Source organism: Eschscholzia californica, unplaced genomic scaffold (genome assembly GCF_041429995.1).
Source record: "Eschscholzia californica isolate CP2 unplaced genomic scaffold, dmEscCali1.0.p SCAF_4, whole genome shotgun sequence".
Classification (NCBI taxonomy): Eukaryota; Viridiplantae; Streptophyta; class Magnoliopsida; order Ranunculales; family Papaveraceae; genus Eschscholzia; species Eschscholzia californica.
The window spans coordinates 36,788,441-36,860,529 of NW_028238461.1; the positions used below are offsets into that span (position 1 = coordinate 36,788,441).

Genomic DNA, 72,089 nt, shown 5'->3' on the forward strand with positions numbered 1-72,089 from the left:
ATAACCCATCAAAAGGGAAATTGAAATGTACGAATCTCTAAAATTGCATAATCAATCGAGTTTGAAGACGTTGTTATGGAAGCTTTGATATCATATGAGTTTGATATTGTGATATAGAGATTGTAAATCGCTTGTGACTTGTATCGAGTTTGATCATGTGTAACTTGTGATTTGTTGTAGCGATCTTGTGAATGTTGTTTGCTTAAACCTAAGGATACAGAGTGCATTATGTTGTGTTGTGTTTCTTGTACTGGTATAACATATGTATTCTTTAGAGAATATTTTGATGAATAAGTAGAAGAAATCTATGAATTGTTTATGTTATAGTTGGTATATCTTCTTAATCTACAACAAGCCACTCCTTAGTGAAGGAAGGATGAATGAAGAATAAAAGAGGTAGAGATGGAGTTCTCTAGAGAGAGAAAGAGGCATGATTGTAGTCTTGAAGTCATCTAAGACGAAAAGAGGTAGATTTCCTATCTCTTAGTTTTTTTGTAGGCTCTTTCAATTTATTCCATGATAGGTTTTGTATTAATCACATAAGTTCTATCAAGAATGATAGAATGGTTTAGATATTAGTTCTATCTTGAATTCCATAAAACATCTATTAAAGATAATGTTTTGGTCTACATTAAAATTGAATCTGGGATTGATAGATGATGAATCTCAGTGTGTATCTTATATGGTTGGAAAGGAATGTTTGTCTACTTTCTAGTGGTTCAAACGGTGCATTAATTAAAGTTTCGAGTGAGGAGTTATATAGTTTTCGTGCTAGGTGTCAGAACAGTCCCTATTATATTTTGATCTAGCTTAAAATTGAATCAGGTTTTGCTAGCTGGTGAATCCCTGTGTGTATCTTATATGGTTGGAAAGGTATGTTTGTCTACTTTCTAGTGGTTCAAACGGTGTCGGTGTGTATCTTATATGGTTGGAAAGGTATGTTTGTCTACTTTCTAGTGGTTCAAACGGTGTATTAATTGGAGTTTTGAGTGAGGAGTTATAGTAGTTTTCGTACGAGGTGTCAAAACAATCCCTACTGTATTTCGATCTTGATTAAAACTGAATCTGGTATTGATAGGTACTGAATTTGGGTTTGTTTCCTATATGGTTGGAAATGGATATTCATCTACTTTCCAATGCTTCAAACGAATTATTGATCGGAGTTCCGAGTGAGGAGCTATGTAGTTTTTTTTGTGTAAGGTGTCAAGACAATCCCCAATAAACGAATTTATTGAGATAATTCACATGGTTCATATTCTTTGAGCAATGGACCTCTTAGGTAGATGGTAATTTATATTGGTGAGTTTATATTTGTTAACTATTATTGTTATTTGTTTTCTTAATGTTGCAATCCATGTGAGGTTCTATTATGAGCATCATCTCTTTTGACTTGTCACGTGTTGTTGGCTTGAATTGTTTGGTGAACTTGTTTGTAATTCTTTGTAAGAGTCAATGTTTGTGGTGTGATGATATTATGTATGTGTGGTGTGATGCTATTATGTGTGTGTGATGTGATGGAGTTGGTGGAGGGTTGTATGAGTTTTTGTGGTTGGTTCGACCCCCTCTACCAGATATTTATTGCGATGACCGACGGGTTCGCATGGTGAAGGCGTACGGAGGAACGACCTGGGTATGGAGCGTATGGGGTCGGCACTAACACAAGGGTAGCCTAGTGGACCACAGTCTCATTCGACGATGGCTTGATGATTGTGTCTTTTGGCATAATGTTTTGGCGACTTATATGTCAAGTTTGGGTTGTATAAAGGTCTATCTTAGTTAAAAGTGTGGTCTTTTGATATATATTGAAAAAGATTTTTGTATCATGAGAGTTAGTATTGGATTAGAATACGAGAACGTTGATAGCCTAATAATCAAGAACATAAATTATTAGTTTCTACAAACGTGAGGTAAATCTCATTGTATTATGTTAGTTGTCACCGTTAAATTTCAGATAATGCCAATAATGAATTTGAATGCAATGCTTCCTTGATTGTGAATTGAGCTTGCCTACCCAGGACTTAGGTTTGTGGAAATCTACTACAGTTGAGTTTTAACCCAACAATTTTGTTTTTCAAGTATTGATTGTGCACTCATGGTAGGCATTGCTCATGGATCCAGTTTGAAGGTCTCAAATCTTCAATTTCAAGGTGGTTAGCTTGAGATTTGGGGTTTGGGCGCTACAAAATGGCATCAGATCTCTAGGTTTAGTGTTCCTAGGGTTGTATTGTGGGTTTGATTGTCGATGTTAGACACGCCATTATTAGGAACACTTTGATGTGTTTTTGTCTGTGATATGTGTGATCAAATGTCTTATTTGACTCTGATATCAAACCTAAGGTATGTGATTGTGATTATAGCAATTCATATGTTATGATGTACATGAGGGTAGTGAAACTCCTTACTTTTTGGGGTTTTGAATTGTTTGAATGTATATCGTCGGTAGTGTATCAGTTGTTTATGAATTACTCAAAAATTTGATTGAGTGAGAAAATGTTAACCCGAATAGAGGTTGACTCGACAGAAAGGTTGATACAAACACATGGCTAATCTATGGTAGGCTATCTAGTGGAGCATGGAGTTAGATGTTTACTCAATAAGCGATATCAAAGTGAGACTAAGTATGGTTGGCTCGACGAGGAGGTCGATGCAATCACAGGTTTGTTGATGTGATTTCGACTAACCTAGTGGACCATGATTTCGAGTCCTGATAATGGACTGAACTAAGACTGGTTGGCTCGACATGCGGGTTGATGAAAACACGAGTTTGTTGTCGTGATAGTGGGCAACTTCGTGGACTATGATCTTGAGTTCTATTATGGATGAGGATATTTCGTTTCAATTTGGTGGTTGGCTCGACTTGCTGATCGATGCAAACACAAGTTAATTCTTGTGGACCACATACTTCTAGTTTGAGAAGTGATTTACCAACTAGAGGTTGGCTCGCTTCCTGCTCATAAGAGGTGCTATGACCGAAGGGTCGCATGATTTATAGGAGAGTACCAAGTCGATGCAAACACGGAAGCTTTGATATCATATGAGTCTGCTATTGTGATATAGAGATTATAAATCGCCGGTGACTTGTATCGAATCTGATCATGTGTAACTTATGATTTGTTGTAGCGAGTTTGTGATTGTTGTTTGCTTAAACCTGAGGGTACAGAGTGCCTTATGTTGTCTTGTGTTTCTTGTGCTTGTATAACATATATGTTCTAGCATTTGCTAGACTTGCTTGCATATTGTTTGTGATTGTGGTATGTTTGATTTCGAGGACGAAATCATCTTTTAAGGTCGACTTGGGTTTGGCACTAATATGAAGAGTAAGTTAGTGTGGGCTTGAGTATCATGAAATAGAAGTGGGTTAGAAGGAAAAATAGGGTTGCTTGAGTTAATTATATAAAAGGGGTGTAGACCTATTTTTTTTTTGTAGATCTAGAACAAAACTTAGAGAGAGAGAAAGAGAAATGGTCTTCTTTGGAGAAGATTTTGATGAATAAACTGAAGAAATCTGTGGATTCTTTATGCTATAGTTGGTATATCTTCTTAATCTCCAACAAGCCACTCCTTAGTGAAGGAAGGTGAATAGAGAAGAAAAGATGTAGAGATGGAGCTCTCTAGAGAGAGAAAGATGCATGATTATAGTCTTGAAGCCATCTAAGACGAAAAGAGGTAGATTTCCTACCTCTTAATTCTTTTATAGGCTCTTTCAATTCATTCCATGATAGGTTTAGTATTGTTAATCACATAAGTTCTATAAATAATGGTAGAATGGTTTAGATATTAGTTTTATCTTGAATTCCATAAAACATCTGTAAAGGACAATATTTTGGTCTAGATTAAAATTGAATCTAGTATTGATAGATGATGGATCTCAATGTGTATCTTATATGGTTGGAAAGTTGTGTTTTTTATTGGTTCAAACGGTGCATTAATTGGAGTTCCGAGTGAGGAGTTATAATAGTTTTTGTACTAGGTGTCAGATCAGTCCTTACTGTATTTCGATCTAGCTTAAAATTGAATCTGGTATTGCTAGATGGTGAATCTCGGTGTGTATAATATATGGTTGGAAAGGCATGTTTGTCTACTTTCTAGTGGTTCAAATGGTGTATTAATTGGAGTTTCGAGTGAGGAGTTATAATAGTTTTCGTACTAGGTGTCAGATCATTCCCTATTGTATTTCGATCTTGATTAAAACTGAATCTGGTATTGATATGTAATGAATTTGGGTGTGTTTCCTATATGGTTGGGAATGGATATTCATCTACTTTCCAATGCTTTAAACGGTGTATTGATCGGAGTTCTGAGTGAGGAGCTATGATAGGTTTTTGTGTAAGCTGTCAAGACAATCTACAATGAACGAATTTATTGAGATAATTCACATGGTTCCTATTCTTTAAACCACGTACCTCCTAGCTAGATGGTACCTTATATTGGTGAGTCTATATTTGTTAACTATTATTGTTATTTGTTTGTTTAAGGTTGCAATCCACGTGAGGATCTATTATGTGCATCATCCCTTTTGACTTGTCATGTGTTGTTGGCTTCAATTTTTTGATGAACTTGTTTGTAATTCTTTATAAGAACCAATGTTTGTGGTGTGATACTATGAGTTTTTGTGGTTGGTTCGACCCTCTCTACCAGATATTTATTGCGGTGACCGACGGGTTCGCATGGTGAAGGCGTACGGAGGTACGACCTAGGTATGAAGCGTATGGGGTCGGCGCTAACACAAGGGTAGCCTTGTGGACCACACTCTCATTCGACGATGATTCGATGATTGTGTCATTTGGCATAATGTTTTGTCGACTTACATGTCAAGTTTGGGTTCTATAAAGGTCTATCTTAGTTAAAATTGTGATCTTTTTATATCTATTGAAAAGGAGAAAGATTGTTTTATTGTGAGAGTTAGTATTGGATTAGAATACGAACGTTGATAGCGTAATAATCAAGAACATAAATTATTACTCCCTCAGTCTCAAAATGAATGACCTATTTTGAAAATCCAACTTATTAAGGGAACATCATTAATTGTTGTTTGACTTTCAAAAATAACATGGTTTTTCCAATTGTATCCTCATTAACTTGTTTATTTACAATGAAAAAGTTGAACTTACCTTTAAATAAAGTTGTCATTAAATTTATAGTAATGGGTATTATTGGAAATAGCGAAAAATTCATTTCTTTATTTTTAGAAATAGGACTCTAAAACGGGACAACCCAAAATAGAAATTAGGTCATTCATTTTGGGACGGAGGGAGTACTTTCTACAAGCGTGAGGTAAATCTCGTTGTATCATGTTAGTTGTCACCGTTAAATTTCAGATAATGCCAATAATGAATTTGAATGCAATGCTTCCTTGATTGGGAATTGAGCTTGCCTACCCGAGACTTAAGTTTGTTGAAGTCTACTGCAGTTGAGTTTTAATCCAGTAATTTGGTTTTTCATGTATTCATTGTGCACTCATGGTAGGCGTTGCTCATGAATCTAGTTTGAAGGTCTTAAATCTTCGATTTCAAGGCGGTTAGCTTGAGGTTTGGGGTTTGAGGCGCTCCACCTAATAACTAAAACTTAACCGACATAACAAAGAAAATGAATTCTTCACTACTTTACGCTTTCATAATATGATTTAATAAGTTTACGCATTCAAAATATGATAATCTACTTGTAACAAGCGGGAGGTTTAAATATTTCCTAAGTGATTCCCCCTTTTTAAACCAGAGAATGGCATGCATATGGTCCCTCGTAACTTCATTTGCCTTTATCGGGTGGTGGTGGTTGTGGGAAGATAGGAGGAAGAAGAAGAAGATCAGAATCAATGACTGTGTGGACGTGAATAGAAGAAGTAAAAACTCAGTAGTACAACAAAAACTACAAACATAAAATTAAAAAACTTAAGTAAAATAAGGTTTTTTTAATGCGTAAAGAGAGGAAATCTGAAAGATATTCATAAAAAGAATAAAAGATTCGTCCAAATACTGAGATCAAGACGCGTGGCAAAAGCGTGTGATATTGAGAAGAACGATAGGGTTATCAACATAATCGTGGAATAATTACGCTGTTTCAAAACTAATGTGCCTCTGAAAAGATAGGATGACTGATGTGGCATGAAAATGCACATTTAGATCAGTTAACTTCGATGAGTTAGTTCGTTTCGGGTTTTATTTCTAATAATTCATGTGTTTTTTTTGTTAGGTAGCTCATTTGGAGTTTCACATCTGATTCAGAATAAAAAGAAGCGATTCATCACATTTTTATCTCATGTGGACGATATCGGAAGAAAAGAGAACCAGTGGTATTTTGGTCATTTTAGTCAAAATCAGAGGTCAAATGACAAGATGAGTCAATGATGATCTTGATGGCGAAAATGAAAGTCGAATCGCATTATAGACAGGAAAGTTATGATAGAAAGAAGTTGAAGGGCATTTTGATCTTTTTTAGAAATTAGAGACGTAGAGATATATGATGAAGCCACCCGTTGGCTTCTAAATCAAAGCCCAAACCCAAACCCACAAGTCTAAAGAAAAAAAGCAAGTAGAGATTCTATGAGCACCTCCCTTTTAGGTCCAAGTCAAAATAGTCTTAATAGTTAGACCAAGTCAAGGGTTTGATTTTTTTGGTGGTAGAAAAGAAAAAAAAAACTAAGTCTGGAAAAGGGGGATCTTCTCCATCTAAAAAGCTACGATTTTGATTCTTGGTTGGGGGTTTTGGAAGCTTGAGAGAGAGAGAGAAAGAAAGATAAAGGGAAGCTGCGACCAAAGCTTGGTGAACCAATGACGCCAGTAGAGAAATCAAACACCTGATCCAGGCAACTTGATCCTTACAGGTAAACGATCACAAGTTCTTATACTCATCGGCTTCTTTTGTTCAGTGAATGAGTAGAAGGAGTTGTGTTGAGCCAAATATAAGTCATCTTTAACCAAGTAAAGAAATTAATAGAAGCTCAATGTGTCAACCCTCATATGCCCAACGAAGAAACGCTCGACGAAGCCACCAGGAAGTTGATCCTAAAGAGCTCTACTATCTGAGCTCTTACAAGGAAGTCCGCACGAGCGTCATAGACATCTTGAATCTGTCTGGCCCAGAGATGAGCAAAGAGGTGGACTCGAGCCAGCTCCGTAAGAGCTCTGCTTTAGTCCTTAAAGAGTGGAGTGAGGTTTGTAAAGGTTAGATCAAAACCTTAAGCCCCACTCTGTCTCGAGGTAAAAGGAAACGAGGATCTGAGTCGGCTTCACAACCTTGGCCTCTCTCTGATTGGAGATTTAAAGTGGAAAGATCGGTTAAAGTAAGCTTGAATTCCTCAAGACTTGATCTGCTCAAAGATAACAACAATGATGCAAAAGGTTAGGAGCTTATCAACGCATCGTCTCATCCCTGCTCGGCCATAGTCATCCAAACCTATATAAGCGTATCAGGTATGTCCGAAAAAGTGATTGGAAATCATCTTTTACACTCACATTGTTTGACTTCTTTAAAAACTGCAATAATATCCCACTAACTAGGGTGTCGTAGTATCTTCCTTCGTTTTTGCAGGTTCTATTTCCACTTAAGTTTGGCTGACGCGAAGCAGCAGTTCATCAGAGAGATCGTGATGATCGATTTCTAAGAAGATATCCAGAAAAGCCACTTTCCGACAGCATCTCAGTTACAACACTCTAGAACCATATAGCGCTCTAAATGAAAGTCATATAGAAGATAAAAACCATGTATAGAATTCAGTTTTGTTATATGGAAGTGTTGCGCTAAAGCTATGTCAACTCCTGAAAAGGCAAATTTTTCCTGTCTCCAAATCTTGCCCTTTTTGCCATTTGCATGATGATGTTGTCTAATTTATACGTAAATCATAATCTATCAAGCTTCCAAGACGATTATGATCAAGTAAAATAACAACCATAAACATATTATATAAACTCCATTAGATTCAGAGAGATTATAGAAAGCATAAGCGGAAGCGTACCTTTTGGTCCATAGCTTTATGTAAATACTTTATTGGGTTGATATGATCTTCCATTTGGTTCTCCTTCTCATTGAAATCTCTCTTGTGATGAAGGGATGTCATATTCAAGATAGAATTAGAGAGCTTGAGAAGAAGCCCAAATGGGGACCATAACCTCTATTTGTAGACTTTTATTTTTAATGTGGCCCCTCATTAATTTAGAAATCACTTAATGGTCTCTACATGTTTATTCCATGACACTTTGATTCCTTTGGTTAATAGTTAACCGTATTAGATCACCATTTGACTTGACCATACCTTAAGATAGCCATACACACACTTTTCCATATGTGAGCCCACATATGTTGGATTTTTCCAACAATCTTCCACTTGGGCCACACGTGTTATCTAAATGTGTACATCCTTATGAGCTCAAAATGCGTTATCATATATTAGGTATCCCAAACAATCTGGTTTATTAGTTCTGCTAGTATGGGATTAATGGGACTTTCGTAATATTCAATCGCCACTAAATCCATCAGTAGTCACACATACCAACATAACCAAATCTTCACATAGATCAATCATGGACGCGTACCATGGAAATTACATGCAATGTGATCTTACCATGCCTATTTCAAACTGGCCTTACCTTAACTTTAGTGAGATCAACCTTAACACAATAGGACAGAGTGTAAATTAGCTTTAATACTTTATTTCTGCAGATAATATCAAATACCAAAACATAGAGCAATGTCTGAATAACATCAAACCATATTTGTACAAACTTTCACTAAACCTTATTACCATATAGTGATATAACACCAATGAGAACAATGTTCTCATTAAACACCTTCAGTGTTAATCCCTTAGTTTGCGGATCCGCAATAATGGACTTTGTCTTAATATGCTCTATAAGAATTACACTCAGTGTCATTTCTGTCACAATTGTGAACTTTATATCGTAGCTCTCATTGTTACTAATATGAATAAATTGCAAAGTGAATGTCACAATATAAGTTCATTGGTATTTAATACCCCGGGATGACCTTTTTAGTGACAAAACTTATAAGTTGCTACAAATTCTACTGCATGACAAAAGAAGTTATGAATGTTTATGGACACTCTTCCTAACATAGGTCTTTCAGCAAATAAACGAATGTAGTCTTATACTAAAATTTGCAATTATTTGCATCCACTATAGTCGGAATCAAATGCTTTATGATCTCCCAGAGGATCCGACTTCTTAATGTCAACATAAAATCTATAATTCTCTGTAAATAGTAAAACTTATTTTTCCTCTTTACAAAAGTTAGTACCATAACCAACTGTAAGACATGCCAATAAATTTACATTTGAATTTTTTTAAACTTAGATATTGCTTTAGGACCGACCAAACTTATCTCTTTTGACGATAAAACGTCTTCTCGATTAGGGTCTATCGAACTATATCTCTTACAAATCTTTTTTTCTTTATAGTTCTTCTAGAACAATCTAAGAAAACCCTACAATGACTTTGGTGTGTTTAGATCCCTAATACATATCAAACCAAATAAAAATCATTTTAAATCATTTGATATAGATTTCTAAATTTCATGCAAGATTTCCATATTTGGTACTTAAATCCAGAAACATTACATACTCCCACTGAAATCGTGAGACTTACAATTTTCAACATCTATCTCAAAACCAAATGAGACTACGACTTGATGAAACATGTACCACTCACTACAAACTTGTTTGAGTCCATAGATAGATTTCTTCAATTTGCAAACCACATTCTTTTGGGTCACCAAATACAATGTTTTATGGTTGCACTATATATATTGTTTCATCAATGTCTCCATTGAGAATCGTCGTCTTAACATCTATCTGATGTAGCTCGAGATCGAAATGTGCAACAAGTGCCATAATAGTCCTAAAAGAGTCTTTCGAAAGAACCGAAGATAAAGTCTCTTTATAGTCCACGCCTTCCTTTTAAATGAAGCCTTTAGCCAGAAAATGAAGCCTTTAGCCAGAAACCGAGTCTTATATCTTTCCACATTATCTTTTGAATCCATTTTGGTTCAAAAGTTCATTTGCAACCAATGGGGGTTCTTACCTTCAGGTAATGAGATAAGATCTCAAACTTGATTGTCTTGCATAGATTTATACTCTTCATTCAGGGCGTTGATCCATTTTTCAGACTTAGAATCCTCATGGCTTGACGAAATTTGATAGGATCAGCTTTCGTCAACCCACCAATGTCCTAATGTTCTTGGAGATGTACTATCTAATCACCTGAAATAACACTTATCCTTTCTATACTGGATCTCTTTAATGGAACTTCCTCTTGAGGTTATTGAGTTTGTTCTTCAGGAAAAATTTTCTACACTTGAGTGGGGAGTTGTTCAACATGAAAATTGGTACATTGTCAGAAGTAGTAGTAGGGATCACAATTGATTCCTCCTCGAAGACAATGTCTCTAACCTTATTTCTCTCCCCAAACTCAATATCCTAAAAAAAAATTGCAGTTTCAAGAAAATAAATGTTCTTGTGGGACTAAACTTTAAAGCCATGTATCTTAGTTTCATGCTTTCTGGAGTCAAATTATCGTTTTTGTTCGACTTATAAGACCTACTTTTAGTCCCTTCGGATGAACTACTCTAAACGTGTACTCACTTTACACTAGAAAATTTACCATGTCCTAAACTCTGAATGTTTGAAAAATCCTTCATTCCTTCTTTGCCCTTCCTCTTACAGGTACTGGCTAGATGAACACTTTCACAATTCTCATGCTTGACTCTTTCCTCTTCTTGCACACAGTTAGAAATGAGATCATTAAGAGTTCACTTTTATTTTGTCAGTTATAGTTGACCTTAAATTGACCTAATTGTGTGAGAAGAGTATTCAATACCAAATGCACGAGTTAGGCCTCATACAACTCGAGATTTAGTGCCTTAAGTTTTGAAGCTATATGATCATCTTCCTTATGTACTCCCTCATGTTTCCATTGCCTTGGTAACTTATAGAAGTCAGGTTAGCTGAAAGCATTCATGTTTCTGCCTTATCATACTTTTGATACCCTTTTCCGACTTCGGCAAGGAAATCAATGACCTTAGTTACCTCACAAAATTTTCAGCAAAAAACACTGATGTAGAAGTTACATAAAGTTTAATTTCATAGAGGATGAAAAATCATCTACATGCTCACATACTTACGTTGACTTTTCAGAAAAATTCAAATAAGTATGGGTTACATCCAAGATACCGAGCACAACATTAATATCAAGTCTTTGGATAGTAATATTAATTTGTAAGTGGGACATTGTTGCAGCAATCAAATGTTGACGATAAATCCTGTCAAGCAACAAGTTCATCTTTGGACAAAGTCATTGTTCACATGGAAACCTAATATTAAACTTCCTTTGGGCCGCATAATATTCGCATGAGTTTACACACACACAACCGACTCAAACATTGTCAAAAACTAATTTACTCAAAAGAGGTTACTTTGGCGCCGTTTTGCTTCAATTAGTTCTTTCCAAAGTTAGATTATTTTCATTCGAGGCATGTATCCATGAACTGTTATTTAAATTTACAGTAGAAAAGTCTTTTAATTTCTTTTTCAAGTTCTTAAAAAAATTGTTACTTGAAAAAGTCCAAAAGTAGTGTCCAAACAGACTACTAACTTAATATGATTGGTCCCATATATAGTCAAACAAGTATGACTGAAGTTAAACTTTATAACTGAATAAAATAAATTTACTATGTATAATTTATCCAACGAGTATGACTGAAAATAGCCTTGTTTGACCAAAATATAAGTTTCTTTGGTCCAAAAAAGAAAATAAGATTATTTGTCAAAAATAAGTCTATTTGACCGAAATAAGTATGTTTGACTAAAGTAAGACAGTTTGACAAAAAATGTTTAAAAGTGAGCTACTTTGATCTAAATTTGAGTTTGTTTGACTCGGACTAAATCAGATGCCTTTATCCCGAAGATGAGGGAATGAATTCAATTCACCCGGAGACTTCCTTCAGAGTTCTAGATATATTAGAATATTTCTAAGAACAAAATTATATTCCAGACACATACCAGAATAGTGAGCATAAAAGAGAATAAAAGAAGTGTTTGAATTGGATGAATAATGGAATGAGTTTTGGGTTTTTTATATAGGAATCAAATAGGCATTTCATTTGAGACACATCTCTTGGGTTTTTGGGACAATCCCTTGGTTTTGGGGACATTACTCTTGGGAAAGGTTGGTTATTAAACTGCTATTGTCGGCTAGATTCCTGATCGTCAGATTTGGCTAAAAATCTCGGCCAGAACGTGATCTAAGGGTGGGAACAAGACGGGTATAGACGCCCACAGGTAGACTTTCTTTGGGCTCGGACTGGTCAGGTAGACTAAGTTCTTGGCTATTAGGATAGTCGGGTAGATCAAGCGGGTATTTCTCTAAATAGTTCTGCCCATACCCATTAATTTGATCTGGCTTCGCAAGTCCAGGCCAATCGGGCATCGGGTTCACCAATGGCGTAAGTATTTGTGCATGCTTGTTAATGCACATCTATCACAACCGAGACTACTCCGAGTGTAAAAGGAAGCCTTTTATCCTTTTATTGAGTTTGAGTCCCTCAAGCTATAGTCCCACATTGTAAGTAAAGAAAAAATGTTGAAGGAGTTATTGTTATAACACCAACCAACCCACAGTTTGAGTCCCTAAGAAGCAGACCACTTTAGTGTGTTGTCTTCTTATAATTGTGCAATTAGTTTGCCTTATTGGGCCTACTTTTACCCAGACAATTAACTAAGTTACTCAAATGCTAGAAATCAATCTAATATGTCTTGTTGAGGATGAATTGGAATTTGTGTGTCTCTAATTGCTTGAACTGTGTCACTGTCAAAGAACCGAGTTAGGAGACTTTCATTCCAATTTTGTTGATTTTGTAAAATAAGTCTAATACCCAGTAAATATTTGATGGTGGCTCATTTATAAATCTAAGTGAATGGTCATGAGTTGAAGGCATCCATGGATCCTGTCTAATGTTTATGGAAGTGCTATCTCTAATTACCAAGAGTGCATTATTTCTCATAGTTGGTTTTGTTTTCTGAACTGATTGCGAAAAGGTTGATGTTGAGTGTGTGCTTCTGACAAGAAATCATCATTCTTAATATACTTAGCCTTCATTAGCTTAACCCTAACAACTTGAGAATTAGTTAAAAGTTGCCACGTCATTTTTGCTACCAATGCCTCATCGACTTCACGTAAAGTTCTGATCCCGAGTCCTCTTGTTTTATTTGGACTGCTTATCATGTCCCAATTGATAAAATGAATTTGTTTTCATCTTGTGCATGTCTCCACCAAAAACTGTGTTCGGATCATTCCTATTGCTCAAGTACTTGTTTTGGAAGTATATGGTAGCTAAGCGGCTACGTGTAAAATGAGGTTAGTATAGACTTAATGAACACCATTCTTCCTACTTGAGAATAAATTTATGTTTCCCGCCTGATAAAGATTTTTGCAATTTATTAATTAACCAACGGTGAGACTGGATTTTATTGCTAGGTTGATTTTTGTTAAAATGGAATGTGTCTTCCATTTTGTTAAAATGGAATTCGAGAGGAAGGTGTTTCACTTTTTTACAAAAGCCAACTTCTTATATCATAAAAAAAATATTGTCTCCACATTTTCCCCAACTTAGGGGGTCACACAAAAAACTTGTCATACTTTAGGGGCCACTAGGAATATAACACTAAATTAAAAGTTCAAGACAATATATTTTGCAGAATTAAAAATTTTGCTCTACAGCATAAAGCTTTATTACATGGTAAAAGTGAGATCTAATATAAAGAAAAGTACAAATCATTCTTGATTTTCAAGACGCAATATAATATCAGGTTGTACTGACGTAGGTTGGCCAATGCAGTCTTTGAGGCAGATAAAAGGGCATTTGAGCTTCGCAAAAGTTCCTTCATGTGTAGCAATACAAGTGACCAGGCAATGCTTGTAACATTCACCATTGGATGCTGAACTCTGCCCAATACACATTCCAAATACTAGAACCAAAATAACTAATATTCCTCTCACATTTCTTCCTTCCATTTGTTATTTTTTGTGAAGTAACCGTTGTTTTCTATTTCCCTCTAATAAACCTCAACCTTTTTCTCTAAACTTTGATGGATATATAAATCAAAAGAGACCTGTTATTTATAGGCTTTAAAATGATTTATCATTTCACCTCAAATGGAGAATAATATTTTGAACTGTGATAACAAATATTTCCTAACTTTAATTCACAATTTCGTTATTATATTTCCTTTTAATAAAACTAATAAATAGAGTAAAATAGTAACATAATTTGACCTTATCAAGCTACTCATTGGACATTTACAACAATTAAACATCTTCTAGAAATTCATCAAATTTAGTCATAGAGAATCAAATAATCCACTTTTAGAGTCAAATAAATAAAAATACATTTTTGTTTATTAACGTATGAATCAAGAGAACATTGTTGCGAAATTAAACCATATTCTAAATCTACCAATTAGTAACCCAAAATCAATAAGATTTTGATTCATGATAAAGATTACTTACAGAACAAAGAGAATATCATAAAGATGACGACAATAACGAAAAATTAACCAAGGTCGCCCATTTGTTTACTTCAAGGTTTTAAAATTATATTTGTAGGTACACAAATCAGATCTAGATTTTTAAAAACCAAATTTGAAGATTGCCAAACCAAAAACCATTAAAGTTATTTAAAAAATAATTTTATAGCGTATAGACCAAAAAATGGGCCTTAATCATAGTTTTAGTCCTCTCTAATCCCGTAAAGGGTTTAAAAACCAAAATATTAAGTTTAATGGATATCTAGTCCATTTGTATACATCTAGAGAGAAAACACAAATCCCTAGAATACAATATTAATCTTAATACCTAAACTAACCTTCCTAATATATAAAAACATATTTACCTTCAAAATTCCCAAATATCTTTTTCCATTTTTATCTCCCACCTTCTCTCTCCAATCACGTTTCTAATTAAAGTAACCTCTATCTTCATTATCTTCATAAAATTTGTTTCATCTTCATTAGAGCAGCTGTAAACACCTTCATCGTTCATCAGGATAAACTACATTTTCAGAAGTCTTTGTTCGTACCATTAATAAGATTTAATATTATTTTTCAGTTATTCAAATAGATTCTCTCTCTCTAAAGTTAAACATATATGATTTTGATTTTGATCTCAAAGATTTGATTACTATATCATTAACATACTCGATTTGCTGTCTATTTTCTCTCTCTAAGATATTCATAACTGTTTATGATCTTGATGTTTAATCCTTCTTTACTGATTCCTTCAAATCGAATATGTTTTGTTTTTATCCGATTGTTATATCATTTTTCATTAGATTTAGGTTTAAGCTTCTTGATTTTCTGATATTTCTTCACCTCAGATCTTTGGTTTCGTACAATTTTATGAACCAGGTGTTATTCCGAACGTTTATCATAACAGAATATACAATATAGGTAATTTACAGTAAATTTTCATACTTTCTAGTACATTACGCAAACATCTTCCGAACCATGTTTTTATTAGACTATGTAAAATACGTGTAATTTGTTGTACATTATATATAATTTATAAGAAATTCTAAAACATTGCATAAGTGCACATAAATTATGTCTTATTTATTTACCATTACGCGTACTTTTCACACAAAACAGTAGCCTTGTTAAGCTTACCGAGCTACTCCAAACCTTCAAATATTGTCAAATATATAATTTATAAGAAATTCTAAAATATTGTATAAGTGCACATAAATTATGTATTATTTATTTACCATTACGCGTACTTTTCACACAAAACAGTAGCCTTGTTAAGCTTACCGAGCTACTCCAAACCTTCAAATATTGTCAAAATTTGACAAACATTATACATAATTTAACGGAACTGTACATGTAGTTTATAATACAAGATATGATTTTTTTAATGTATGTGTATTTATGTGTGTAGATTTGATATAACAGATGGAATTTCAGACATAATCATAAAATCAAAGTAAGTCAACGAAACTAAAACCTGATGACTCGGATAAAATATTTACTGAAGTTGGTCAGTTGTTTCCTGGTGGTGCAAAAGTATTTGGATATGCTCTTCGACAATATAGTGTAACTGTTGCTTGTCCTGCTCAGGACTACAAATGGAGAGTACATGGATGAGCACCATTTTTGAACTAGAGAAGATTTTGTACGTTTTTTTTAGTAACAGAATGTAAAGATGTGTAATGTAAAAGAAATTATGTGTAATTTATTGAACAAGATCCACATACATTTGATAAATTACGTTGCATACATGACAAATGATGGTTTCCTCGTCATAAATAACACATAATTTACGTATTTGTTTCATAATTTGTATTCGATGTGTATTTATCTATGGTTAAAAACGAAAACAAATGCTGCTTTCCTGTTCCCAGAAAAATATACTATTTCCAAATCTGAAAGTTAAGTGAGAGAAAGTGATATATATATATTTTGTATATTAACCCCCAAATCATGCTAAATTGATCACAGAAAATATACTTCTTCCAAATCTGAAAGTTAAGTGAGAGAATATTGATTTGAATCGAAATTTTTTTTTACATAGTAAGATAGAGAAAATTGATTTGGTTTTTAAATCTGTAAAGAAGAGAGAGAAAATTGATTTGGAAATATCTGTGGTGATGGCGTTTTGTTTTGGTTAGGATTTTGCTTTCTGATTGATTCGGATAATGGGAAAGAGAAAATTTGATTTCCAAATCTGTTTAGAGGAGAGAGAAATTATGATTTGTTTCAATCCATTTTTTGCTAATAAATCGCCCAAATCACGTCCAAATCTGTCTTTCCAAAACGCGCAAAATTTGAGCGTGGGACATTGACGTTACTGTGTTTAGAAAGTGAGGGTTTTTATGTCCATAAGGTAAAAGGACTACATTATATATTTTGGTCTATATTTTGGGAAGATTGGATCATAAACCTGTTTTGAACATTATTTTGGTCTATATACCCATGGAACCTTTAAAAAATTGTTGCTAAAGGAAACATGATAAAAACTAAAACATGAAACCAATTGGAGAAGATGAATTGATAAGCAAAAAAAGAAACCAAATTTGATGTAGGTGAGAGAGAAGAGGAAAGAAAACATTTTAAAATTGGCAAAAACAATAGTGGCAAGAAAACTAAAGTATTCAACAAGATGGTAAGACATTTACAGAAGGTTATAGGAGAGTTTGTTGAAAACAAATGAAATTATTATTGGGAAAAGGCTACAAAAGATTTTAATTTAAGATTGGCCCATTACTTTTTGGGTTTTCTTTTGGACTAAAAACCTATAACGCCCATGAATATTAGTTGGGTTGTCTTTAGCAACCCAACCTCATGACACCAAACAAAACCGTGAGAATGTCTCACACATGGGTGGAATTTAATTCCTCCATTCCAATTATGCCCAAACCATTTAAGCCTTTTTTTTAACCCCTAAACTCCACTCCCATCTTTTGATTTCTTTTTTTTTTTCTTTTCCTTCTTGAGTGTAGGAGCCAAATAGTGCTAGAGAGAGGGGGATTTTGATTCTAGAGAGAGAAAGTTAGGGCAAAGGACAGAGAAGAAGAAGGGATCAAACGTGGCTTTTCTTTGTTGTTCTTGGTGTGGGGCTTGCATTGCTTTAGTTAAGGTAGATTTCTATCTCTCAAGGGATGAATAGCCATTTTTATAGAAAAATCTAGACAAATTAGATGACACTACAAGCCCTAGATTTTAGTATCACTTGAACATAGATTAGGGTTCTTGACACAAATATATATACTAGAAGTAGTAGATTTATATTTCTACAAACTCATTTTTAGGTCACTTTGAATCTCATCTATGTGTTAGATTTTGAAGGATATTTGCCTTAATGACATATTTGATGAACCATACAATCTCTATTAACATTCTCATGCTACATTCATGTACTACAATGATATTTAGGGCTAAACCCCTTTATTTGCTATGATTTTAGTATATAACTCTTATAGTTAGATGCCTCTATCTATTGGACAATATCCTTTATGTAGATAGATGAACATGTGCTAGAACTCAACATGATATGAGAATTTTAGGCTATTGTTATACATTGATTTATTACTTGCAAACGTTATAGATATGAAACTCGTACGTCGTAATATATTGGGGAATATGATTTTGATTTATGTATGTTGTGGTGTGATGTTATTAAATGTGTCTGACGTGATGGAGTTGGTGAAGGATTGTGGGATTTTTGTGGTTGGTTCGACCCTCTCTACCGGATGCGATATAGGTATGGAGCGTATGGGGTCGGCGCTAACACAAGGGTAGCCTTGTGGACCAGACTCTTATACAACGTGAGCACCAACTTGTCATATCGCTTTTGATTGTTTATTACGAATGGAGTGATGTTATTATGTATGTGTGACGTGATGGAGTTGGTGAAGGATTATGGGAGTTTTGTGGTTGGTTCGACCCTCTCTACCGGATGCGATATAGGTATGGAGCGTATGGGTCGGTGCTAACACAAGGGTAGCCTTGTGGATCACACTCTTATACAACGTGGACACTAATTTGTCATATCGCTTTTGGTTATTTGATACAAATGTGGTTTACTTTATTTTAACGGTCACAACTCGGATACTATTTTCGGACACCTTAATATTGTTTTGGAGTTGTCTACTTATTTTGGTGGTTCTTGAAGCTGTCTATTAAGGCTTAGAGGTTTCGAAATCTACTTGTTAGGGTCTGATCCAACCTTTTATTTTCCGGGGCAAGGAAATCGGGAAGTGCCACCTGCTTGAGTCATAGTTAGCCTTGGAGGTGTTTCTTTAGTAGTCTTTTTTCTTTCTTTAGGTACATAAATCCCATATTTGATGAAACATGCAAGATTTCCATATTTGGTACTTAAATCCAGAAACATTACTTACTCCCACTGAAATCGTGATACTTACAATTTTCAACATCTATCTCAAAACCAAATGAGACTACGACTTGGTGAAACATGTACCACTCACTACAAACTTGTTTGAGTCCATAGATAGATTTATTTAATTTGCAAACCACATTCTTTTGGGTCACCAAATACAAAGTTTTATGGTTGCACCATATATATTGTTTCATCAATGTCTCCTTTGAGAATCGTCGTCCTAACATCTATCTGATGTAGCTCGAGATCGAAATGTGCAACAAGTGCCATAATAGTCCTAAAAGAGTCTTTCGAAAGAACTGAAGATAAAGTCTCTTTATAGTCCACGCCTTCCTTTTGAATGAAGCCTTGAGCCACAAGACGAGTCTTATATCTTTCCACATTACCTTTTGAATCCATTTTGGTTTAAAAGTTCATTTGCAACCAATGGGGGTTCTTACCTTCAGGTAATGAGATAAGATCTCAAACTTGATTGTCTTGCATAGATTTATACTCTTCATTCAGGCGTTGATCCATTTTTCAGACTTAGAATCCTCATGGCTTGACGGAATTTGATAGGATCAGCTTTCGTTAACCCACCAATGTCTTAATGTTCTTGGAGATATACTATGTAATCACCTGAAATAACACTTATCCTTTCTATATTGGATCTCCTTAATGTAACTTCCTCTTGAGGTTATTGAGTTTGTTCTTCAGGAAAAATTTTCTACACTTGAGTAGGGAGTTGTTCTACATGAAAATTGGTACATTATCAGAAGTAGTAGTAGGGATCACAATTGATTCCTCTTCAAGGACAATGTCTCTAACCTTATTTCTCTCCCCAAACTCAATATCCTCAAAAAAAATTGCAGTTTTAAGAAAATAAATGTTCTTGTGGGACTAAACTTTCAAGCCATGTATCTTAGTTGCATGCTTTGTGGAGTCAAATTGTCGTTTTTGTTCGACATATAAGACCTACTTTTAGTCCCTTCGGATGAACTACTCTAAATGTGTAGTCACTTTACACTAGAAAACTTACCATGTCCTAAACTCTGAATGTTTGAAAAACTCCTTCATTCCTTCTTTGCCCTTCCTCTTATAGGTACTGGCTAGATAAGCACTTTCATAATTCTCATGCTTGACTCTTTCCTCTTCTTGCACACAGTTAGAAGTAAGCTCATTAAGAGTTCACTTCTCTTTCTGTTAGTTATAGTTGACCTCAAATTGACCAAATTGTGTGAGAAGAGCATTCAATACCAAATGCACGAGTAAGTCCTCATACAACTCGAGATTTAGTGCCTTAAGTTTTGAAGCTACATGATCATCTTCATTATGTACTCCCTCATGTTTCCATTGCCTTGGTAACTTATAGAAGTCAGGTTAGCTGAAAGCATTCATGTTTCTGCCTTATCATACTTTTGATAGCCTTTTCCGACTTCGGGAAGGAAATCAATGACCTTAGTTACCTCACAAAATTTTGAGCAAGAAACACTGATGTAGAAGTCACATAAAGTTTAATTTCATAGAGGATGAAAAATCATCTACAAGCTCACATACTTAAGTTGACTTTTCAGAAAAATTCAAATAAGTATGGGTTACTTCCAAGATACCGAGCACAACATTACTATCAAGTCTTTGGACAGTAATATTAATTTGGAAGTGGGACATTGTTGCAGCAATCAAATGTTGACGATAAATCCTGTCAAACAACAAGTTCATCTTTGGACAAAGTCATTGTTTACATGGAAACCTAATAATCATTACACATTTATCACCACAGGTGTATATGTAATTCTGCCAAATATTAAACTTCCTTTGGGTCGCATAATATTCACATGAGTTTACACACACACAACCGACTCCAACATTGTCAAAAACTAATCTACACAAAAGAGGTTACTTTGGCATCGGTTTGCTTTAATTAGTTCTTTCAAAAGTTAGATTATTTTCATTCGAGGCATGTATCCATGAACTGTTATTTAAATTTATCGAAGAAAAGTCTTTTAATCTCTTTTTCAATTTCTTAAAAAAATTTATAACTTGAAAAAGTCCAAAAGTAGTGTCCAAACAGACTACTAACTTAATATGATTGGTCCTATATATAGTCAAACCAGTATGACTGAAGTTAAACTTTATAACTCAATAAAATAAATTTACTATGTATAGTTTATCCAAAGGTATGACTGAAAATAGCCTTGTTTGACCAAAATATAAGTTTCTTTGGTCCAAAAAAGAAAATAAGTTTATTTGCCAAAAATAAGTCGATTTGACCAAAATAAGTATGTTTGACTAAAGTAAGACAGTTTGACAAAAAAATGTTTAAAAGTGAGCTACTTTGATCTAAATTTGAGTCTGTTTGACTCGGACTAAATCTGATGCCTTTATCCCGAAGATGAGAGAATGAATTGAATTCACCCGGAGACTTACTTCAGAGTTCTAGATATACTAGAATATTTCTAAGAACAAAATTATATTCCAGACACATACCAGAATAGTGATCTTAAAAGAGAATAGAAGAAGGGTTTGAATGGGATGAATAATGGAATGAGTTTTGGGTTTTTTATATGAATCAAATAGGCATTTCATTTGGGACACATCTCTTGGGTTTTTGGGACATATCCCTTGGTTTTGGGGACATTACTCTTGGGAAAGGTTGGTTATTAAACTGCTATTGTCGGCTGGATTCCTGATCGTCAGATTTGGCTAAAAATCTTGGCCAGAACGTGATCTAGGGGTGGGAACAAGGCGGGTATAGACCCCCACGGGTAGACTTACTTTGGGTTCGGACTGGTCAGGTAGACTAGGTTCTTGGCTATTAGGATAGTCGGGTAGATCAGGTGGATATTTCTCTAAATAGTTCTGCCCATACCCATTAATTTGATCGGGCTTCGCGGGTCCAGGGCATCGGGTTCACCAACGGCGTAAGCATTTGTGCATACTTGTTAATGCACATCTATCACAACCGAGACTACTTCGAGTGTAAAAGGAAGCCTTTTATACTTTTATAGAGTTTGAGTCCCTCAAGCTATAGTCCCACATTGTAAGTAAAGAAAAAATGTTGAAGGAGTTATTGTTATATCACCAACCAACCCACAGTTTGAGTCCCTAAGAAGCAGACCACTTTAATGTGTTGTCTTCTTATAATTGTGGAATTAGTGTGCCTTATTGGGCCTACGTTTACCCAGACATTTAGCTAAGTTACTCAAATGCTAGAAATCAAACTAATATGTCTTGTTGAGGATGAATTGGAATTTGTGTGTCTCTGATTGCTTGAAATGTGTCACTGTCGAAGAACCGAGTTAGGAGACTTTCATTCCAATTTTGTTGATTTTGTAAAATAAGTCTAATACACAGTAAATATTGGATGGTGGCTCATTTATAAATCTAAGTGAATGGTCATGAGTTGAAGGAATCCATGAATCCTGCCTAATCTTTAAGGAAGTGCTATCTCTAATTACCAAGAGTGCATTATTTCTCATAGTTGGTTTTGTTTTCTGAATTGATTGCGAAAAGGTTGATGTTGAGTGTGTGCTTCTGACTAGAAATCATCATTCTTAATATACTTAGCATTCATTAGCTTAACCCAAATAGCTTGAGAATTAGTTAAAAGTTGCCATGTCATTTTTGCTACCAATGCCTCATGCATCGACTTCACGTAAAGTTCTGATCCCGAGTCCTCTTGTTTTTATCATGTCCCTGTTGATAAAATGAATCTTGTTTTCATCTTGTGCATATCTCCACCAAAAACTGTGTTCGGATCATTCCAATTGCTCAAGTACCTGTTTTGGAAGTATATGGTAGCTAAGCGGCTACGTGTAAAATGAGGTTTGTATAGACTTAATGAACACCATTCTTCCTACTTGAGAAATAAATTTATGTTTCCTGCCAGATAAAGATTTTTGCAATTTATTGATTAACCAACGGTGAGATTGGATTTTATTGCTAGGTTGATTTTTGTTAAATGGAATGTGTCTTCCATTTTGTTAAAATGGAATTCGAGAGGAAGGTGTTTCACTTTTTTAGAAAAGCCAACTTTTTATATCATAAAAAAAATATTGTCTCCACATTTCCCCCAACTTAGGGGGCCACACAAAAAACTTGTCATACTTTAGGGGCCACTAGGAATATAACACTAAATTAAAAGTTCAAGACAATATATTTTGCAGAATTAAAAATTTTGCTCTACAGCATAAAGCTTTATTACATGGTAAAAGTGAGATCTAATATAAAGAAAAGTACAAATCATTCTTGATTTTCTGGACGCAAGATAATATCAGGTTGTACAGACGTAGGTTGGCCAATGCAGTCTTTGAGGCAGATAAAAGGGCATTTGAGCTTGGCAAAAATTCCTTCATGTGTAGCAATACAAGTGACCAGGCAAAGCTTGTAACATTCACCATAGGATGCTGAACTCTGCCCAATACACATTCCAAATACTAGAACCAAAATAACTAGTATTCCTCTCACATATCTTCCTTCCATTTGTTATTTTTTGTGAAGTAACCCTAGTTTTCTATTTCCCTCTAATAAACCTCAACCTTTTTCTCTAAACTTTGATGGATATATGAATCAAAAGAGATCTGTTATTTATAGGCTTTAAAATGATTTATCATTTCACCCCAAATGGGGAATAATATTTTGAACGGTGATAACAAATATTTCCTAACTATAATTCATAATTTCATTATTACATTTCCTTTTAAAAAAACTAATAAATAGAGTAAAATAGTAACATATTTTCACCTTATCATGCTACTCATTGGACATTTACAACAATTAAACATCTTCTAGAAATTCATCAAATGTAGTCACAGAGAATCAATAAGATTTTGATTCATGATAAAGATTACTTACAGGACAAAGAGAATATCATAAAGATGACGACAATAACGAAAAATTAACCAAGGTCGCCCATTTGTTTACTTCAAGGTTTTAAAAATATATTTGTAGGTACACAAATCAGATCTAGATTTTTAAAAACCAAATTTGAAGATTGCCAAACCAAAAATCATTAAAGTTATTTAAAAAATACTTTTTGAGCGTATAGGCCAAAAAACGGGCCTTAATCATAGTTTTAGTCCTCTCTAATCCCGTAAAGGGTTTAAAAACCAAAATATTAAGTCAAATGGATATCAAGTCCATTTGTATACATCTAGAGAGAAAACACAAATCCCTAGAATACAATATTAATCTTAATACCTAAACTAACCTTCCTAATATATAAAAACAGATTTACCTTCAAAATCCCCAAATATATTTTTCCATTTTTATCTCTCACCTTCTCTCTCCAATCACGTTTCTAATTAAATTAACCTCTATCTTCATTATCTTTGGTAACCGAAACTGTTTATTTTCTCTCTCTCTCTCTCTAAATCTGAGTCATCTGATAATCCTCCATTAATATCAGAAATCTTGTTTCATCTTCATTAGAGCAGCTGTAAACACCTTCATCGTTCATCAGGATAAACTACATTTTCAGAAGTCTTTGTTCGTACCATTAATAAGATTTAATATTGCTTTTCAGGTATTCAAACAGATTTTCTCTCTCTAAAGTTAAACATATATGATTTTGATTTTGATCTCAAAGATTTGATTACTATTTCATTAACATACTCGATTTGTTGTTTATTTTCTCTCTCTAAGATATTCATAACTGTTTGTGATCTTGATGTTTAATCCTTCTTTACTGATTCCTTCAACTCGATCATGTTTTGTTTTCATCCAATTATTATACCATTTTTCATTAGATTTAAGTTTAAGCTTCTTGATTTTCTGATATTTCTTCACCTCAGATCTTTGGTTTCGTACAATTTTATGAACCAGGTGTTATTCCGTACGTTTATAATAACAGAATATACAATATAGGTAATTTACAGGAAATTTTCATACTTTCTATTACATTACGCAAACATCTTTTGAACCATATTTTTATAAGACTATATAAAATACGCGTAATTTATTGTACATTGTATATAACGAGGGTGTAACCCGTGCCCGTGGGGCACAAACAGTTCTTTCAAATTCATTAAACATCTAAACATACCATCCAAAACATTTATGGAGATAACCATGAGCTAAACATTCCAAATCAAGTAAACAAACGCCATAAAATAACTGAAATCAATTCATTAACCTTCTTACTGCAGGCCACGTTGGACCCTCTTGGCACCATCGTGACTCCATCCTCTTCATATGCTTATTGACCTTGTGCTTGAGCTTGGTACAAAACGATCATCTATTCCTTGATGTTCACATGAAGCATTGTAGTTTTCTTCCATTCGTCCGATTCCATATCCGACATGAGTTACTGCCCTATCAAGAAAACAATATCTGATGCCTTGCATTACCCTGGAGTCCAAAGAGTTAGGAAACCCCACAATGAGATGTATGTATAGCTTTCTCCTCATGAATGGCCTCTGGTACATCGACATCCCTCATCATTTATCGCCTTGAATGAATATGCACAATCAAAATGATATTAATTTTAACAATACCACCACAATCTTTCATGATCGCAGTTAATTTCACGGTATTTTTATCAATCAAAACTGCATCTTACTACGATTCACAACTTTCCCAGGTTAGTCTTGATGGGTAGATGCCTACCGCCCAAATAGGACAACACAAAATAAAACCCGCAAAAGGCTTCAGCCTGAGTCAATGTGTGCTCGACAAATAGGTATTCACCTTGCTTTTGAACTTGGGGTGATCCGTCTGTAACAACACAAATACTATTATCTCCAATGATTGTGTCAAGCTGTGAACAAACAAAAAGGAGTTCAGACCATTGCTAGAATCGACATTCATATAAGATAATACTGTTTATTTCTTCTTCTCGATTCATATCTGAGATCCAATTGTAGATCTAAATTAAGAGCTACTTCTAAAACGGTAAACTGACTCAAAGTCTCAAACTCTAATAATAAAGGATGAAGATCACCTATAACTGTACTAAAACATGGTGTTTACGTATCCGGGAAAGCGTTTGAGTCCGTAGACATAACTAATCAAAAAAGTTCAAAATTAATTGCATTCCATGAAAAAAAGGAAAAACAAAAAGAGAGCTTACAAAGTTTGGAGTATCAGTTCGGCGTTGTTGTCACATACATCTTCTTCAAACCCTGTCAACGAAAAAGAGGAAATCTAATAAACACCTTAGATGAATAAAAAAGAATGTGTTTTAACCATTTCATCGGATTTCGAAGCTAACATACATATGAAACAACAATAAAGAGATTCGTATTTAATTAACATCATTTCTAGCATAATATAGATCTTAATTGATACACGACTACAAATCAGTCAACGCAAGTTAATTAGCAAATTTAGCAAGTATGATTGTCTCCTTTTATTGCATGTAATAATCAAAACACCATGAGCTATTATAATATTTTAATCCGATACAGAAATATGAGAAAAACAGAAAAACACCAAATAGAGAAATATGAGGAAATTAGAAAACCCAAAATAATTCCTTCTTGCATCCACTAATACGCGATTGGACGCAATTGATTCCTTTTGTTGTTTCCAAACAACTGAAAACTACCACCATCACAGCCCATACTGTAACATTATTTGCTTTCTTGGACCTCATGTTTTCTCTCTAGTTTTTTCACTTTCTAGAAATAGTACTGGTGCCCAAGAATAGTTTTGACGATGATGATTTTTTTAATGATATAGAGTTAGACTCTTTTAAAAGAGGAAGATGGCCAAAATTCATCGAGTGCATTATGGGCATATAAGCATTTGTATCAGTCCATCACATTCCATTGTTGTAGTAATAATGTTTTTGTAATTATTATATAACATAATCAAGGCAATGAAAAATCTATATAAAACAAATACGAGTGCTTAAATAATAAGAGGAAAACCACTACTATAACGAACAGCTTTCGAGCCATTACCAGATTATGCCAAACACAATATACTGTGAGTAAAAGAAATTAAATGGGATTTTAAACTTGAGTTCTAAGTGATAAGTTTGAAGTTACATTAAGCTAAGTTCAATAAATAACAGTTCAACTCATCATTCATTGTAAAAAAAGCTTCGCAATCACTTAGAAAAGAAGAAGTTGAATAAGAAAAGACATAGATGAATATAAAGGAGGAAGAATTTACCATGAAGAAGAAAGATAGATAGGTGAAGAAGACATAATAGTGAAGATGAACCTATAAAATAATTGAAAATGAGAAGGATGAGGTGTTACTCAAAAAAGAAAATGGGACTGGGAAGAACCTTGTATAAATCTAAAATTCTAACTCTTAATCACAGCTAAATCCTAACTTTGTCGACAATCTCTTTTGCCCTTGTCTACCATTTGCGATATACAAAGGCACCATGCTAGGCAGCAAGTAGAGTCAAGACCTCATAGAAGAGGGGTGAATCAACACTTCTCTATGAACTCGTAGTAGAAAGTCTAGGCACGTTTCAAGCTAATTTAACCTAGTTGCAAATTACATTATTAATCCCCGTTACCATAAGTAGTGATTTGAAAATAAAAAAAGCGATTGATTAGAGATAGAGAGATGCTAATTGTTAGAAACGAGGGTATAACCCGTGCCCGCAGGGCACGGAAAGTTTTATCATGTGCGTTAAGTGAAGTGAGTAGGAGAAAATAGATCTAACTTAGAATATTAAGTCAACATATTAGAAGAAGACGATCTTAGTTTAACAAAAAAACGATTTTACAAACCGTCGTTTTAACATAAGTTCAAACATCTAAACATCCTAAATCAGAATTCGAAACTCTTCTGAATATCGTCTGTCGCTTCCACAACTACAGTCGTATGATCTTCTGCATGAGGTTCTTTCTTTGATAAACCTATTTATTGCTTGACCTTCATGTGACATTTCTTCCCTGATTCCTTCCGTGAGATAGGCTTCGAACCTCAAAGAGTATTTTTACAGGAGCTGCTTGCTTTGATATATTCATTCAGTAATGGTTCGAACTAACCCCCCAAGTTGAGTTGTTGAGTAAGGGAACCTAATCACAAAAGCAAGATTCAGTAAGTTAAGGGGTTTATTCGGGGTTTGTTTAACAAACCTTAAGCTTAGGATTCTTCGAACAAAACTTAAGCTTAAAGTTTGTCCAAACAACACCTAATTACAAATCCAGAAAACCCTAAGAAGTTTCATGCATGATTCCGTGAACATAATCTAATGAGCATAATGGACAAAGAAATATTAAGCAAGATCAATAGCCAATCGATTACAACAATTCTTTCGAGCACATTTCACATCGATTACAAAATATTATTACCTTAGCTCTCCATTTATCAACTCAAGCTCATTTAATTCAAACAAATGAATGAAGTATTAAATACTATTCTAAATGGAAGTGAAAAACTTGCAGGAAGTGATTTTTTTTTAACTTCAAACACTTTAAACACCTTTAGGTTCAATGCAGACATCAACTTCGCAAGTTTTAGCATGGGGGATGTTCCATGAAGTCGTTTACGCTTTATAGATTGTTACATTGCATTAAAACAGACAGACGATTTCTTATATTGTTTCCATTGCATTTAACCTTTAGGTATTACGAAGATAAAACTGCAATGAGACTTCGACCTATATTCAGTTTCATAGGGACAGAAGTTAAAGTAGAAGATAAAATTGTTAAAGTAAAAGATAAAACTACAGTGAACAAACCTTGAAATAAACCAGGAAATGATAAATGATTGAGCTAGTAGAGAGAACTTACTTGAGCTCTGGGTTGGACTCTGTTTGCTCTTTGTTTTTGACAATTTTGATTCTTAGAAGAAGTGAAACATCGAAAAAAGCACCTAACTTTGGAGATCTTTGCATAGTTTCAGTAATAAAAAGGATGATTAACCGGCATTATTGAGGCATTTAATTTACAGGTAGTAATGACGGGGTCCAATTATGATTCAAAGACCAACCGACATGAATATTAAATTTTAGATAAAGAAATCAAAGGGAAAAACTAACCTTGGTTGAAGCGTAAAGCAAATTGTGGACTATCTTTTGGCGAAGAAATTCAATTCCTTTAAATGTCTCGAAGAAGAATGAAGACCTAAAGAGGATCTATCTATCTATCAAGGATGGATTTTAGTTAAACGAATAATCCTAATACCCAAGTCAACGTAAAAGCAAAAATTAACAATAACCTTACGAAACTAACTCAATTAATAGAACAAATGTTAGATATAAGAGCACTTCTAAATCTTCAACTAATGTTGATTATAGATACACACAATTAATACACATCTACTACCAAATCAAGCAGATTAGAAGGTTCACTCTTGTGAGGAAAAACCAATTGTAAAAGAAAAAAAGAAGATGAGAGAGAGAGAGATTACCAAATGGGTTCTTGATGCGAACAATTCTTAAAGGTCAGGTTTTGCACTTGAACTTGTCTTCTCCATCCCGATCAAATGAAAATGAAGATCGAGAATTACTGAAAATTACGAAAAGAGAATAAATGTGAAGATTATAAATACGCACAATTAAGATTCGGTTTGTAACAAAAACAAAAGAGAATGAATATGGGTTCTTAGGTTCTGCACTTTAACCTAAGAAACATATAACATATCAAATTGTTTGGGCTCAGTCTAGGAACAGATCAAACTTTTGTCAAATCAAATAGAACTTAACCTAAATAACACATCCAGATTGCTAGCTTAATAATATCAATGGTTTAAACATAGATTTATTTAAATGAAATACCTGGAACTGCTACCCTGGAGTTAACGAACATGAGATTGAAACCCTTGAAATGATGAACTGCTACCCTTGAGATGAAAACTTTACATGGAGATGATCCAATCTAACGCATAATAAGGAGGTATTAGGTACAACACCAATTTTTCACACAACACTTATAATTTGAACCCTTTGGACTACATTTATAAGTTCACCAAGTTACGCTTATAAATGTAGTCCAAGTTTTTAGTTTTAATCTTGCTTCGTCTTAACTCTTAAGGAGGTATTAGGTACACCACCAATTTTTTAGTTCCCATACGAACCTATCTATATAGACACATTACCAGCTCAATGAGGCGCTCTGCCGAACGTGCAAAAAGAAAAATAAATTGAATGCAAAATAATAACTTTAATCACACTGAAACCTAAAAGACCAAAAAATCAGCAACAATGTATAGGGAAATAGGCGACAAAATCAAGCAAACTATATAGAATGACAAAATATTACCTGCGAAAGTTGCAATGAAGGAGGAAGTCGCACTGAACCTTAACAGGCAAAGAATTCACAGGAACTGTAGAGTGAAAGAGGCAACCAACAACTTCAATACTCCTAACTTTTTATAAATCTACTATATGATAAAACCGCAAGAAAATTGAACATGGTATAATGTTAACTTTTTATAAATCTACTATATGTGTAATATTTCAAAGAAACCCAGAGTGTCTTATTTTGAAAGGAAATGAGCAACCAACAACTTCAATACTCCTAACTGTATACCAATACACCTTTTAATGGACTAAATCCTACATTTAATGTCCAGAGAAGTTAGAAGTAATCTATATCTATATAATAAGGGAGGAGGGTATTTTTCTCCCTCCTCTCAATGTTTGCAATTGGTCGAGCAATCCCAAATACAACTGAATCAAAACCCAAATACATATATGCATTGACATTGGACTGAGAAAAATAAAACCCCAAAAACGAAAGGGTTCTCGAAAAACATCTATATAATAAGGGAGGAGGGTATTTTTCTCCCTCCTCCCAATGTTTGCAATTGGTCGAGCAATCCCAAATACAACTGAATCAAAACCCAAATACATATATGCATTGACATTGGACTGAGAAAAATAAAACCCCAAAAACGAAAGGGTTCTCGAAAAACATTATTGAACACCTTCCCTGTAGAATTATCTGGACACCCGAACCTCATTATCTAGACCTTACAGAAAACACTTCCATACCAGAAATTGAGATTAAATCTAAAAGCCAAGTTAGTTTACCTTGACTTAGTTGATTCTTCGGCGCCGGTCGAATAATCCTGGACCTCGTAAGCTTCCTAAACTCCAGTCGGCATTGGTCGAGCAATTATGCAAACATTGGGACAATCTGATAAATAGTACAAAAAAGAAAGATTGAGAGCGATGGCCTACAACTGAAACAAATGAATAAAAATGATACCTAAAGAAGAAGAGAGTATAGATTGAGGTAAATCAAAACCCTAAGTTTTTCTTCAACATTTTTCTGAAAATCGAAACCCTAAAGATCCGTTTTCTACAACTGCAAGGTTATGGAGATGCCTGGCAAGAAGCTAAATAACTGGGCTGATTTGATCTTCTTCAGCAAACCCAAAGTTATGATTTCACCCTAGCTATGATTTCAGGAAGAAAATAAGAACCAAAACTCAAAGTTTTGAAACAATAAAAACCAAAACTCAAAGTTCCTGAAACCCTAAATAGAGAGGGAGAGAGAAAGAGATACCTTCTGAGAAGAGATACCAGCGAAGAAGATGAGAGAAGGAGAAATCGATACTTACAGTTTCTATGCGAGAAAGATGAGGGAGGCTGTGAAGATGAGAGAGTGACAGACAGAGAGCTAGAGAGAGAGTGAGTGTGTTTGGGCGGGAATGACTCTTTGGGGTGGGAGAAGGTTAAAAAAAAAGGCCGTGACTTTGGGGAATAAAGAAAATTCTCCGGGGAATAAAGACTTTTCTTAAAACTAGTCAAATAAGATTGATTTTTTATGTTTCTTTTTATTGTTAAGGGGCTTCTAATTTTAGAAGATGCTATAAAAAAGGCTCCTCCATCTCATCACCTCTCTCTGCCACTTCATCTTCCCGACACCTCATCATCTTCTCCGGGGAAAGTCACCGGCCGGCCAATTTTCCGGCCGGCGACCTTCAAACATAGAAAAAAAAAAAACTTTTTTTTTTAAATTTTCTCTCTCCTCTTTCTCATTTTTTTTTCTTTTCTTTTCTCTCTCTCTAGAACGGACCTTTCACCCCAGTTTTACAAAAGAAACAATTGCATTAGGAGTCAAATGGTCCAACCCAAATCTCATCTTTTCGATCTAGGCATTCCTAGGGTTTTTATTTGTTTTAATCGACAAATGATGTAAAAACAGTATTTATGCTTAACACTGAATCACTGTGTGGACTAAAATCTCCGCTTATTATCTGATGCCAATTTCTTCATTTTTCTCTTTTTAGGGAAGATTTTGATAATTGATTTAGGGTTTTGGTGGTTTGATATAGGAAAAGGGCAAGTGATGGAATGATAATCTTATGCTACACACTGAAAATTTCAATGTGGAAATCTATCTCTCTATTAACTTAGAATTATCTGATGCCTTTTGAATTTTGATTATAAGAAAGAAGGCTCAATGATGAGAACAGAGGACGGGCGGTCTGAACTTGATGCCGTGTTGAATGTCTCCAAATCACTACACTTTTTGTGTGGCCCTGAGGGTTTTCTTCTTCTTTAGAATTAGTATTTCTCTAGTAATTAGTAGTTGAATTGGTTATTAAGAGTGGCAGTGATGAAGTAAGCTAATTAAATATCTATGTCTGGACGTATGAGATTGTCTATGATTTGTTAATGCTTCTAATTCTGAGCTACTAATACTTAATCAATTTAGTTAGTTTTACTTATGTTTAATCATCTTCCTCTTGTAATTAACTAGGGAGTATGAATTTTTAAAGGATGGATTGGTGAAAGAAGACGTCGGATGATGAAAGAAAAGACGGATTCCCAATGATTTTTAAATATGATCATTAAAAAAAAGAACAAACCTTCTCTCTCTCTCTAGAATTGTTCTAGAGAGAGAAAAAAGAACAAAAAAAATTAGAGAGAGAGAGGAGAGAGAAAATTTAATTTAATTTTTTTTTTATGTTTGAAGGTCGCCGGACGGAAAATTGGCCGGCCAGCGACTTCGCCGGAAAAGATGATGAGGTGTCGAGAAGATGAAGTGGCAGAGATAACAGATGAGATGGAGGAAAACTTTCAAAAAAATGTATTCTGACCATAAAAATTTATTCCCCGGAGAATTTTCAAAAAAATCTGGATTCCCTCGAGAATTTATTCCCCGGAGAATTTTCTTTATTCCCCAAAGCCGCGGCCAAAAAAAAAACATCTTTTTGTTTTCAATTTCTCCTTTCAATCTGAACCGTCCAAGACACATTTGTGGGTATAAATCTTAGCCATTAAGGGAGGAGGGTATATTCTAAAAAGATACCCTCCTCTTTTATTATATAGATTGGCCTAAACCAAATTTTAGATTCCAATGGGCCTGGGCCTAAATTGTCTTGGTATTAATGTGAAAGGGTTAGATAGAGAAAGGGGATATATATGGAGAAGACTAGAAGAGTCCAGGTGTTTTTTTTCTTTTAAGTTCTTGGTGGCTACTTTGAAGAGTGTATGCAAGTCTAGTGAGAACAATTAATGGAACTAGTTGGTGATTCCTTTTGTGTATTTAAAGGTTAGTAGTCATTTCTTTGATATTTAACTTTCTTGTGGAAAAGAGATTTGAGTTCATATTTGAATCTAAGTTTGATGAGATTTAGTTGATTGACAATTTTAGGGTTCATTACTTGAGGTTTTTATTTGTGATTAATCTTTTATCATCAAACAACATGGTATCAGAGCCATAATGCTTTAGCATTTTAACACTTTGAGAATCTAGGGTTTGTAAAAAAAAAATTGGGGATCTTGTAAGAAAGATGGCAAATATGGTACAATCTCAAATACCTAGATTTACAAAAGAAAACTATGGACATTGGTCTATCCAAATGAGTGTGTTGTTGGGTTCTCAAGATTTGTGGGATATTGTTCAAAATGGTTATGTAGAACCAAGTTTAGAAGAAGAGGATAGTATGAATGATTTACAAAAAAATGTTCTTAAAGATTCAAGGAAGAATGATAAAAAAGCTTTGTTTCTCATATATCAAGGGATCGATAGTCCTACATTTGAAAAAGTATCCGAAGCAAAATCATCCAAAGAGGCTTGGAATATTCTCAAGAATTCTTTTAGAGGAATTGATAAAGTAGTGAAGGCTCGTCTTCAAATTTTGCGCGGTGAATTTGAAAGGTTGAGTATGAATGAAGGAGAACTTGTTTCCGATTATGTTTCAAGAGTATTGTCTAATGTTAACGAAATGAAAAGGTGTGGTGAAAAATGTGATGATGTTCGGGTGATGGAGAAGATTTTATGGTCTTTGACACCAAAATTTGATAATGTGGTTATTGTTGTTGAAGAATCAAAAGACTTGGAATCTATGACGGTAGATGAATTGATGGGAACATTGCAAATCCATGAACAAAGGGTGAATAGAAATGTTACAAACTCTTCAAATTATTCGGTTGATCAAGTGCTTCAAGCAAAACTAACTTTAGAAGAAAAACAATGTATATCAAAAAAGGAAAAAGACTATGAGAGTTATGGAAGATGCTATGATAATCATAGAAGGGGCTTTGGAAACCAAAGAGGAAGAAATCCTTTTAATAGAGGAAGAACAAATGAATCAAGAGGAAGAGGTAGAGGAAACTTTACTAGACCTTATAATAGTCAAAGTAGAGATAAAAGGGATATTGAATGCTACAATTGTCACAAACTTGGACATTATAGTAATGAATGTTGGTATAAAAATGAAGTGAAGGAAGAATCAAATCTTGTTGAGAACGATGTAGAAATTAATGTGGATCCTACATTGTTATTTTCTTGTGATGGGTTTGATGAATCTCAAACAAATACTTGGTATTTTGATACCGGTGCAAGTAATCATATTTGTGGGTAAAGAGAATTGTTTGTTGAAGTAAATGAAAATGTAAAAGGGAATATAAAGTTTGGCGACTCTTCAAAGATTCCGGTGCTAGGAAAAGGTAATATCCTCATTCAACTAAAAAATGGCAACCATAGTTATATTTCCGATGTTTATTATGTTCCCGATATGAAAAATAATATTTTGAGTTTGGGACAACTTTTAGAGAAGGGATATGATATTAGATTGAAGGATCTTCATCTCACATTAAGAGATAGAAGTGGAACTCTCATTGCCAAGGTGAAGATGGCGAAAAATAGATTATTCCCTTTGAACATCAACATGGTGATGTAAAATGCTTAAACTCTATTGTGAAAGATAAATCTTGGTTGTGGCATTTGAGACTTGGGCATCTAAACTTTGATGGGATGAAGACTTTGGCAAGCAAGAATATGGTAAGGGGTTTACCATATATTGATCACCCACATAAAGTGTGTGAAGGATGTATCTTTGGTAAACATCATCGAACAAATTTTTCGAAAGAAGGAAGGTGGAGAGCTTATAATCCATTGGAACTTGTGCATACCGATGTTTGTGGTCCATTGAAGCCGATGACAAATGAAGGTAATAACTATTTCCTTACTTTCATTGATGATTATAGTAGAAAAACATGGGTATACTTCTTGAAAAATAAATTTGAAGTATTTGAAGCATTTAAAGAATTCAAGAATATGGTTGAAAAACAAAGTGGTTATGTGATCAAGAAATTAAGATCCGATAGAGGTGGAGAATACACTTCAAGAGATTTTGATATGTTTTGTAAAAATCATGGGATTATTCATGAACTTACTCCATCATACACACCACAAAGTAGAGATGTTGTATTTGAAGAAGAAATGGCATGGGAGTGAAAGGAAAAGAAATTACTCAAGTTGAACGTGAGCTTAAAGGGGAAGAACATGAAAAAGAAGAAGCACCAAGAGAAGTTCAAAGAGAGCCACAAACACCGATGTATAGAGAAGCATCATCATCATCATCACCTTCATCCTCGTCTCCATCATCCTCATCATCGGGGGGAAGTTCTAGTGAAAGACCAATGAAGACAAGAAGTTTGAGAGAAATTTATGAAGTTGTAGATAATGAAGAAGAATTGAACTTGTGTTGTTTTCTCATGGATTGTGATCCTATTAGTTATGAAGAGGCCATCCAAGAAGAAAAATGGGAAAATGCAATGAATGAAGAAATTAATGCAATTGAAAAAAATGATACGTGGGAGTTGACAAATTTGCCAAAGGGATACAAACCTATTGGCGTGAAGTGGGTGTATAAGACAAAGAAGAATGCAAGTGGAGAAGTCCAAAGATACAAAGCAAGACTTGTAGCTAAAGGTTACAAGCAAAGAGCCGGCATTGATTATAGTGAGGTATTTGCTCCCGTTGCTCGTATGGAAACAATTAGATTGTTAATCTCTATAGCGGCTCAATATTCATGGAAGATTTATCAACTTGATGTCAAATCGGCATTTTTAAATGGTATCCTAGAGGAAGAGATATATGTTGAACAACCTTTGGGATATGTTAGAAAGGGAAAAGAAGATAAAGTTTATAAGTTGAAGAAAGCCCTTTATGGGTTAAAGCAAGCTCCATGTGCATGGAATGCAAGAATTGATAAGTATTTTCAAGAAAATGGGGTTGAAAAGTGTCCTCATGAGCACACTTTATATATGAAAGTGAAAGAAGATGGAGGTATGTTATTTGTTTGTCTCTATGTTGATGATTTGATATTCACCGGTAATGATTCAAAACTATTTGATGAGTTCAAGAAGAGCATGATTAAGGAATTTGATATGACCGATATTGGGTTGATGGGTCATTTCCTTGGTATTGAAGTGAAGCAAATGGAAAATGGCATATTTATTTCTCAAAGTGGATATGCCAAGGAAGTTCTTAAAAGGTTTAAAATGGAGTCATGTAATCCGGTAAACACGCCTCTTGAAAGTGGAGTGGAGTTGAGAAAATGCTCAAGAAGAAGTGATGTCGATCCTACATATTTCAAAAGTTTGATTGGAAGTCTACGTTATCTTACATGTACAAGACCGGATATTCTTTATGGAGTTGGGCTAGTGAGTAGGTACATGGAGACACCGGATGAATCTCACCTTAATGTTGCAAAGAGGCTCCTTCGATATGTTAAAGGTACGCTCAATGATGGTTTATTTTTCTCTTGTGAACAAGATTTTAAGCTTATCGGTTATTCCGATAGTGATTGGGGTAGAGACTTAGATGAAAGAAAGAGTACATCTGGATTTGTATTTTTCATGGGTTACACGGCATTTAATTGGTCTTCTAAGAAACAACCCATTGTGACTTTATCTACTTGTGAAGCGGAATATGTAGCCGCTAGCTCTATGGTTTGTCATGCAATTTGGTTAAGAAATATGTTGAAGCATCTTCAATGCCCTCAAGTTGGTCCAACCGAAGTGTTCCTTGATAACAAATCGGCTATTGCTTTAGCCAAGAATCCCGTTTGTCATGAAAGAAGCAAGCACATTGATACACGCTATCATTTTATTCGTGAACATGTTAAAGAAGGTGATATTGAAGTGATGTATTGCAAGTCTCAAGATCAAATAGCGGATATATTTACGAAGCCTTTAAAGTATGATGTTTTTGAAAGATTGAAGTGGATGTTGGGTATGAGAAGTTATGGAAATTTGGTTTAAGGGGAGATGTTAGAAATTGGCCTAAACCAAATTTTAGATTCCAATGGGCCTGGGCCTAAATTGTCTTGGTATTAATGTGAAAGGGTTAGATAGAGAAAGGGGATATATATGGAGAAGACTAGAAGAGTCCAGGTGTTTTTTTCTTTTAAGTTCTTGGTGGCTACTTTGAAGAGTGTATGCAAGTCTAGTGAGAAAAATTAATGGAACTAGTTGGTGATTCCTTTTGTGTATTTAAAGGTTAGTAGTCATTTCTTTGATATTTAACTTTCTTGTGGAAAAGAAATTTGAGTTCATATTTGAATCTAAGTTTGATGAGATTTAGTTGATTCACAATTTTAGGGTTCATTACTTGAGGTTTTTATTTGTGATTAATCTTTTATCATCAAACAACACTAATGAGTTATGACCGATATAAAGAATTAAAGAGAAGAGTGGTTGTTAATAGACAAACACCATACTGCAATTGTAATATCGAATATCACTTCTTCAAACTGAGACATGGTAACTATAATATTTCTAAACTTGTTCCTCAGAGCGAAATTTTAAGCTTGCAAAAATTCTATGAAGTTCAAAACCAAGCTGAAGACAGAAACTTAGGGATTTCACTAACATTTAACCACATAATCTAAGAAAAAATTGCAAAAATTATTGAAAGAAAAATGAAAACCCTAGATTCAACATACCATAAAAAGCTTGAAAGAAGGATAACTATGTCAGATGATTTAGAGCTTGGTTGAAGCTCAGCTATTAGAGAGAAAGTAGATGAACTTGAAACCCTAAAAAAGTTAACATGGACCAATAAAAATAAGAGATGAAGATAGAGATATACCCTTAAGAGAGAGAGGCGTAGAGAGAAACCACATTTTCTCTGTGTTCCCATGTGATTCTCCCATGAGTTAAAGATTATGGACTGAGAGAGAGAGAGCGCTGGGGAGGATGGGGAAGACCGAGAGAGATGTAGTGACTAGTGAGAGATGGTGGGGGAAATGAATTTGAAAAGAGAATATTCTTTTTCCTTCACCCTTCCTCATTTAGACCGTCAGATCATTAGGCAAATAGATCTGAGCCATTAATCTTTTAGAGGCTGAATCTTATCCGTTGGAGATAAACTTGTGTGGAATTTCAGAAAGAATCATCAAATGAAAGTAAGTCAACGCAACTAAAACCTGATGGCTCGGATAAAATATTTACTGAAGTTGGTCAGTTGTTTCTTGGTGGTGCAAAAGCATTTGGATATGCACTTCGACAATATAGTGTAACTGTTGTTTGTCCAGCTCAAGACTACAAATGGAGAGTACATGGATAAGAAACATTTTGGAACCAGAGAAGATTTTGTACGTTTTTTTAGTAACAGAATGTAAACGATGTGTAATGTAAAAGAAATTATGTGTAATTTATTGAACAAGACCCACATACATTTGATAAATTACGTTGTATACATGACAAATGATGATTTCCTCGTCATAAATAACACATAATTTACGTATTTGTTTCATAATTTGTATTCGATGTGTATTTATGTACGAGTAAAAACGAAAACAAACGTTGCTTTAATATTCCCAGAAAAATATACTATTTCCAAATCTGAAAAGTTAAGTGAGAGAAAGTAATATATATGTTTTGTATATTAACCTCCAAATCACTCTAAATTGATCACAAAAAATATACTCTTTCCAAATCTGAAAGTTAAGTGAGAGAATATTGATTTGAATCTGAAAAAAAATTTACATAGTAAGACAGAGAAAATTGATTTGGTTTCCAAAACTGTAAAGAAGAGAGAGAAAATTGATTTGGAAATACCCGTGGTGATGGCGTTTTGTTTTGGTTAGGATTTTGGTTTCTGATTGATTCGGATAATAGGAAAGAGAAAATTTGATTTCCAAATCTGTTTAGAGGAGAGAGAAATTATGATTTGTTTCAATCCATTTTTTGCTAATAGATCCCACAAAACTATATTTCCAAAACGCGCGAAATTTGAGCGTGGGACATTGACGTTACTGTGTTTAGAAAGTGAGGGTTTTTATGTCCATAATGTAAAAGGACTAAATATCCATATTTTTGGAACATTGGATCATAATCCTGTTTTGAACATTATTTTGATCTATATACCCATGGACCCTTTAAAAAATTGTTGCTAAAGGAAACATGACCAAAACTAAAACATGAAACCAAATGGAGAAGATGAATTGATAAGATGCAAAAAAGGAAACCAAATTTGATGTAGGTGAGAGAGAAGAGGAAAGAAAACATTTTAAAATTGGCAAAAACAATAGTGGCAAGAAAACTAAAGTATTCTACAAGATGGTAAGACATTTAGAAGGTTATAGGAGAGTTTGTTGAAAATAAATAAAGTTATTATTGGGAAAAGGCTACAAAAAGATTTCAATTTAAGATTTGCCCAATCCTTTTTGGGTTTTCTTTTGGACTAAAAACATGTAACACCCATGAGTATTAGTTGGGTTGCCTTTAGCAACCCAACCTCATGACACCAAACAAAACCGTGAGAATGTCTCACAGTGTGGGTGGAATTTAATTCCTCCATTCCAATTTTGCCCCAAACCACTTAAGTCTTTTTTTTAACCCCTAAACTCTACTCCCATCTTTTGATTTCTTTTTTTTTCTTTTCCTTCTTGAGTGTAGGTGCCAAATGGTGCTAGAGAGAGAGAGAGAGAGAGAGGGATTTTGGTTCTAGAGAGAGAAAGTTAGGGCAAAGGACGGAGAAGAAGAAGGGATCAAACGTGGCTTTTCTTTGTTGTTCTTGGTGTGGGGGCTTGCATTGCTTAGGTTAAGATAGATTTCTATCTCTCTAGGGCTTGAATAGCCATTTTTATAGAAAAACCTAGACAAATTAGATGACACTACAAGCCCTAGATTTTAGTATCACTTGAACATAGATTAGGGTTCTTGTCACAAATATATATACTATAAGTAGTAGATTTATATTTTTATAAACTCATTTTTAGGTCACTTGGAATCTCGTCTATGTGTTAGATTTTAAAAGATATTCGTCCTAATGACATATTTGATGAACCATACAATCTCTATTAACATTCTCATGCTACATTCATGTACTACAATGATATTTAGGGCTAAACCCCTTTATTTTGCTATGATTTTAGTATATAACTCTTATAATTAGATGTCTCTCTCTATTGGACAATATCCTTTATGTAGATACATGAACATGTGCTAGAACTCAACATGATATGAGAATTTTAGGCTATTATTATACATTGATTCATTACTTGCAAATGTTATAGATATGAAACTCGAATGTCGTAATATATTGGCGAATATGATTTTGATTTATGTATGTTGTGGTGTGATGTTATTATATGTGTCTGACGTGATGGAGTTGGTGGAGGATTGTGGGAGTTTTGTGGTTGGTTCGACCCTCTCTACCGGATGCGATATAGGTATGGAGCGTACGGGTCGGCGATAACACAAGGGTAGCCTTGTGAACCACACTCTTATACAACGTGAACACTAACTTGTCATATCACTTTTGGTTGTTTATTACAAATGGTGTGATGTTATTATGTATGTGTGACGTGATGGAGTTGGTGGAGGATTATGAGAGTTTTGTGGTTGGTTCGTCCCTCTCTACCGGATGTGATATAGGGATGGAGCGTATGGGGTCGGCGCTAACACAAGGGTACCCTGATTGTGGACCACACTCTTATACAACGTGGACACCAATTTGTCATATTTTTTTTGGTTATTTGTTACAAATGTGGTTTACTTTAACTTAACGGTCACAACTCGGATACTATTTTCGGACACCTTAATATTGTTTTGGAGTTGTCTATTTATTTTGGTGGTTCTTGAAGCTATCTATTAAGGCTTAGAGGTTCTGAAATCTGCTTGTTGGGGTCTGGCCCAACCTTTTATTTTTCGGGGCAAGGAAATCGAGAAGTGCCACCTGCTTGAGTCATAGTTAGCCTTGGAGGTGTTTCTTTAGTAGTCTTCTTTCTTTCTTTAGGTAGTTATTTTGAGTTGTATCTCCTAAATACTTATCTTTTTGCTTTATTTGATCTTGTCTGACATATGTGTCGATGATTTAGAGACATCATGTGAGTTTTGAAAACTTGGTAATGTTTATTAGTCTATTTATTATTTCATTTGAGCTTCATGTCCGATGTTACTTGTCCCTTTGATGAGTATATCGTATATGTGCACTGTTCTGCGGAGAAATGCTTTAAGTTTAGATTTTTATGGCGGCCGACGTGGAAATCTGGATTTGGGGTGTTACAAAACCATAGCCCCTTTAGAGTCCAAAAACATTTGAACTCTTCAAATATCGTATAAAGAGCTCGGTAATACCAACAACTACTTTAATACCATGGTTTCTCCCCACCCGTATTTTTTTTTGAGAAAGTATAGTTACAACAAAACATTAAGTAAAACTAGAAATTTAATGCGAGATGGGGTTCCAGATCTGCTCTGATGGTGTTCCTTCTCCATTTTGCCAACGCGTCTTCTTTCGAGTTATTTTGCCTGGGAGTGTATGAAAATATAATGTCCGTGAATTGTTCCTTGAGCTTGAGGATTTCATCAATGAGCTTCACTGATTTCCATTGGATCTCATAAGACTAGTCTTCAATGTGCTTTATTATGTTGAAATTGTCACTTTGGATGTGAAGGTGTTGTATATGTAGGTTGATCGCCCATAGTATTGCACTCTGGATGGCTAAGCATTCAGATTCTTCTGCATTTTGTCCTCTGACTGTATCTGCTAATGCTGTTATAAAGTTTTCTTTATCATCATACATGATACAACCAATCCATGCTGGTTCTGTCGTGGCTGTAAAGGAAGCGTCAACGTTGATCTTAAGAAATGGTGTCAACGGAGGGCTCCATTGGTGTAGCTATTGTTGGGCTCCTTTTGTAGTTGTTTTTGTAAGTGTTGTTTTCAGAGGTGTAGTTGGTGTGACTTTGATTTTGGTAATGATTTGCCTTGGGTTTTGTTTCTGTGGAGAAAAACAGTTTTCACATCTAGCCTTCCAAATGAACCAAAGTATTTTAGTATATAGATTACTTATTTCCTCATCAAGATCTTTCTATTGGAGGATCCATTGTTTAACCGTGGTGAGGTTTTCCGTTCTTACCTGAAAATAGAACCATATGGCTCTAGCATAATGACAGTGAATCAGGGCATGATCAATTGTTTCTTCAGCATTGCAATTAATGCACGAGTATAGGTTGCCGATGAATTTACCTATTTTGTCCCTGACCGGGAGACTGTTCGTGCAACACTTCCATATAAATAGCTTAATTCTAGGCGTCAAGTTTAATTCCCGAATAAAGTACCATTCGGTTGTTTCATTTGTAAAATCATACGTGTTAGTTCTCAACTGTCTATACATTGACCGGATCGTGTAGTTACCTGATTTTATTAGTGTCCATCGAGTTATGTCTTCTATGTCAACCTGCAAGCATTACTAATTTTGCTATTAAAACATTGGTTAATAATATTTGTATTCCATTTGTTATTCGTTATTAGTTGGGCTACTCAGGTTAGATTCATATTTCTAGTGTTTGGAATAGGGGGAGTGTGATTCGGGATCCAATGGCCTTGCCAGATATTGATTTGATTGCCATTATTAACATCCCAGAAAATTAAGTAAGCAACCTGGTCAAAATATTTGCAAATGGATTTCTAAGTCCAGGAGTGATTAGACTTCAGAAGATTGGGTGTGGTGGTCCTCGGAAAATATTTGGCCTTGAGGAGTTGGACCCATATAGATTGGGGGTTTTTTATGATGCGCCAAGCAAACTTGCTGAGGAAGGCTTGGTTGTCGAGGTGCGGGAAGCGAAATCTCAGTCCTCCCTGTTTGCGTGGTCGGCAAATGAGAAGTTTGACCCATACAGATTGGGGGTTTTTTATGATGCGCCAAGCAAACTTGTTGAGGAAGGCTTGGTTGTCGAGGTGCGGGAAGCGAAATCTCAGTCCTCCCTGTTTGCGTGGTCGACAAATGGAGGGCCAGTTGATGATGTGAAGGATTTTGGATTTTTCCCCACCAGAAGGACCTTTGTAAGGTTTCAATGCGGCTACTAATGCCTTTGGGGATGGCAAAGCACTGCATCTGGCATTGGGGAACAGTCGCTACTATAGTGGAGACCACTACAGAGCGACCAGCTTGGGAGAGGATGTACGTTTGCCATTTGGAAAGTTTATTTTGGATCTGGGTGAGAAGAGAGGAGAAGACTTGTTTCTTATTTCTATCGATGAACAGATTCGTGCCTAGGTATTTATCAAGGGAAGAAGACTGGTGAACTTTGAGGTTGCAAATGATCATTCTTTTAAACTTAGGACGGGAGTTTTTGGAGAAGAAGATAGTGGATTTGACATAGTTTATCATTTGGCCCGAGGCCTCACTGAACTCCTTAAGGATTTGTTTAGGGTTATAAACATTTTCCAGAGTATTTTGGCCAAAGATAATGCAACCATTGACAAATAGAAGATGTTTAATGTAAAGATTAGAATTGGGGACAGGAAAACCAACAAAGTGGTTGGGGGAGTTATTCTTTTCTAGCATACACTAAGCCCTTCCATTGCAATAGCAAAAAGGAAGGGTGAGAGTAGATCTCCCTGCCTAATACCACTACTAATTTCAAAGGTAGGTCACGGGGGACCATTAATAAGAACTGCCATGGTAGAGGAATTAAGGCAAACTCGAATCAGATGAGTCCACTGATTAGAGAACCCCATCGAGGAAATGATTTTCTCTAGGTAATTCCACTCAATGCGGTCAAAAGCTTTTGACATATCCAGTTTAAGACCAAAATGACTTTTAGTGTCGCGAACCTTCTTGAAAGAGTGGACTAGTTCTTGACTAATAATGATGTTGTTTGTTAATTGTCTGCCTGGCACATAGGCCACTTGAAAAGGAGATATCAGATTGGGAAGTTGTTTCTTCAACTGGTTAGCCATGATTTTGGTGATAATCTTGTATGTAGTATTAAGGAGGTTGATGGGTCTAAAGTCAGCCAGAATTTGAATGGTTTTGGTCTTAGGGATTATATAGATATAGGTATGGTTGGAGTGGTCAGGGAGAGAGGTCGTCTAGAAGAAGTTAGTGACCATATGGCTAATGTCTTCCTGAACTGTGTCCCAATTGGAGTGATAGAAGAAGGGGGGGGGGATAGCCGTCAGGGCCTGGAGCCGCATAAGGTTTGAGAGAAAAAACGGCTTGCTTGATTTCCTCCCTATCCTGGATGCTGGTGAGGGAAGTGTTTTGAGATTCACTAATCTGGTTGTGGAAGCAGTCTAGTAGATTCTTTGAAATGGTAGAGCCAACAGAAGTGGAGATTTTGGAGAGATGAAGCAAGAAGATGGACGAGATTTCCGCTTCATCATTCGTCCAAGAATTATCCTCTCTTTTTATAGAGCTGATGTCTATTTCAAGTGATCGCTTTGGAATGGAAGTATTTGGTGTTACGATCACCAAGGTTAATGTTGGCAATGCGAGATTTTTCTTTCCAGAGGCTTTCTTGTTGAAGGAAGAGATGACCCAATTGGGTATGGATATCACGGTAGGTAGAGTAATCCTTTACATTTTGAATCTTATTGGTGAGATGCTTGATATTAGTGTCTAGGTGGCCAAAGACAGATTTGTTCAATTTGGAAATATGGATAGCTAACGAATTGAGTTTAGATTGAATTTGTTTAGGGAACCTAGTCCAATTATTTTTTATGAAGTGGGTACAATCAGGATGAGTCATCCAAGTGCGAATGAACTTGAAAGGTTTTCGACCTAGATTAGATTTGTGCGTGGTGGTTAGGAGAATGGGGTTGTTATCAGAACCCAGGCTAGGAAGATGAGCCAGCATGGAAGCTGGGAAGTCTAATAACCAATGGGGATTGGTCAAGGTTCGATCAAGCCTTTCATGTCTCAGGTTTCCTTTAAATTGTTTATTTGACCAAGTGAACGGGGGCAGGGGCGGCCTGGGCCTAATTTTTCCAACGTGATCGAGGGCCTAATTTTTTCGATTTTTATGTCAGTTGTGAAACAAGAATAACATTTTATACTGTTCTACAATACAGCTTGAGTTATAGCTCAATGGTTAAGGTTTTGATTTATGTGTAAGAAGTCAAGGGTTCAATTCTACTCATAAGCATTTTTTTGCAAATTTTTTTCTAAGCTTTACATGGGGCCCCAATTATTAATGCCGCTTGGGGCCCCCCAAATGTTAGGGCTGGCCATGAACGGGGGCCCCGTAAAACCAATATCCTGGAGGCCCAGGTCGTTAATAGCTTGTTTAATCTTCAGGGGTGGAGGATACTGTTGAGATCTCTTATAACAACCTAGGGAGTGTTAGAGTCAGGGGTGGGATTAGCCAGAGTCGTCCAAGGTTTCATTTTATCAGTGCTATAAGGGCTCCCATGAAAACCAGTGATATAAAACTGAAATCGATTATGGGCATGGGTGCCTTTAGCATGGATCATGTTGTGGTCCGCATAGATAATCTCTAGAGAGTAAGCTTGGGTCTAATACATGGCTAGACCGCCAACCTTATTAAGGGGGTGAACAGCAAATTGATCATAAATATTGTTTAAGTTAAGCATTTTCTGCAAGTAAAGCACATACTATTAATCTACTAGGGATTGATAAACTACCATGAGAAAACAGAGAAAGCACTAGGCCGGTATAGATTGCCAAAGGACCCTAATCGAGGATGTCTGGTAACTTTGATGACTTATACCAAGAAAGTTAAGACTATCCCCTACACAAAAGCAAGACAAAAGAAAGTTCTGAGAGAAGAACTACAGTGGCAGTTGTACCTGCTAAACAAAACCAACTGCACAAAAAACAAAAAATATAACTGAACAAGAACTAATAACTAGACAGACAGAAAAGAGAGACTCTAGTGAGATGACAACTCTGGTGGTGCAGCTTTTCCTTCTTCCTCCTCATTGGAAATGATTTTCAGGCTGTGGGAGAGTAGCAATGAATCCTATAAGAGTTCCTGGTATAATTGTTGTCAATAAGACTGGTATTGGGATTACTAGATTCCTCTAAATGATCCGAGAAGCTGGTTGAGTTTTGTGTTGAGCTTTCTCTACCCCTCTTCCCAGTGTGAGTGAAGATAAGATGAGGGGGTGTTGGGTGATTGACTGGGGAAGAGGGAGGAGCTAAAAGTTGGGGTAGTTCAGGTTCCAGGACAGGAGAGTTTATTAGAGCAATATCCATAGGTCCTGTATTGTTGTCGAAATCATCCTCAGAAGAGTTGTTAAAAATGGGGCAGTGATTTAAAGGATGTTTGACAATTCTACATGCCTGACAAATTACCCCAAGGAACTTGAAGTAACTTATTTTGATTTATTTTTCCCCATCAGAGAAGATGGGGTAGATAACGGCAAGGAGAGAAGATCGAACATCATAGAGAAAGTGAACCCACACAGTCCGATTATTCACTAAACCGAAGTTTCTCGGCTTGATTTGTATTATCTTACCCATGCAATCGAAAATGGAGTCGAAATCTTTTTTGTTTTGTAGAACTTGTGGGACTTTGTAATGTGTGCACCACATAGGTTCAAAAAAGAGGTCATCTGCACCTTCATTGATAGGAGTTCAACTTTCTTCAAGACCAACATCATACCCCTTAAGATCCAGGGTCTACCAAAGTTCAGTGCATGAGGATGAACATGCTTTTGGGTTTAATGATGAAAGTGTTATCGGTCCTTGAATAGGGTATACTCACAGTCTCTACAAAACCTTGATTAGGGGTAAAGAAGCGTTTTGATGAAGGAAAGGCCAACATCATAAGGACATCACCACCTGGCTATAAAACCAGAGCTGTGCTGTTAAAGGTCTTGATTAGAAGAAGGTTTTGTAAATTTGACAGTAAGTCTGCCGCGAGTGGTGAGGGTAAAGTGGGAGCCCATATTGGAAGGGGTTGTGAGGTTACTGCTTAAGTGGATTGTAGAGAAGAAAAGATGGTTTAAATAGAGGAGGCGTAAGAGTGTGAAAGAGACGAAGGGTAGAGGCCAATACTTCATCATTGCTTGACATGCAAGGAGGATTGGGAATAGTTTTACTCAGAGATGTCTACTCACTAGTTCCGGTGGCGACCACTGACATTCTAGAGAGAGTTGGATAGAGAGAGAGAGAGAGAGATAACTCTAAAGAGACGAAAAGAGAAAAGACCAGAGGGAGAAAGACCCAAATTCACGAAAACAAAAGAAAGGTAAGATCTTACTTATCTGATCCGTTCGAGCTGCTTCTGTGACGTAGGGAAGAGTGTGATTCTACCTTGAAGAGATCCCTGACTAGATAATTTCTCAATCCTCGTTGTTCTTATCTTAGGAACGAACACTCGAGTGCTTATGAAATTGTTTGAATTGTCTTTTGCGTGGGTTAAGTGGAGGTGGTAGTTGGGAGGGAGTTATTTCTGTTGGGGGGTTTGATCACGCATATTTCAGAGAGGTATTCTGCTTGAGATTGATGAATTAAAGTTTGAAATTTTGGTATCTGTGAAGTTGGGGATTTAGGTTCGCGAAGAAAGGAAAGGGGGATTATCGCCTTACTGATGTCGGGCGAGAGTTTCTCTCTCCTCAAAATTCGCTTAGCTAACTTCCCCCACCCGTATTTGTTGTTCGATAACTGCGTATCAATTTTTCAACAAAAAAAAATCTCTCTATCAATCATTGTTTTATATTTGACCATGTGTTTTATATGATGTGACTTTTCAACAATTTGACATGTGTGGCACCATAGGGTGAAGTTATCTCCCCGTTGATGCAACATGAGTATTAGTTTACTAACAATATTCCTTTTTTTTTGTTAAAAGGACTAACAATATTCCTTAGTTATAGACATATGATTTTTTAGTTGTGGCCTATCAGACACTTCCGCTTTAGTTTTTGTAGTACTCCTACAGTGTTACATATATTGGATATTAGGGTCTTAATTAAATAGGTCACTATAATAATCTTTTCTTGGGTTATTTTCGAAACAGCCCCTAACTTTGTGACCAGCTTCCTGCCTAGCCCCGAACTTTTTGAAAAAATCCCAGATGGCCCCTTCTTTCAGTTAACGTTAGAACACCGTTAACCAGTCATCATTCTCTCTCCTACATCTCATCACCTCTCTCTGCCACCTCATCTTATTGCCACCTCATCATCTTCACCGGTGAAGGTCGTCGGGCAGTCAATTTTCTGGCCGGCGACCTTCAAAGCAAAAAAATAATTAATTTCTCTCTCTTTAAATTTTTTTTTCCTCTCTCCCTCTAGAACAAATGTAGAGAGAGAGGAAAAAAAATTAGAGAGAGAGATTTTTTTTTTTTTTGGTTTGAAGGTCGCCGGCCGGGAAATTGGTCGGCCGGCGACCTTCGCCGATGAAGATGATGAGGTGGCAGAGAGAGGTGATGAGATGTAGGAGAGAGAATGATGACTGGTTAACGGTGTTTTAACGGTAACTGAAAAAAGGGGCCATCTGGGAATTTTTGATCAAGAGGGGCTAGGCAGGAAGCTGGTCACAAAGTTAGGGGCTATTTGGAAAATAACCTTTTTCCTTTTGAGTAAAAGCAATAACATTAACCCAAAGAAGTTACATATTCAATCGCGAAGGAAATAACTGTTAAGTCTAGGGGCGATAAGTAACTAATTAACCCTGCTAGTTGTAAGATGCAATAACACATTAAATATGGACTAAACACGAAGCAGCTAGATTATGGGCGACTTGATCTTGAATTCTAGGGCAGTATAGCGGTTGTTCATGTCTGTCACACGTGCCCCTTTGAAGGGCATCGATCTCACTTTGTAGTCGCCACGGGGACTATATTCACCGTTGGATACTAGGTCAAGTAAAACCCTAGAGTCACTTTCCAATATAAATTCTAGCAATCCAAGTTCCCCAGCAAGATCCAAACCTATTCTAAAACCTAATGCTTCATGGTGAAGAACTGATACCGACGAGAAGGTCAGGGTTTTGCTTCTGATGATTAAACCTTGTGAGTGCCTAGCCACCGCCACAGACGAAGCTCCAGTTGATCGAAAAGCTCCATCAACATTCACCTTGATTAAACCTGGTGGGGGTGGGCTCCAAGCTTCGACCTGCAATATATCAACAACAAAAGTGTTAACTGAGTATTCAGGAACACAACTTAATTCCTCTCTTGTTCTCCTCCAGGATCTTTGTAGATTTATAGGCTTTTGGTTGAAATGATGGTCGTTACGCGTTTTCTACCATTCCCATGTGAGTAAGTGAGTAAATACCAACTTTGGTCTCCATTAGTCCCTATGAGTAATATATTCTTAAGGTTGATAATCGGATCTACCAAAATATGTTGCAGATCTGTACTTAATGTAAGTTGAAGTATATGCCTGAGTCTCTCACAGTCTCCAAATAGATGGAATGTCATTTCTATCTCTTCTGATTCACAAAGCCGACACATTTGAGGTACGTGTGGATTCGTTTCCCAATGTTACCTAATGTAGCTATCCCATTATGTATCAGTTTCCATACAAATATTTGTATTTTGGGATTCATCGATTTTTTAGACCAAAATTTTGCCCATGGGAAGTCATGAGCCTCTGTATTAAGAACCAGGACCATCTTGATTTGAGTATAGTAAGACTTTGTGTTAAACTTACCATTTTCAGTAGGACATCAAACTAATCTGTCTTGTTGAGGATGAATTGGAATTTGTGTGTATCTGATTGCTTGAACTGTGTCACTGTCGAAGAACCGAGTTAGGAGACTTTCATTCCAATTTTGCTGATTTTGTAAAATAGTCTGATACCTAGTAAATATTGGATGGTGGTTCATTTGTATATCTAGGTGAATGGTCATGAGTTGAAGGAATCCGTGGATCCTGCCTAATCTTAGCGGAAGTGCCATCTCCAATTACCAAGAGTGCATTATTTCTCATAGTTGGTTTTGTATTTTGAATCGATTGCCAAAAGGTTGATGTTGAGTAAGTGTGTGAATCTGACTTGAAATCATCATTCTTTATATATTTAGCCTTCATTAGCTTAACCCAAACAACTTGAGAATGAGTTAAAAGTCACCATGTCATTTTTCCTACCAATGCCTCATCGACTTCACGTAAAGTTCTGATCTAGAGTCCTTTTTTTTTTCACTGCTTATTATGTCCCAGTTGATAAAATGTAGTTTGTTTTGATCTTGTGCATGTCTCCACCAAAAACTGTGTTCTGATCGTTCCAATTGCTCAAGTACCTGTGTTTGGAAATATATGGTAGCTAAGAGGCCACGTGTAAAATGAGGTTAGTATAGAGTTAATTAACACCATTCTTCCTACTTGAGAAATAAATTTATGTTCCCAGCCTGATAAAGATTTTGCGATTTATGGATTAACCAATGATGAGACTGGATTCTATTGGCAGGTTTTTGAATCAAGGCTCCTAAATAACGTGCTTGGTCTGTCATTAGAGGTGCTCTAAGAAGATGGATAAATTCGGATATGATGTGCCATTCTACTGCTTTACTAAAGCACAAAGAAGATTTTTCAAAATTGACTTTCTGGCCCGAGAAGTCTGAGTATATGTGCATTATCTCTAGTATAACTTCTAAGTTTTGTAATGTAGCTCTACCAAATATAATTAAGTCATCGGCAAAAAGTAGGTGCGCAATGTTGGGACTGACTTAGTTAATCTTAAAACATATAAATTTTCTTTGATTTTCTGATGGAGACCATCAACATGGGCCTCTCGGCCATAACAATAATGGGCCTCTCGACCATAACAATAATGGGCCTCTCGGCAAACTCCAACATAGTTATTTAGCAAGTCCAAGTTTTAGAAGTTTCTTTATTTCATATTTCTATTTAGGAATGGCAATCAAGAAGATTTAGTTATTTAGAATTTATCTCTTTCCTAGTTTGTGTCTATCTAGATGTGTCTAAACCCTATAAAAGGGAGTCCAATCTGTCCTTGTTATTCAGATCTTTGAAGAATTATCAATCAAGTTTATTATTAAGTTTATCGTTTTGTCGTTTATTATTATTTTATCGGTTTATTTAATTAGTTGATCATAGTTTTAATGGTGGATTCCATTACTTTTGCGCTTCTGCAACAACCTACATCAGTTGATATTCAGAGCTTGAAGAATCTGGGAACAAAAGATGAAATTTTTTCATGGATACATCTATTCTTGAATGCTGGATAATTTTTCCACGTTTAGGTTGGGATCCCTTTCGAGATTCACAACAACTCTATGTTGATTGAAAAGATCAAAACAAAATTAATGACGTTTCCAAAATTCCTCTATATGATGGTCAATCATATGAATTTTTTGATTCAACAGATGGAAGATTGGTTCATAAACCAAGATATCCATTACGAAGATAAGGTTTTTGTCATCGAGCAACACTTGTCTAGAAGAGTCTATGAAAGATTCAACGAGATGGAATGGAGACTCATTGATCAAGGGAAAAAACTCATAGATGATTGGATTACATTGAAAAGTATCTTCAGGTATGTTTTTCTTCCTTTAGATGAATACTTGTCATATGTTGAAACAAAAATTGACTCGAGAAAACAGTTCTCCAAAGTTACTTCGATCACTGTGATCGATGATAATGAAGGAAAAGTTCTTGACCAAAGGAACAAAAATCTTTCAATGGAGAAGGAAGAAGAAGGAAGTTATTTGATTCATATGCATTTACGGGAGAAGATATCTCGTTTCAAATCATAAAATTCTTCCGCATAAATTATTTTCCACTTCGCCCCTTCTTTCTATATCAAATATTCATCTACAAAATTCTCTTCAGAAAATGAAGAAAAAGAAGATAATTCCTCTATTCTCAGTATAAACCTAAACTCAATAATCAAAGATCAATCAATAAAAGCTTTTGATTGGGATCTAGGTGGTGGTCCAAATCTGATCGTGGCTGAATTAAGTGACACAATGAAGGAATTGGACAGTATTTGCAACCAAATTTTTGCAATGATGTATCACTAGTTTGGATCTTAAATTTTTGGGAACTATCACACTTTTATTTGGGAACAAGGTGACTCGTCTTTTCTTCTTGTACCATTTTTTAATGGGTCTCATTCTTCATTTCTTGGTCGGCACCTCGATAAGATATTTATATTTGTTATTGAAAGAAAAGTGGCTTTAATCATAATGGATTTGAAGATATTCAGGGGCGATTTTTCTATTCAAAGAAATATGGTATTTTTGGTTTTCTTCTTCCGATTACAAGATGATGGGAGATGTTGTAACTTATTAGCCTTTTATTCACTATTATTTCTTTTGAGTGACTCTTTGCATCATTGGTTTCAGATTTTACTTGGTGATTTAGGCCATGTTTGTCTTCTTTGGATTTTCGGCATCGTTCGTGCCAAATGGGAGTTAAGGATTGCCTTGTTGATACCATTCTATGTGGTAACATCAACCTTAACGGAAGGTTCGGGGAGAAACTTCTGGAAAGAAGAGGAGTATGATGAAGACCATCTACCTAATGGGCCAATCGGCCATACACGACCAAGCGCAAGTGAGGTTATTTGACAAGTTTCTACAGAGTTCAAGTTTTAGGAAGTTTACTAATTTTTAGAACTCTATTTAGGTTAATAGTTATCAAAAAGAGTTTAGAAGTTATTTATTTCCTAGTTCAAGTATATCTAAAAGTATCTAAACCCTATAAAAGGGAGTTGAGTTTCTTTATCTTAAATATGAGAATATTATGAACCAAGTTTATTATTAATCAAGTTTATTGTTTTTATCGTTATTTTATCAGTTTATTTAGTTATTTTATCATAGTCTTAATGGTAGATTCCATTACTTTAATGCTTCCGCAACAATCTACATCAGCTGGTATTCAGAGCTTGAAGAATCTGGGAACAAATGAATTTTTTTATGGATACGTCTCTTCTTGAATGTTGGAAATTTTGTCCACGTTTATGTTGGGATCCTAGTCGAGATGCACGTCAATTCTATATTGATCGAGAAGATGAAAGAAAGATTCATCAAGTCTCTAAAGTTCAACTCTTCGATGGTCAATTTCATATAAATTTCTGGATTCAACACATGGAAGATTGATCTAGAAATCAAGATGTTCATGCCAAATATAAGGTTTTATTGGTTGAGAAACATATGTTGAAAAGAATTTATGAACAATTCAATGCAATAGAGACTCATTAATCCAGGAAAAAAAATTCATAGACAATTGAACTACATTGAAAAGTATCTTCAGGTATGTTTTTCTTCCTTTGGATTAATATTTGTCATATGCGGAAACAAAGATTGAATCAAGTAGACAGTTCTCCAACGTTACTTCGGTCACTGATGAGACATGAAAATGTCTCATTTGAATCTCTTAACTCGGGTTAGTTAGTCCAGTTCGAACGGTTACTCTGATGATTTGTCTGATTTTCTTTCTCAGGTCTCATTTACGGAGTTCGATACGAAAACATCATGAAAAAGACATACTTGAGGGGCATTTTGGTCATTTTACAAGGGTATTCTGGCCAATATTAGTGCTCATGTGAAAGTAGAGTCCAATACGAATCTATCGGCGAACGCGGAAGTGGAATCGGAGTCCGGATCAAGGAGATAGTCCAAGTCAAGGTCTGGTTCAAAGTCAGTTGACCAAAGAAGCTAATAGTTTCGAGAGACACGTGGCGACCAATGTGAAGGTGAGGGATAATTTCTTGGTATTCTGGTGGGCACAACCGGTTACTTGCGGGATCAACTTCATGCTAATTTCGTGTAAAGCGGAACACAACACCATGATGCTCCTGTACGTGTGCCATTAGATCCAACGGTCGGTTTGAGTTACTACTACGTGGCTTCATCTGGGCGCGTGTCCTAGCTTCTTAAACCGACCGAGAAGCACTGAATCATTACGCTTTTGTCAAACAGCAAGGCTGATCGGGCCACAGTTATCTCCTTCCTTCTCTCCCATCTTTATTTTAAATGGAAGATTTCCTTCCTCTTAAGCTTTGAAGTAGAGAGAGAGAAGGGAGATGAGACCATGAGCTGTCGGGAGAGATAAAAAGAGAAAGGAAATGCTAGAAATGGAAAGAGAAAAAGAAAGGAAAGTGTGGATTAGAGATTGAGAAAGAATTATGGACGGTTTTGATTCTCGGCTATAACAACAGGGATCACTCCACGGTTATAAATATATCTCGGCTTTGAACAAAAGGGTATCTCGGGTTTTGGTATCTTCTCCACGGTTTAGAAACAGGAGGAAGAAAGGTTTAGAGGGAGAGAGAGATGAGCTCGGCCATTAATTGAAAGAGAAACCGAGAGCTAGAGAGAGAAAGTGAGTGAATTAGTTTTTTTTTTTGTTTTCTTCTTCTTCTTTATTTCTTCTCTTAGTGACAGAGAGAGGTTTATATTGAAATAAGAGAGAGAGAAATCTATTGTTTGTAGAGAGAGAAAGAGATTGAATTATTGATAAACTCCATTAATCTCATTTTTTTTCTTCTTCTTTCTTTATCATTACTGTTAGAGAGAGAAATAGAGTGTTTCTGGTTTGGTTAGAGAGAGGAATAGAAAGTTTAGAAAGAGAAAGAAAGAGAAAACAGAGAAGGAAAGAGAAAAACCAGAGAAGGAAAATTATTTTCTCACCTGGAAATCGTTTCCGGGTAGATGAGAAAATAATTTTCCCTAAGGTGCTGTTTGGCTGCGCAGAAGGAAAAAAAAAACGAAAAAAGGTGTTTTCTTCTCCGAATCTTTTTCTTTCTTTAATGTTATTACTTTTTGTCTCTCCCACCATGATTATGATCTCTTTAGTGATGAGTAGCTAATTTATCTAATCTAGGGTTAGGATGAAACCTTAGTATCGCGTAAATGTCTAACTTTTTCAACTCATACCTAATGTCTTCGAAGTACGTTTAAATGATAAATTGATTTTTCTTATTTAAATTCATGATATGTCTTTCATTAACTATACTTATATTTTGATGATTCATGTTTAGACTAAGTGTCTTTAAAGTCTCATGCTTAGGATTTGATAGTTAATAGTTAGATTATCACTTGAATATTTATTTTTGAAATCAAAACATTATATTTTATTCTAAGAAAGTTGTATTTTCCAAGGATGATAGATTTGTCTCTCCTTGAGTTATAGAAGATCGAGTTGTCACTAATTAGGCAATAATTTACGCATATTTAGGTGGATTCTGAAACCCTAGACTTTCTCCACATAAAACTTCTCCTTACACTTTATTTTCCCGTTATTTTGGAATTATTCATTATTTTTCCCACCTCAACATCTTACACCAAAGTAAATCCAAATTAGTTATAGGAGTCAGAATAGATTGACTTAGTCTCTGAGGAACGAACCGGTCTTACCGGAAAAATTATCACTTGACGCCCGTATACTTGCGGGTGGTGACCTATTTAGGAAACTTTCTAGGCCCATCAAGTTTTTGGCGCCGCTGCCGGGGACTAAGTTTGAATTTGTCTTATCTTATTTCTATATTTGGAAAGTTTTATTTTTGGTAAGTTTTTATTTTTGGACACTTTGACTTGCTTTTCCATTTTTGGTGTGTAGAACGCTAAGGAGCGAAGGAAAAGGCGCAACAAGGAGAGGAGCTCAAGAAGGAAAATTTACATTTTATTTTTAGTATTTTTTTTATTTTTGGTGAGAGAGAGACTTTTAGACTTTCTAGTTTTTATTTTTGGTATTAAAGTTTTGACCCTAAATTGGAGGGCTTTATAAATTGTAACCGAAAACCAAAATGAAGCCTCGGGTTGGAACACTCAAGGGGAGAGTGGCCCGGGTCGTCTGCAAGGGTCATCGCCCGTCTTGAACGGGAGGTAATTTCTCTAATCACCCACGAAGCCCCTGTCAGTGGGTAATTGTATGTTTTGTGTGCCTAATTGCTTGATCGAATTGTTTAGTATAAGCATTCTAGTAAGGGCAATAACCCAATTGAAAGATAGGAGACGGATTTCATCACCGTTCTCTTGCCCAAATAGGTAACAACATTCACGATCCTAAACCTCAATTTGATTTAGACATCAGCCCCTAAGGTGACGAGCTCATAGGATCTTTGGAACAATTCAGGGACTTGATTTTTATTTGGGCATTCCTAAAGGGAAAGTTCACTCAACTCTTTATAAGGTCGCCTCGAGAAGAGGAAACGTTACCAGGTTGGACGGCTATCACAACGTTTATCGTTGGTCGTCTCCAAGAGTTGTTTGATCGTAGTACTTGGACGGAGTAACCCTCATAACAATTATAGTTCAAGCTTTGTAACGAAGTAGGAGCTGTCTAAATTTTTAAGGGAAATCTGACCAACTTGTCATTCGTCTAGATTTTGTTTAGGTTGCTTGGTGGAGTCAGACTGATTGTGTTTGCTTTCCTCTAGGGTCTTCGTAGTGATTCCTCGGTTTTCGATTTTTTAAAAAAAAAAAAAAAAAAAAAAAAGGGGTTTTGTTGAGAATATCCTTGGTCATTGGGCTCTAGTTTATGCCCGATAGATATCGTGATAAGAGAGGTCGTTTCATCAGTAGAGAAACACATTTAAGTAATCTTTTAGCGAATCTCTCTTTGAGTGACACTATGGGTGAAAATCCAGACCAAGCCAGGGGCGAAAACCCACCTATGACACTCAGGGATTACATGAACCTACTAGAAAAAGTCAACCATCAAGCATAAGGTTACCCCACTCCACGACTCACTTCGAGTTGAAGCCGAGCATTATTCAAATGCTCCCTACCTTCCGTGGGGGGTTGAGAACGAGAACCCCTACCACCATGTTAGGGATTTTGAAGAAATCTGCGGGACTATGAATCTCCCCAATATGCCTGATGAAATTTTGAGACTTAGGTTGTTCCCTTTCTCTTTAAAAGAGAAAGCAAAATCTTGGTTGTATGCCTTACAACCTCATTCCATTACTAAATGGGAAGAATTAAGCAATTTGTTCCTTCTGAAATTCTTCCCTAAACACAAAACTATCACTTTAAGGCAAAGTCTTAACAGTTTTGTGCAACAAGAAGGAGAGTCTCTCTATAACTATCTTGAGAGGTTCAAAGAACTTGAACTGCAGTGTCCACATCATGGTTTTGAAAAAGTGAGACTAGTCCAGATTCTTTATGATGGACTAAATTATTCAACTACATCCATGGTAGAGTCATTCTGTAATGGCAGGTTTATCGGTAAGAGTGCTGATGATTGCATGGCCTTTTTAGAAGAATTAGCTGAGAAATCCCACCAATGGGAAACTTCTAGAGGACCTCCTACTAGGACAAATATTACTCCAAATAAAGGTGGCATTTATAGAGTTGATGAGTCAGAACTTAAACTCGCCGCCATGGCTAGAAGAATAGAAGCCCTAGAGCTTGGTCAGCCTAAAGCATTCAGGGAGGATCCCACTCACATCATGAGTGTTGGAAATGAATCCACCTCTTATCCGTGCTCCGTCTGTGGAGACCCTTCTCATACAGGGAACAAGTGTACCTTGTTATTTGGTTATGATGAAAAAAAACAGGCCAATTTTCTTTATCAAACCTCTAGGCCAGACAATCGTCAGAAGTATGATCCTTATTCCAACACGTACAATCCAGGTTGGAGAAATCATCCCAATTTCTCTTGGTACAAGGGTCAAAACCAGAGTCAACCTAGCAGTTCAATAAACCCTCCTGAGTTTAATGCCTCTAGGAATCCCTATACTCAGCCTAGTACACAATATCCTCCGGAGAACAAGAACTCTCTAGAGGAGGCCTTCATAAAACTAGCTAATAGCCAAGTAGAGACCAACCAATCCTTGAATAGTCTGAAAATCCAGGTAGGTCAACTTTCAGAAGCCCTTAGCCAGAGGGAAAAGGGTATGTTTCCTAGTCAAACTGAGCAAAACCCAAAAGGTACACTAGGTAAACAACCAATGGATCAGGCCAATGCAGTAACCACCCTTAGAAGTGGTAGGGTAATTGACAATAAGGTAGGAGTTCCCGAAGATAGTGAACTAAACTCTGAGCAACCCACCTTACCAACTAGTGTCCCTAGTAAAGAGCCTGAGAAGGCTCCTGAGTCTGAGGAACCACCTGTAGTGCCTGAGCCTTACATTCCTAGAGCCCCGTATCCTCAGCATCTCGTAGAGCCAAAGAAGATGTCTCAGTTCGAGGAGATAATGGAAATATTTAAACAAGTCAGCATTAATATTCCATTACTAGATGCAATTAAACAGATCCCAGCTTATGCTAAGTTCCTTAAAGACCTATGTACTAGAAAGCGTAAGATGAATGTGCATAAGAAGGTTTTCTTAACTCAACAAGTGAGTTCTATCATCCAACAAAACCTTCCACCTAAGTACAAAGATCCAGGAAGCCCTACATTACCTTGCACTATAGGGGACCATAAGATCGAACGAGCTTTGTTAGATCTAGGTGCTAGTGTCAACCTTCTCCCTTACTCTGTGTACTTACAGTTAGGTTTAGGAGAAATAAAACCTACTTCTGTAGTTCTTCAGTTGGCAGATCGGTCTGTCAGGCGACCACGTGGCATAGTAGAAGATGTTCTGATAAAAGTTGGTGAGTTTATCTTTCCTATAGATTTCATCATCTTAGATACTGAACCAGTTCATGATACTCAGAGTCAAATCCCTGTCATTTTAGGTCGACCATTTTTTAGCTACATCAAATGCTGTCATATACTGTAGAAGTGGTCTTTTAAGATTGTCATTTGGGAATATGACGGTGGAAATGAATATTTTTAATGCTGGACTCCATCCGGATGACATAGATGAGTTTAGTGGGTTGAACTTGGTAGAGTTATTAGTTCAAGATGGATTACCAACGACTCAGTCGAGAGATCCCTTAGAAACTCTATTAGCCCTTTTGAGCTTAGATGAGGAGGGTATTATTAATGAGATGGATAACATGTTGGAATCTAGCTCATTGTTGGTGTCTGAACCAATTACATTGTCAATCATGGAGACACAACTCCCACCGCATGAACCCATTGTTAATTCTGAGGAGACTTTTGTGCCCCTTTTGGAAGAGCAAAAAGTCGAGGTTGTGTTATCCCCGACGTCAACACCTTCATCCTATTTTCATGTGGATAAACTTGAGAGTCATTCCACAACCAAAGATGAAGAGTCATGGCTACTTGACTTGTTGAATGAGACCATTAGCTCACTTGACTTAGGTGAAGATCTAGATGCCTTTAAGGACCCAGCTTACATCGGGATAAGAGAGAGTATAGAAGGTTTATCTAAACCAATTTCTAGGGAGCTTGAGTCGGGAAGTCGGGTTATTCCTTTGGAAGTACCCAACATACCTGTTTTGGAAACCGCTAGTCTAAGTATAGACGTCTTTGATAGTCCTCAAGATCCTCTTGCATTGTGTCCATCGGGAGCATGTTGGGAAGTTTGTGAAATCTCTCACTTGGTTTCTCCTCCCTACAGAGATCCTTTCTATCAGGACTATAGTTCTGCTAGTCCATTGCCAAACTTAACGACTTTATTGTCGTCTAAGTTTGGGGATTCTTACCTGATCACGATAGTCTCACGGGTACTGCGACATATTTACACAAGTGTGAGACTATCATTCACTAATCACTTCGTGTCTTGGGTAGATCCTCAGATGTTTCGCCTATTGGTTTACGGAGCTGTTACTTAAGGTTTGTTGAAACATCTGTATCGTCTGGCTGAAGACGTTAAACTTAGCGCTTTCTGGGAGGCAACCCACGGTTAGGACGTTGGAATCAGGTAATATCTTTCCCTTCACCCTGTTATTTTTGCATAGTCTTTAGAACATTGAGGGCAATGTTCGGTTTAAGTTTGGGGATGTTTAGGGGATTGAATTTTTTGCTAAGTCCTTATTTCAAAAATTCAAAAGGGTTCAAAATTTTAAATTTTTGGATTGAAAAGGTGAGTCTGGTTGTTTTTGCTTGTTAATAGTTATAGAGTCTAGTTGGGTGTACTATGCTTTCGCTAAAGGTTATTTCACGAATTTCGAGTCTTGAAGTTGTCCGTGCACTAGCCATATGAGTGTTAGATAGGTGAAGAGTAGACTTTTCTGAGAGAACTTAATCGATCATTAGTGGAGACTTAACCCATGTGAGTTTCTGAGCCTTTCTTATTGTTTTGAGTGATCTCTTCTGAGCTAACTCCGAGTAGAGTGAAGAGCTACTCAAACTTCACAAAAATCAAAAGAGCTCATTTGATCTCGTGAGTTCAAATTTTACAACCACTAGGGATGTCCTTAGGATTGCAAACCTTTCTCTTGTAGTCTGAGAAACTTGAAAACAGTGTCAACTAGAGGAAGATAGGGACCCCACCATTATTTAGAACCCTGAGAATAAGGCATGAAGCAAAATGAAAGAATTTTACCCAAGGAAAGAATAATGTGAAGAAAGTATGTTTTCTATTTTGAGTTTTATTACCAGAAGTGTAAAGAAAAAAAAAAAAAAAAAAAAAAAAAACACAAAAGAGAAAAGAGAAAAGAAAAAATAAATAAATAAAAAAAAATCAAAGAAAAAAAAGTGTGTTTGTTTAGTTTAGTGTTTATCCCTTGAATTAGTTCTTGAAGATTTGAAGACGTCGAGTTCTCAGGAGTTCTAGTCATATCCTCATTAGTGTCTATTGACCTCTAGGAAGCATTGTTAGATAGTAGATCAGGTGAGAAGAGTTGGTTAGCTTCCCCATTCCGTATTAGTGGTTGTTTCCTTTCTATGAGATCAGTCGTTTACCAAAAATTTAGTCCGTTTTTTTTCATATGTTGAGTTTTCCTTCATACTCATACTCACACATTGAGTGAACCATTTATAAGTGACTTAAAATTTTTGAGGGTATGACCGTGAGGCAGTAGTCGAGGCGAAATGTATTGAGAAAGTAATCGAAGTCTTATCTGTTCTGAACCGAAATGATACTCATATTGGCTGGTCATGTGCACTTCGAGTCTTGATTACTAGTGAAGGGATTTTTAGCATTTGTATGGTTTGGTCGACTTAGATTTCATTTCTATTAACTTTTGAAAATTTACCGGATAAACATTTTTAGTCCATATCATATTTGGACCCTTCTGCATTTTTGAGATTTTTGAATTTTATGGGTATATTCACTGCAAACCCTCACGAGACAAAACTCGTCCTCTAGGGCAACCTAGAGGTTCTAACGGCTTGTTGCACGTGCTAAGTGCAATCGTGATTCCCTACGAAAGTGGTGAACTGGGCTCAGTTTTATTTTTCTGTTTTGCTCGAGGACTAGCAAAATCTAAGTTTGGGGATGTTTGATTAGACATGAAAATGTCTCATTTGAATCTCTTAACTCGGGTTAGTTAGTCCAGTTCGAACGGTTACTCTGATGATTTGTCTTATTTTCTTTCTCAGGTCTCATTTACGGAGTTCGATACGAAAACATCATGAAAAAGACATACTTGAGGGGCATTTTGGTCATTTTAATGACAAGGGTATTATGGTCAATATTAGTGCTCATGTGAAAGTAGAGTCCAATACGAATCTATCGGCGAAAGCGGAAGTGGAATCGGAGTCCGGATCAAGGAGATAGTCCAAGTCAAGGTCTGGTTCAAAGTCAGTTGACCAAAGAAGCTAATAGTTTCGAGAGACACGTGGCGACCAATGTGAAGGTGAGGGATAATTTCTCGGTATTCTGGTGGGCACAACCGGTTACTTGCGGGATCAACTTCATGCTAATTTCGTGTAAAGCGGAACACAACACCATGATGCTCCTGTACGTGTGCCATTAGATCCAACGGTCGGTTTGAGTTACTACTACGTGGCTTCATCTGGGCGCGTGTCCTAGCTTCTTAAACCGACCGAGAAGCACTGAATCATTACGCTTTTGTCAAACAGCAAGGCTGATCGGGCCACAGTTATCTCCTTCCTTCTCTCCCATCTTTATTTTAAATGGAAGATTTCCTTCCTCTTAAGCTTTGAAGTAGAGAGAGAGAAGGGAGATGAGACCATGAGCTGTCGGGAGAGATAAAAAGAGAAAGGAAATGCTAGAAATGGAAAGAGAAAAAGAAAGGAAAGTGTGGATTAGAGATTGAGAAAGAATTATGGACGGTTTTGATTCTCGGCTATAACAACAGGGATCACTCCACGGTTATAAATATATCTCGGCTTTGAACAAAAGGGTATCTCGGGTTTTGGTATCTTCTCCACGGTTTAGAAACAGGAGGAAGAAAGGTTTAGAGGGAGAGAGAGATGAGCTCGGCCATTAATTGAAAGAGAAACCGAGAGCTAGAGAGAGAAAGTGAGTGAATTAGTTTTTTTTTTTGTTTTCTTCTTCTTCTTTATTTCTTCTCTTAGTGACAGAGAGAGGTTTATATTGAAATAAGAGAGAGAGAAATCTATTGTTTGTAGAGAGAGAAAGAGATTGAATTATTGATAAACTCCATTAATCTCATTTTTTTTCTTCTTCTTTCTTTATCATTACTGTTAGAGAGAGAAATAGAGTGTTTCTGGTTTGGTTAGAGAGAGGAATAGAAAGTTTAGAAAGAGAAAGAAAGAGAAAACAGAGAAGGAAAGAGAAAAACCAGAGAAGGAAAATTATTTTCTCACCTGGAAATCGTTTCCGGGTAGATGAGAAAATAATTTTCCCTAAGGTGCTGTTTGGCTGCGCAGAAGGAAAAAAAAAACGAAAAAAGGTGTTTTCTTCTCCGAATCTTTTTCTTTCTTTAATGTTATTACTTTTTGTCTCTCCCACCATGATTATGATCTCTTTAGTGATGAGTAGCTAATTTATCTAATCTAGGGTTAGGATGAAACCTTAGTATCGCGTAAATGTCTAACTTTTTCAACTCATACCTAATGTCTTCGAAGTACGTTTAAATGATAAATTGATTTTTCTTATTTAAATTCATGATATGTCTTTCATTAACTATACTTATATTTTGATGATTCATGTTTAGACTAAGTGTCTTTAAAGTCTCATGCTTAGGATTTGATAGTTAATAGTTAGATTATCACTTGAATATTTATTTTTGAAATCAAAACATTATATTTTATTCTAAGAAAGTTGTATTTTCCAAGGATGATAGATTTGTCTCTCCTTGAGTTATAGAAGATCGAGTTGTCACTAATTAGGCAATAATTTACGCATATTTAGGTGGATTCTGAAACCCTAGACTTTCTCCACATAAAACTTCTCCTTACACTTTATTTTCCCGTTATTTTGGAATTATTCATTATTTTTCCCACCTCAACATCTTACACCAAAGTAAATCCAAATTAGTTATAGGAGTCAGAATAGATTGACTTAGTCTCTGAGGAACGAACCGGTCTTACCGGAAAAATTATCACTTGACGCCCGTATACTTGCGGGTGGTGACCTATTTAGGAAACTTTCTAGGCCCATCAAGTTTTTGGCGCCGCTGCCGGGGACTAAGTTTGAATTTGTCTTATCTTATTTCTATATTTGGAAAGTTTTATTTTTGGTAAGTTTTTATTTTTGGACACTTTGACTTGCTTTTCCATTTTTGGTGTGTAGAACGCTAAGGAGCGAAGGAAAAGGCGCAACAAGGAGAGGAGCTCAAGAAGGAAAATTTACATTTTATTTTTAGTATTTTTTTTATTTTTGGTGAGAGAGAGACTTTTAGACTTTCTAGTTTTTATTTTTGGTATTAAAGTTTTGACCCTAAATTGGAGGGCTTTATAAATTGTAACCGAAAACCAAAATGAAGCCTCGGGTTGGAACACTCAAGGGGAGAGTGGCCCGGGTCGTCTGCAAGGGTCATCGCCCGTCTTGAACGGGAGGTAATTTCTCTAATCACCCACGAAGCCCCTGTCAGTGGGTAATTGTATGTTTTGTGTGCCTAATTGCTTGATCGAATTGTTTAGTATAAGCATTCTAGTAAGGGCAATAACCCAATTGAAAGATAGGAGACGGATTTCATCACCGTTCTCTTGCCCAAATAGGTAACAACATTCACGATCCTAAACCTCAATTTGATTTAGACATCAGCCCCTAAGGTGACGAGCTCATAGGATCTTTGGAACAATTCAGGGACTTGATTTTTATTTGGGCATTCCTAAAGGGAAAGTTCACTCAACTCTTTATAAGGTCGCCTCGAGAAGAGGAAACGTTACCAGGTTGGACGGCTATCACAACGTTTATCGTTGGTCGTCTCCAAGAGTTGTTTGATCGTAGTACTTGGACGGAGTAACCCTCATAACAATTATAGTTCAAGCTTTGTAACGAAGTAGGAGCTGTCTAAATTTTTAAGGGAAATCTGACCAACTTGTCATTCGTCTAGATTTTGTTTAGGTTGCTTGGTGGAGTCAGACTGATTGTGTTTGCTTTCCTCTAGGGTCTTCGTAGTGATTCCTCGGTTTTCGATTTTTTTAAAAAAAAAAAAAAAAAAAAAAAGGGGTTTTGTTGAGAATATCCTTGGTCATTGGGCTCTAGTTTATGCCCGATAGATATCGTGATAAGAGAGGTCGTTTCATCAGTAGAGAAACACATTTAAGTAATCTTTTAGCGAATCTCTCTTTGAGTGACACTATGGGTGAAAATCCAGACCAAGCCAGGGGCGAAAACCCACCTATGACACTCAGGGATTACATGAACCTACTAGAAAAAGTCAACCATCAAGCATAAGGTTACCCCACTCCACGACTCACTTCGAGTTGAAGCCGAGCATTATTCAAATGCTCCCTACCTTCCGTGGGGGGTTGAGAACGAGAACCCCTACCACCATGTTAGGGATTTTGAAGAAATCTGCGGGACTATGAATCTCCCCAATATGCCTGATGAAATTTTGAGACTTAGGTTGTTCCCTTTCTCTTTAAAAGAGAAAGCAAAATCTTGGTTGTATGCCTTACAACCTCATTCCATTACTAAATGGGAAGAATTAAGCAATTTGTTCCTTCTGAAATTCTTCCCTAAACACAAAACTATCACTTTAAGGCAAAGTCTTAACAGTTTTGTGCAACAAGAAGGAGAGTCTCTCTATAACTATCTTGAGAGGTTCAAAGAACTTGAACTGCAGTGTCCACATCATGGTTTTGAAAAAGTGAGACTAGTCCAGATTCTTTATGATGGACTAAATTATTCAACTACATCCATGGTAGAGTCATTCTGTAATGGCAGGTTTATCGGTAAGAGTGCTGATGATTGCATGGCCTTTTTAGAAGAATTAGCTGAGAAATCCCACCAATGGGAAACTTCTAGAGGACCTCCTACTAGGACAAATATTACTCCAAATAAAGGTGGCATTTATAGAGTTGATGAGTCAGAACTTAAACTCGCCGCCATGGCTAGAAGAATAGAAGCCCTAGAGCTTGGTCAGCCTAAAGCATTCAGGGAGGATCCCACTCACATCATGAGTGTTGGAAATGAATCCACCTCTTATCCGTGCTCCGTCTGTGGAGACCCTTCTCATACAGGGAACAAGTGTACCTTGTTATTTGGTTATGATGAAAAAAAACAGGCCAATTTTCTTTATCAAACCTCTAGGCCAGACAATCGTCAGAAGTATGATCCTTATTCCAACACGTACAATCCAGGTTGGAGAAATCATCCCAATTTCTCTTGGTACAAGGGTCAAAACCAGAGTCAACCTAGCAGTTCAATAAACCCTCCTGAGTTTAATGCCTCTAGGAATCCCTATACTCAGCCTAGTACACAATATCCTCCGGAGAACAAGAACTCTCTAGAGGAGGCCTTCATAAAACTAGCTAATAGCCAAGTAGAGACCAACCAATCCTTGAATAGTCTGAAAATCCAGGTAGGTCAACTTTCAGAAGCCCTTAGCCAGAGGGAAAAGGGTATGTTTCCTAGTCAAACTGAGCAAAACCCAAAAGGTACACTAGGTAAACAACCAATGGATCAGGCCAATGCAGTAACCACCCTTAGAAGTGGTAGGGTAATTGACAATAAGGTAGGAGTTCCCGAAGATAGTGAACTAAACTCTGAGCAACCCACCTTACCAACTAGTGTCCCTAGTAAAGAGCCTGAGAAGGCTCCTGAGTCTGAGGAACCACCTGTAGTGCCTGAGCCTTACATTCCTAGAGCCCCGTATCCTCAGCATCTCGTAGAGCCAAAGAAGATGTCTCAGTTCGAGGAGATAATGGAAATATTTAAACAAGTCAGCATTAATATTCCATTACTAGATGCAATTAAACAGATCCCAGCTTATGCTAAGTTCCTTAAAGACCTATGTACTAGAAAGCGTAAGATGAATGTGCATAAGAAGGTTTTCTTAACTCAACAAGTGAGTTCTATCATCCAACAAAACCTTCCACCTAAGTACAAAGATCCAGGAAGCCCTACATTACCTTGCACTATAGGGGACCATAAGATCGAACGAGCTTTGTTAGATCTAGGTGCTAGTGTCAACCTTCTCCCTTACTCTGTGTACTTACAGTTAGGTTTAGGAGAAATAAAACCTACTTCTGTAGTTCTTCAGTTGGCAGATCGGTCTGTCAGGCGACCACGTGGCATAGTAGAAGATGTTCTGATAAAAGTTGGTGAGTTTATCTTTCCTATAGATTTCATCATCTTAGATACTGAACCAGTTCATGATACTCAGAGTCAAATCCCTGTCATTTTAGGTCGACCATTTTTTAGCTACATCAAATGCTGTCATATACTGTAGAAGTGGTCTTTTAAGATTGTCATTTGGGAATATGACGGTGGAAATGAATATTTTTAATGCTGGACTCCATCCGGATGACATAGATGAGTTTAGTGGGTTGAACTTGGTAGAGTTATTAGTTCAAGATGGATTACCAACGACTCAGTCGAGAGATCCCTTAGAAACTCTATTAGCCCTTTTGAGCTTAGATGAGGAGGGTATTATTAATGAGATGGATAACATGTTGGAATCTAGCTCATTGTTGGTGTCTGAACCAATTACATTGTCAATCATGGAGACACAACTCCCACCGCATGAACCCATTGTTAATTCTGAGGAGACTTTTGTGCCCCTTTTGGAAGAGCAAAAAGTCGAGGTTGTGTTATCCCCGACGTCAACACCTTCATCCTATTTTCATGTGGATAAACTTGAGAGTCATTCCACAACCAAAGATGAAGAGTCATGGCTACTTGACTTGTTGAATGAGACCATTAGCTCACTTGACTTAGGTGAAGATCTAGATGCCTTTAAGGACCCAGCTTACATCGGGATAAGAGAGAGTATAGAAGGTTTATCTAAACCAATTTCTAGGGAGCTTGAGTCGGGAAGTCGGGTTATTCCTTTGGAAGTACCCAACATACCTGTTTTGGAAACCGCTAGTCTAAGTATAGACGTCTTTGATAGTCCTCAAGATCCTCTTGCATTGTGTCCATCGGGAGCATGTTGGGAAGTTTGTGAAATCTCTCACTTGGTTTCTCCTCCCTACAGAGATCCTTTCTATCAGGACTATAGTTCTGCTAGTCCATTGCCAAACTTAACGACTTTATTGTCGTCTAAGTTTGGGGATTCTTACCTGATCACGATAGTCTCACGGGTACTGCGACATATTTACACAAGTGTGAGACTATCATTCACTAATCACTTCGTGTCTTGGGTAGATCCTCAGATGTTTCGCCTATTGGTTTACGGAGCTGTTACTTAAGGTTTGTTGAAACATCTGTATCGTCTGGCTGAAGACGTTAAACTTAGCGCTTTCTGGGAGGCAACCCACGGTTAGGACGTTGGAATCAGGTAATATCTTTCCCTTCACCCTGTTATTTTTGCATAGTCTTTAGAACATTGAGGGCAATGTTCGGTTTAAGTTTGGGGATGTTTAGGGGATTGAATTTTTTGCTAAGTCCTTATTTCAAAAATTCAAAAGGGTTCAAAATTTTAAATTTTTGGATTGAAAAGGTGAGTCTGGTTGTTTTTGCTTGTTAATAGTTATAGAGTCTAGTTGGGTGTACTATGCTTTCGCTAAAGGTTATTTCACGAATTTCGAGTCTTGAAGTTGTCCGTGCACTAGCCATATGAGTGTTAGATAGGTGAAGAGTAGACTTTTCTGAGAGAACTTAATCGATCATTAGTGGAGACTTAACCCATGTGAGTTTCTGAGCCTTTCTTATTGTTTTGAGTGATCTCTTCTGAGCTAACTCCGAGTAGAGTGAAGAGCTACTCAAACTTCACAAAAATCAAAAGAGCTCATTTGATCTCGTGAGTTCAAATTTTACAACCACTAGGGATGTCCTTAGGATTGCAAACCTTTCTCTTGTAGTCTGAGAAACTTGAAAACAGTGTCAACTAGAGGAAGATAGGGACCCCACCATTATTTAGAACCCTGAGAATAAGGCATGAAGCAAAATGAAAGAATTTTACCCAAGGAAAGAATAATGTGAAGAAAGTATGTTTTCTATTTTGAGTTTTATTACCAGAAGTGTAAAGAAAAAAAAAAAAAAAAAAAAAAAAAACACAAAAGAGAAAAGAGAAAAGAAAAAATAAATAAATAAAAAAAAATCAAAGAAAAAAAAGTGTGTTTGTTTAGTTTAGTGTTTATCCCTTGAATTAGTTCTTGAAGATTTGAAGACGTCGAGTTCTCAGGAGTTCTAGTCATATCCTCATTAGTGTCTATTGACCTCTAGGAAGCATTGTTAGATAGTAGATCAGGTGAGAAGAGTTGGTTAGCTTCCCCATTCCGTATTAGTGGTTGTTTCCTTTCTATGAGATCAGTCGTTTACCAAAAATTTAGTCCGTTTTTTTTCATATGTTGAGTTTTCCTTCATACTCATACTCACACATTGAGTGAACCATTTATAAGTGACTTAAAATTTTTGAGGGTATGACCGTGAGGCAGTAGTCGAGGCGAAATGTATTGAGAAAGTAATCGAAGTCTTATCTGTTCTGAACCGAAATGATACTCATATTGGCTGGTCATGTGCACTTCGAGTCTTGATTACTAGTGAAGGGATTTTTAGCATTTGTATGGTTTGGTCGACTTAGATTTCATTTCTATTAACTTTTGAAAATTTACCGGATAAACATTTTTAGTCCATATCATATTTGGACCCTTCTGCATTTTTGAGATTTTTGAATTTTATGGGTATATTCACTGCAAACCCTCACGAGACAAAACTCGTCCTCTAGGGCAACCTAGAGGTTCTAACGGCTTGTTGCACGTGCTAAGTGCAATCGTGATTCCCTACGAAAGTGGTGAACTGGGCTCAGTTTTATTTTTCTGTTTTGCTCGAGGACTAGCAAAATCTAAGTTTGGGGATGTTTGATTAGACATGAAAATGTCTCATTTGAATCTCTTAACTCGGGTTAGTTAGTCCAGTTCGAACGGTTACTCTGATGATTTGTCTTATTTTCTTTCTCAGGTCTCATTTACGGAGTTCGATACGAAAACATCATGAAAAAGACATACTTGAGGGGCATTTTGGTCATTTTAATGACAAGGGTATTATGGTCAATATTAGTGCTCATGTGAAAGTAGAGTCCAATACGAATCTATCGGCGAAAGCGGAAGTGGAATCGGAGTCCGGATCAAGGAGATAGTCCAAGTCAAGGTCTGGTTCAAAGTCAGTTGACCAAAGAAGCTAATAGTTTCGAGAGACACGTGGCGACCAATGTGAAGGTGAGGGATAATTTCTCGGTATTCTGGTGGGCACAACCGGTTACTTGCGGGATCAACTTCATGCTAATTTCGTGTAAAGCGGAACACAACACCATGATGCTCCTGTACGTGTGCCATTAGATCCAACGGTCGGTTTGAGTTACTACTACGTGGCTTCATCTGGGCGCGTGTCCTAGCTTCTTAAACCGACCGAGAAGCACTGAATCATTACGCTTTTGTCAAACAGCAAGGCTGATCGGGCCACAGTTATCTCCTTCCTTCTCTCCCATCTTTATTTTAAATGGAAGATTTCCTTCCTCTTAAGCTTTGAAGTAGAGAGAGAGAAGGGAAATGAGACCATGAGTTGTCGGGAGAGATAAAAAGAGAAAGGAAATGCTAGAAATGGAAAGAGAAAAAGAAAGGAAAGTGTGGATTAGAGATTGAGAAAGAATTATGGACGGTTTTGATTCTCGGCTATAACAACAGGGATCACTCCACGGTTATAAATATATCTCGGCTTTGAACAAAAGGGTATCTCGGGTTTTGGTATCTTCTCCACGGTTTAGAAACAGGAGGAAGAAAGGTTTAGAGGGAGAGAGAGAAAGAGCTCGGCCATTAATTGAAAGAGAAACCGAGAGCTAGAGAGAGAAAGTGAGTGAATTAGTTTTTTTTTTGTTTTCTTCTTCTTCTTTATTTCTTCTCTTAGTGACAGAGAGAGGTTTATATTGAAATAAGAGAGAGAGAAATCTATTGTTGGTAGAGAGAGAAAGAGATTGAACTATTGATAAACTCCATTAATCTCATCTTATTCTTCTTCTTTCTTTATCATTACTGTTAGAGAGAGAAATAGAGTGTTTCTAGTTTGGTTAGAGAGAGGAATAGAAAGTTTAGAAAGAGAAAGAAAGAGAAAACAGAGAAGGAAAGAGAAAAACCAGAGAAGGAAAATTATTTTCTCACCTGGAAATCGTTTCCGGGAAGATGAGAAAATAATTTTCCCTAAGGTTCTGTTTGGCTGCGCAGAAGAAAAAAAAAAAAGCGAACCATGATCGATGATATTCAAGAAGAAGTTCTTCACAAAAGGAACAAATTCTATCAATGGCCGAGGAAGAAGAAGGAAGTACATTTCCGTCATAAAACCTAAACTATGTGCGCGATATGAAGAAACCATGTCTGAAACAATTATTTGATCCGTATTTATTCCCGGGAGAAGAGTTAATTGTTTCGAATCATAAAATACTTCCTAGTCCATGTTTCTCTTCATTGATTTCAACTCCTAAAATTTGATAAACCTTAGGTATAAAGTTTTATCTAGAAATGGAGATGAGAACCCAGGACCAAATTTCGTTATGGAGAGAAGGAGAAAGACAAGTTTAATGAAATTTGTATCATTACGTGGGTACTCATAATTTTTATACCTTTCCAACACCAACAAAGTCTGAAGATGTTGTAGTATTATCACCTTTCTTCTAAATACTCCAAGTCCAGGTTCAACTGCTGCACCGCCATCTATAGATATTACTGCTACTCCAGCTTCACTTAGAGTGCTCCGTGAATTCTTGAGATCGAATGCACACGAACAAAAGGTGCAAATTGTGATCACGCCTTCTCGATTACAAACTACGGAGAAAGTTGATCGGGCTTTAGAAGATTTTTGAGGTGAACGAAAAACCATGTGTCCCTACCAAAGTTGTTTGTAACAAGCACATTCAACTGCAAAGAGAAATACTTACTTTTTTGGGTCTTCAAAAATAATTAAAAGTCAAGCAGGGTGGCGATTCATCTCACCGTGAAAGTTCATATACTGCGACACCATGCACTCCCAAGAGGTCTCATCGAGGAGGAGAACATGAGAGACAATTTGGTACTGATTCAGTTACTTATGGAGGTGTTTTAAATGTGTTAATGAAAAGTGCAATTAACCCTAGTTTGAAGAAAACTCTTGAGAGAGGTTCTTGTTCACGCAGGAATTTTTGCTCATACTGTTTATGGAAATCAATCGTAATAGCTGAGCACATCACATTGAAATTTGTTAGGCTAGGTGCATTTGTGACTACAAAGGTTTGATTTGATCCATATATTGGGTACTGAGAAGCTCATGCTCAGCCTTGTAGGAGCCTCTTCTCTCAAAGAAGCAATAGAAATGGGTGTAGAAGATGATTCCCATCACATGTTCGATATAACGTTTTTTAAAGGGTTTTGACCTACTCGAAATATTAGAGTTTTGGTTTGTAAGCATCGCGAAGATGAATGTGGAAAGATAATTCAAGTTGTTCTAAGGCGGGAAGAAATAGAAAGAGTGATGAAGTGGATGAAGAAATTAAAGGTTGATTTTTCCATGAAATATTATGGGGTGTTTATGGTCTTCTTCATCAAACTAAAAATTGATGGGAGATGTCGCAATTTGTTGG

General features: G+C 36.2%; 2 long non-coding RNA genes and 2 other non-coding genes across 5 annotated transcripts; 2 read left to right on the plus strand and 2 right to left on the minus strand.

Annotated features, from left to right (window-relative positions):
• Positions 1-24,788: 24,788 nt before the first annotated feature.
• On the minus strand, positions 24,789-38,261 carry LOC147544413 (uncharacterized). Its single transcript, XR_015224405.1, has 3 exons — positions 38,123-38,261; positions 25,945-25,996; positions 24,789-25,632 (listed from the first exon to the last, which is right to left on the minus strand). It is a non-coding gene; the product is annotated as an uncharacterized LOC147544413 (long non-coding RNA).
• Positions 28,649-30,936, minus strand: LOC147544414 (uncharacterized). 2 transcript variants are annotated; one of them, XR_015223725.1, is made up of 5 exons: positions 30,820-30,936; positions 30,047-30,110; positions 29,563-29,662; positions 29,196-29,293; positions 28,649-28,924 (listed from the first exon to the last, which is right to left on the minus strand). It is a non-coding gene; the product is annotated as an uncharacterized LOC147544414 (long non-coding RNA). The 2 variants fall into 2 exon arrangements; XR_015223724.1 differs by having other exon boundaries at positions 28,649-28,928.
• LOC147544415 (small nucleolar RNA R16) lies at positions 31,917-32,002 on the plus strand. Its single transcript, XR_015224424.1, has one exon. It is a non-coding gene; the product is annotated as a small nucleolar RNA R16 (small nucleolar RNA).
• LOC147544416 (small nucleolar RNA R16) lies at positions 32,073-32,168 on the plus strand. Its single transcript, XR_015224425.1, has one exon. It is a non-coding gene; the product is annotated as a small nucleolar RNA R16 (small nucleolar RNA).
• Positions 38,262-72,089: the final 33,828 nt, after the last annotated feature.